Below are 71,742 nucleotides of genomic sequence, written 5' to 3' on the forward strand. Positions count from 1 at the left end.
GCTTTGGTTTTATGTTTAAATTCGTATATATATCCAAAGCAGACCGCAGTAAGTGCAATTACTGCGGTCTGCTTTGGTTTTGAGTTGGATTTTGTAGTTACTGCAATTTTTATATCATTATTTCTCTGAAAATAAGCAAAATTGAAATCTAAAACTTTGTCACAAGATAAAACAGACATCAAGGAGTTAATTTTTAGTTATAACTCAATTTCGACCAAAAATGTAGTTACTGCAGTTAGGCTTTGTAGGGCAGTATACTTAACTTGAGGGGGTCATTTTTCGACATCCCACAATATGGTGGGGTTTTGTTTTTTTGTTTTTTTTTTACTATTTATGGACAAACTATACTACCACATGTATCACCAGAATATAATTGGGCCATTTCTAGCAATGTTAGGCATTTTAAAAATTGACTATTTTGTCCAATTTTTGGACATCCCATAATATGGTGTTTTTCTGTCATTTATGTACAAAATATACAACTAGTATCAATCAACAGACTATAATAAAGTCATTTTTAGCATTTTAAAAATTGTCAATTTTTGACAAAAATCCACATGCTATAGCATGACTTTTTTGTCACATTTTTGGACAGCCCATAATAGGGTTTTTTTCAGTAATTTGTGGACAAAATATGTTCTAATATGTACCAAAAGATGATAATAAAGTAATTTGCAGCATTTTTAGGCATGTTAAAACTTTACCATTTTTGACAAAAATCAACATGCTATAGTATGACTTCTTCTTGAGGGGGTCATTTTTGGACATCCTATAATATGGTGTTTTTCTGTCATTTCTGGCCATATTATGCTCTAACATCTATCAACAGACTATAATTGACCCATTTTAAGCATTTTAAAATTTGACACTTTTTGACAAAAATCTACATGCTATAGTATGACTTTTTCTTCAGGGTGTCATTTTTGGACATGCCAAAATATGGTGGTTTTCAGTCATCTATGGACAAAATATACAACTAATATTAATCAACAGACTTTAATTAAGTAATTTTAGGCTTAAATTTACCATTTTTGACAAAAATCAACATGCTTGTTGTATGCTTTTTTGTTTTTCCAATTTTTGGACATCTCAATAATAATAATAATATGGTGTTTTTCTGAAATTTATGGACAAACTACGCTTTAATATGCATCAACAGACTATAATAAAGTAATTTTAGCATTTTTTTGACCATTTTTGACTATAAACCACATGCACAAAAAACATTTTGGAGATACTATTATCTGGTGTCTCATTTTGGACATATTGTGCTATAAAATGTATCAAAAGATTATAATAGTAATTTTTAGCATTTTGGGACCTTTGAAAAACATTTTTTACATTTTTAGACATACTATAGTATGGCATGTTTTTTGACATCCTATGATAAAGTGATTTTCTGACAATTCTGGACAATTATACTATGACACGTATTAAAAGAATATAATAGGACCACTTAATTTTGGATCGTTTTAAAACTGTATAATCTTTCTTTAAAAAATGTTACGTTTTTGGACTAAGAGTACTATATTATTAAGATGCTCATTGAACTATTCTCAAGTGTCTTTAGGCACTTTGACAAAAAATAATATGACATTTTTTCGACAGTACTATACTATAGCGTCTTTCTCAATTTCATAATTTTTCTGTTTAATCAGAAATGTAACGAAACAAATCATAGTGAAGTCCTTCATCCTCTACTGCATTTTTGTACCATTTCTTGTTACTTACCGTCACACAGAGCTAATCCTGAGACTTGCAATGAGCTATAAGCAGTGAATACTTCTCTCCTCTCAACCCTTCTCAAAGCAGAAACTGCCCACTCAGAAAGAGCACTCATGTATTGTATCAAGATTTTTATTAAGCTTACTGTACATTCATGTACCAAACAGCATGTTCATCACATGAAAGTATACTCTTGCACTCTAGAGTATTGACAGGAAGGCTAAAGTTCACTAAATAATGAGAATTCAGGCTGCATATTAACAAAGCAAACACGAGGATATGAGAGCAAAAAAAACTTACAGACATACACACGTATCTAAACAGAAGTAAAGTGACCTGATTTAGTCAAAATTAAATCTGAAGCCTTTTAATCATGAACATTCTCTCAGCAAAAGTGGGACCAGAATAAACAAAGAAATAAATAGGCACTGGGAGAAGTCGTCACATTAGCATGAGTGCAATTAGTCAGGGGGGCTGCTAACTGCTTTAAAAGGCGTACAGACAGTTTTGGGGCTGGTGAAGCTGCATTGAGTGGTAGTCTAATGAAGATCCAAGAAATAATAAAGATGAAAACGGTGCGAGTCTTGCAGGTCTCCCATCAGTTGAACTTGATTATGAGTCTGACGGGAAGGCTCTGTGTGCGTTGGGGAACTGCTGAGAGTTGAAATCGGGGTCTTCCCTCACTCGTTTCTTGATGTCTGATTTAACCTGAGAGGAAAAAGGTATTAGGGCGTATTAATTAACGCAGCAATTTTAAAAATAACCTACTAACTTGACATACAACAATAAGTTTATATAAATTGGTTACAGACTTATTACTGTCAGCTTTGTGACAAATTGTGTTGTTAAGATGTGTGTAGCAGTGTAACCATGTTGCTGCAATAAATATGGTGAGATGATATCGTGCTAACCAATACAAATCATGGTCGAAACTGTGGCCTGTTTGTTCTAATGATTATGTAAGATTTAGTTACCTGTTCTGCATACGCTTCTTTCAGGTCCTGGGTCTCCAGATCGTCTTGTAACCGCTCAGCAGAAGTGATGGGCTTCACTCCTGCTGTCCTGGCTGCTTGACTCACCGCATCAGAGAGGGAGAGGAGGCTTCCACCACTCAGTCCGGTCTGAAAACACACACATACACAGACCTTAAAGAAAGTGAGGACAACGGACAGTCTACATAATAAGTACACTTAGAACCGATCTGATTACCTTTCTGCGTTTGGCCGGCATGCCGTGCAGGTAAGCATCAGACAGCGGGGGCTGAGCCTTCATCTTCCTCTGGGTCATCATATCACACCTGATGATGGGCACCCATTCCTACAACACAAAGTAAAAAACAGGGAAGAGAGGGATAATGAGGGACCAGGGAGATCTTAAGAAGTCTGTCTTAAATAATACTCAAACCCTCTTTGTCTCACTCTGACAGCTCAGCAAAGAAACATGGATTTTTTTTTTACTTAAGTTTAAAATGCATTTTTGCACATTTCATGCAAGCAAAGGGGCAAAGAAAACATGGCGGGAATTCGCCATGGTGAACTTTGACTGGTGATTTTGCAGCCTCAACCAATAAAACCTTAAACTACTGGTACTACTTTCAACAAATAAAAAAAAAAAAGTTGTATTATTAAGAGTAATGAGGACAGTGTAGATGTGAAGTAGGATTTTGCTACACAAAAGTCAAATATTAAAACAGGTAAACTGCGTGGTCTCTTACAGGTGGAACGGCAGCTGCCCAGGCCTCGGACTCTCGTGCAGACTCCTCGCTCCCTCCCTCAGCTCCGGCCGCTGCCATGTCGCCACCTAATGGTGCGGCTCCTCCTGAGGCTCCCAGGTCTCCAGGCAACGCCCTCGTTTCCCGTGATGACGCCCTTGTTTCGTGTGACACAGACATGGCCTCCTCTGCTGTTGTCGCTGCAGCTGGTGAGAGGGTGTCCCCAATCTTTGGAAGCAGATAACAGCGATGTGAGGGAACTCAAAGGCAGAGCAGTGCCTAAAACGTCACACTGAGTTCATCTGAAAAGGACATTAAAGATACACCATGCTTACCGTTGCACTTTGTGCTCGTTCAGGCTCTTGTGCGCCAGTTGCAGAAGACTGATCTCTCTGTGAAAGAATGCCATTTAATATTTATTAGCCATTTCAGACGTGCTGTCTGAAGTAACAGGATATGTGACAGCCATCAGATAAGAGGGACGGCTTCTATCTCTGCATGCAACATGTTACAAATGCATTCTGTTGTGCAGAAAACAAAACAAAATCTGGGGAGAACAAACAGATCTTTAATTGTCTAGTAAAACTGAGAGGCGACAGCATGTAAACAAGGCCTGCAGGTTGGATATCCCTCTACTGCCAACTTGTGTCCATCCGTATTCTGGGAAGAAGCCAGAGCTTACCTGTGTGTGAACGATGTAGTTCTGGATCTGCTCCTGTGTGATGGGGATGTGCTCCAGAATCACCTGCAGCCTCATCGTCATCATGCTGGTCATCCAGTTGACCAGGCTGGGGCTGATGTCACTGGACATCCTCCGCTGGAACAACAGGAGGAAATTAAGCTTTTATTTAAAAATTCATACTGCTGTAGTTTGTTATTACTATTGTCAACTTACACTGACATCTTAGTATGAAGGCTCATAAACTGGTGTGCTGTGTGTGTATAAATAGTGGGTTTTATTATATATGCTGTTATTTAAGTTGCATATTGGTTCCAGAAAACTCTCATAGTCTGTCTTAGACAAAAATTTAAGGTAAAATTAATTTCATTTTTGTTAAGATTTTTTTTTTTTTTCCAGACACATTTTTTCATCTGTATTTTGTGTATTATGTCTAATGTGATTATAAGTGCATCACAGAAACACATAAAGGACACAAAAATTAACTGCTGCAATATTTTTGCTTGTCATGTTGCCATTTTGTACTTGAATTTTAACCGAGAATAATAAAGCCTCCTAATCATGCATCAGTCTATCACTAACTTTTAACAACTTATTCACTCGTTCTGACAGAAGTGATTATTTTTAATTTCTACCACATGATTTAAAATATGAATATAAATTAAAATCTGGAACGTGGATGAAATGGAAGGATTCAGAGTTGGCTTTTAACTGGTCCCTAAACTCATAACTGTGACTTTGTTTGGAATCTGTTTTGTTTGCATTTCCTGTTACAAGCACTCAAGTAGGCATCAAGGCCTACTGCAAGTTAGCATGACTCTGCATTTGCACAAAGCATCAAACTTGATATCCTTTGCAGATGAAAACTGAACTTGGTATGTTAGACTCTAAGCAGGAAGTGATGAACTAAGAGATTGTATACTGACTATTCGGTGGTTGATGACTGCGGTGAGGGCTCTCTGGTCTCCTCTCAGGCAGTGCAGGTTGAGAGCAAGACACTCAAACAATGCCTGGTTGCACATCTGTAGCAGCCGGGGTCCAAATGAATCATCTGGGAAATGAGAAATATGAGAAAAATTTCAAGTTCAAACTCGGGTCTTATAATAAGTTGATAATAAACTGAAACAATCAGGCCCTTAAGGACCAACATGCTCCACTTGATCCCAGCATCATGGCATAAAATCATGCATTGTAGAGCCCTCCAAACAAAATACTAGTTTTTACTTTGACAGATTGAGGCCTTTCTCACATTGCTGCTGTATTAAGGGCCACTGGAGTGTTTGATACAATGCATCAAAATTAATGTGTGAAAAAATTGTTTGTTGTCTTCATTTAAAAAAAAACAAAAAAAAACAGTGGCATTGGCCCTCATTTATCAAACAAATGTAGAAACGAGCCCAGATCTGGGCGTATATTTCGTCTTATGACAGGGTTCATGAGTGATTTATCAAACGTTCGTATCACACCAATCGCAGTATAAGAATGATCAGCTTTTGATAAATGTGGCGGCTGAAAACAAAAAGGAAGGAAATCAGTTGTGCTGTCAGCAGAGCAGCAGTGGAGAACTCAACTCTTGGTGAGGTTGGAATGTTTCATTTATACATTGTGAAATATAAAGCCTTTTTTATATCCAAATATTATACTTATTATGATGGAGAGATATTATTCACTTCTTTACATTTAGTAAGAGTTCTGTCCCAGTCAGAGGAGTGTGTGGCAGCACTGACTGGAAATGTTTCTATTTGGGCAGAACTGGTGGTGAAGGAGACGCTGACGCTCTGGTGTCCAGCAGGATAACGGTAAATAGCAGAAGACAACAACATTTAATATCCTCAGCTAGTATTCTGTTTAAAAGAATTTAACAGTCGCAAGGTGCATTAACGCTGACTCATATTTGCGTACACAAGCTGAGACCAGACGTGAGATCTGTTCGTTCCCTCCGCTCACGTCCAAATTGATAAATGTCGAGCCTTGCGTAGAAATGATCGTACGCCCACTTTACGCTCACTTTCTGGCGTACGCTTGTTTGATAAATGAGGGCCACTGTGTACACAAGCTGCCATTTAAAGGGTTAAAATTCTGAAAATAAAAACTTTGGCAGTTATGCCCAGGACAGATTAAACAAAACCAGCTCAGTGAAAGTGGAAAAAAATATTAACATATTATTTTATAGAAGTTTTAGGAATGGGAAATTTTGTCCTTTAAGATATCCAGTGGGAGTATTTTTGTTATGTTTTAAATCTTAAAAATGTCCCCTACTATTAAGTATAAAGATTTTTTTCCCCATTAAAAAATAGTTTCATTATGTTTGAAATTTCAGAAAATCAATGAATATTTGGTTGTTATGACCAGGACTGAAATTGGTTAACTCCGTAAAAGTGGAAAATAAAATGAATTTATTATTTTGTTGTCATTTTATCCTGTAAGTACACTGGACTAACCTTTTTAAAGCGGTCACAAGGGTTAAACACAAATAGAGGCAAAACTGGAACCAAAACACCATAAACCATCACCAAGGCCAGTTAATGTATACTGCTCTCCTGAAAGTTTACCTGTGCAACGCAGAATATGTGTGGCAATGTGCATCAGCTGCTGTCTGAAGAAAGACATGTTGGTCTGAGTGACGTCAACACCCTCCAACACTGTGACTGAAGACTCTCTCTGTGGGAATCAAATAAAGAGGCGGTGTCACTACATTTATAAACTACACAGGTAACAACACTCCAGTAAACCATATTTAAACTAAACTGGCTCTCAAATTTCATGTGTAGAAGTGAAACATTATGTCTCAACAATGAATAATTTCATTAGCTACATCAATTCAGTAGCTACATCAATTAATTTGGGCTGTCGACAACTCAACAAAATCTAAAACATACTGCAAGTCTAGCGGCTTTTAGACATTTTATTGCAGATATGTTACATTTTATACCCTTAGTATCGTTATCTTTGATGTGAATTTCAACGCAGTCTAAAAGTAACCTGGGTCAACTGACTCGGAGTAGCCTGACATTTTGTTTTATACGTTTTGAGTGGACATCAGGGAACTTACAAAACTCTCACTGATATACTCCTCCAGCTCATTAACAAGGCTGTCAGCCGAAGCCTGGTGGATGGAAACAGAGGACATGAGGAGAAAACAGACACATGGAGGGAGAAGGGGAAAAAAATCCTTCAGTTATTGGGCAGTTAAACAAAAGAATAAAAATGACAAACCATCAAACATTGGAGCAAAATGAAATGAATTATTGAAAAAATTATTAAAAGAACTCAAACAACCATCAAGAATTAAAAAAAAAAGCATTCTCCAACTAGTGAGTGGTACTGACAGCAATGTTCTCGTCTGTGGGCTCTCTGCCGTTGAGGTAGTTCTGGGTGAAGAACTGGGACAGCTGAGGCTGGATGCGGCCGAGGGGCTGGTGCTGGCCATGAAGCAGCATCACCAGGTCTGACATGGTGAATGTCTGGCACACCAACATCAGCAGCTCTCCAAAAAACCCTGGGAATCACGTTTAAAGAGAAAACAATTCAATTTGAAAGTATATTAATGAGGAGTGAAATTGATATGCATCTTGAATAAATGACACCATTATCTTTTACCAGTGTTGGTTGAAGTATTCAGATTCCATACTTAAGTAAAAGTACTAATACCACACACTGTGAAATTACTCCACAGCAAGTAAAAGTCCTGCATTCAAAACTTACTGAAGTTCAAAAGTATCAGCAACAACCTTAAGTATGAAAAGTGAAAGTCCTCTTTAAGCAGAATGGACCCACTCAGATTGTTTTATATATTCTTAATATAGTATTGCATTATTATTGTTGATACATGCAGCATTTTACTGTTGTCATTATACTGTTATGTAGTGGAGTAAAAAGTACAGAATTTGCCTCTGAAATGTCATAGAGTAGAAGTATAAAGTTACATAATAAATAAGTAAAGTACATCAAAATTGTACTTAAGTACAGTAGTTGAGTAAATTAGAAAAAAATAGTTAAATTCCACCACTGTCTCTTGACCTTAGCTGCTTTGCTGACATCGTAATATACTTGAATGTTTGTTTTTTTACCAGTAGGATCTTCAGGACTGATGAAAATGTTGGTAGCCTGTGACAGCCTCTGCATGAACTGGGCAATGCTCTCTGTGTCGTTCTGGGCCTGGCCCAGGGAGCCCATCATGGTGCTCAGGACACCACGGACGATGCCTGTGAACAGCTCCGGGTTGAGGGCCTCGGCTCCGGCTCCAGCAGGGGGATTGGGAGTGGGGTTGGGCCCTGCAGCAGGAGTGGTGCCAGATGGAGGTGGGGGTGGAGAGAAGATGGGTTGGGCCTGGAAATAAAACCGAAACAAAAGGAGTTTAGATTTCTTAACGTAACTTACTAAGAATTTTTTTTAAATGGAAAGCACTACATGGACACAAGTAAGGCTCACTGGAAGTCTAGTGGGTCAATAGGAGATGGTGATGACTAGAGCCAGGTGTCAAAATGTTTCTTTACTAGTGCAAACATGATGCATGTTATAATATAAAATATGTTTTTCTACAAAACTTATTTTTTCCATTTAACAAGAGTGACATTTTTGAATATCAAAGGGATTTGCCAGATTCCAACATTGCTAGAGAAAGGTCCGTCTGCACCCGTTATCATTCTGGGATAAGGGGGCCTTGTTTATCTTTCTTTAAACTAATCAGAATCGTGTTAGGAGGTGATAAGCTGAGGATGCAGTGATGGTGCCCGTGAGAAACAGAAATTGCGGAAGGGGAAGAGAATTCCTTGTGAAATAGGCAGTCAATGCCTGGCTTATCCAACAGTCTACATCCGGTGAGTCAGCCTTGTGTACTATCTACAGTAACAGGCATGAGTACTGATACGAAAGCTAAGCAATGCATCGCTGAGGACGGGGGCAGCAGCTAAATCTGTTTGTGTTGTCCCTCTAAAAGTTGTCCAAATACAAGCAGTCACATTCAAACTTGATAAAATACAGCCTCAAAATGGTAAAAGATTTATTTAAATAAGAATTAATACTATGTGTGCATATCTGAGAGAACATTCTGGGCCAGCTTTTGGCACTTGACACATTTTCAAAAAGGTGCTGAAGACTTAAGATAAAAAAGAACCAAAATTAAAACAGAGAAAGAAAAATATGGTCAACAACTTGTTTTCCTCTGATTCTAGGTGATATACTGACTAGTTGTGAGAATTTTTTTTTATTGTAAAGTATTTACTTTATTGTATTTCTTAAATTAAATTCTGAATTAAAATATTGATATCATTTTTTTTAAATGATCTGGCTCTATCTATCTGAACCCACTTGGTCTTGAAAAATCTATTCAAACGATTTCCAAGAACACATTTATTACCAAGTACACCTTTTGACAAGATCTGTGTGCAGGCAATACAGGACTACAGAATGATATGCAAATTAAGGTGAACTTTACATGCAAAGTCAAAGGGCACTAGAGTTGAACATTCAAACACTGACCTGCTGCATGAATTCACTCACTCCCTGGATGAAAGCTGGGACACCAGATGTAGTGACAGTAATTGAAGGGGCCCCTAGAGGGCCAGCAGCGGCACCGCCCAAGAGAGAACCCAGGAGCTGGCTGAGGTCTGGGGGCATCTCCTGGGACTGGGGGTCACTGGTGTTGGTCTCAGATTGGTTCGGTGTACCAGTAGAGCTTGTGGTAGGCGGAGGAGTTGGACCCGAGGTGGAGAAAGAAAATGAGGAGGAGGCTGAGGAGGTTTGAGAGGAGGAGGAAAAGGAGGAAGAGGAAGATGTGGACGTGGAGGAGGAAGAAGTCACTGTTTGACCAGCTGTAAAATGAAATACATGAAAACAAAAAAAAAAACACAGTAAAGTACCACTGATCGACAGCAAGCCTTGACCAATCTTTATATGTTCTTAACTATCATATCATATATCATATCATTAAAAAAAGAAGAAGTCATGATTCATCAACTGGAAAGGCGTACCCATTTGTCCTGGCAGCAAAAGCTGTCCAACCAGTCCACTTATCATCTGGTTGAGAGCAGCAGGGTTGAAAGCCTGTAGAGTAAGATTTTACACTTAGTATAGATCATGTTGGCAAACAGCTTGAAAAACAGAAACTAAATCAGAAAAGATTTTTCCCACCTGCCCTGGCTGCTGGCCCGGCATGGCTGCCCTCACATTTATGGTGGTTCCCCGGGTGCCGAAGGCCGGAGGGGGCATGTTAGTTGCAAAGGGGGGCCGGGTGAACACAACCCTGGCCTGGGGCTGGGGGCCAGCATGTGGAGGTGGTGGGGGAGCAGTAGGGGTGGTGGTGGGTGTGTTGGGACCTGTGGTGGTAGTTGAGGAGTTGGCTGTGGAGCTGTATCCAGGAGGGGTGGGCTGGGGTGGTGCTGGTTGGCCAGTGGCGGCGGCGGTGGCAGCGCTTGTAGCTACGGCGGCAGCATATTGGCTGATCTGTTGCATGAGATTCCTCATGAAGTCAGGGGGGAGGGCACCTGCAGGGGGAGACAGAGACCAATGAGTTAAAATAACATGACAGTAATTAGCAGAAATCTATTTTTAGGAGGCACATAAAAAGGATCATTCTGGTGAAACAAATATACAGTATTCCATTGAATTTGGGGAAAGTCACAATTTCAACAGAACCTGGACCTCTGTTGTCAAATACCAAAATTATGACTTTGATAAGATGCCCTGCCTAAATATCTGGAAAGAGACACTGAGACAATACCATGGCAAAAACCTAAAACAACAGGAAAACTTATGGAATAATAGATGACAGAATAACAAAGAACTTATTAGAACTTATTATTATATTATATTACTTAGTAATTATAATTATTAAAAATGTTAATGTATTAATTAAATGTGTATGGTATGCAGAAATCCGATGTACCCTATACTTGCTTTTATGAGATTTTCTTTGACAGTTAACTTTATATTTACAACCAGATCTATTAGGCATATACTGTTTAATAAGACTTTGTGTGGGGTTATGGGGGTAACAGCGCCCCCTTAGCAACGTTTGAGCGACTGTTCAGTTAGAGAGTGGAACTGCAGCATGGGAGACAAAACAAAAACCCACAAAATGATAATAAAAAAGAATAGTGATATGTGAAAAGTTTAGGAGGGAAGAGCTGCTGAAATGAGGAGGAATGTCACTTGACTATCTGGATATGCTTTTCCTCTCTGTCCATTTTACAGTAATGAAAAACAGACAAACAATACTCAACACGTAGTATTTGGGTTGATTATGTGTTACGTGAATTACAGGAGATACAACAAAGATGGTGAGTCTAGTGTTATCTGTATATTTTGTCTGTAGTAAGGATTGTGATACAGACGCCAGCTTAGAGTGGGACTGTGCAGTAGCAGTGGAGTGGTTCATGACACGCTTTAATTTTCTTTTTAACATCATTTTTTGCTTCAATCATTCTGGCAGTTTATATTAAAACCACAGTAAAGTTACAGAGTTCCTCTTAAGTGGAGCGCTGGACACGCACACCAATGGCACTCATAGGAAACAGCCTCCACTCTTATCTTTAAAATATTTTAAGATAAGAGGAAGTCCGTGTTCTATACAATGTACTATGCCACATGCACTACCAAATGGCCTTACCTGGTTGTCCAGGCATTTGCTGTCCAGCTGCAGCAGGGTTAGCACCTGGACCTGCATATACACACAAAAATGACAACACACAAATAGTTTTAACTCCAGATACAACACTAAAGTAACTACCAGCAGTACTCTCTGTTAAAGAAGAGCTTTTGCAGTAACAGAGACATCATCACCATCAAAAACAAAAGAAAGAAGGTTAGGAAATTTGAGCCTGTAAATCAAGTACAGTTAAATTCTTCAGATCCCTCTGATTGATAGCAGCAGTGCACAGAGGTAGTGTAGTGTAGTAAACTTTAACTCCAAAGCAATAAACCCCAGCAATCACACAAACAGCATTGATGTAGAGGAGCATTCAATCAGTGGCGGGTAGGGGACAACACACCATCCGTGTTCATCTGCATCATGACCACCGGAACTGCCTGGTGGCTGATCCTGATGACACGGGGGCCGGCCTGTCCCGGTCCAGCCTGCTGATTGGACGGGGAAGTCTGTGAGGGGGGGGTCTGTCCCTGACCTGCCTGCTCACTCTGGCCGGATGGCTGGCTGGACGGGGCCTGTCCCTCAGTGCTGTTAGCCGCAGCACCCAGGTTCATCTGTCGGTGAAGATAGCAGCACAGTCAGTTTACCTTAAAGGTTGACATTAATAACTCACATATGCTTGCTTTCACTTACTTGCACCGGGATGTGGTGGTGAACAGCTCCAGGCAGAGTGACGGGGGTGGCATAGTGTGAAAACGGCCGCACCACATGCAGGTGGCGGGGCACAGGGCTCATGAGGTTCAGTCGCAGGTCACTGAGGGCCACAAGGGCGTTACCAAGGAGACGGAGACACTCCCACGTCAGGATGAGAGTGCGCTGGTCTTCTTCTCTCTCCTGAGGCAGAAAAGAAACACAAATGGGCAACTTCTTAAAAGACAATTTAAAATCTACGTTTAATATACAGGATTTTGAGCATTCGAGGAAAAGTTCAACATTTGTGTAAAATGCATATTCGCTCTCCTCCAAACTCTTTTCTAACTTTTTTAAAATTTAATTTACCTGATTATTTAATTAAACCTTGGGTTAGTCTACCCATATATAATATCTACAACTATTTAGGCAAGTCTTCATCTCTTAATACATTTTATTTATACAAGCAGATCTTGACCGCTGTAGACACCGACATGTTGATGCTTTATTCCAGCCATACTCACATGTGGACGGTAAATATGAAGCTACCACCGGCAGCCGGCTAACTTAGCTGAGCACAGAGACGAGGAACAGAGAAAAATGGTTACCCTGGCTCTTTCCAATCATGAGGAGAAGACTCACTACAAGCACCTCTAATGCTCACATGTTGACAAAAACCTTTGGAACATTAATCACATTAAACCAGTGAAGGCTCAAAGAAGTTAATGTCCCACAAAAGAAAGTAGAACTTTTCCTTTTATAATCTTAATTAACACGCTGTTGGTCCAAACAACTTGTATCAAGTACAAAATCATTTGATTGTTTTGAAGCATTGTGTGAAATATATCAGAAAGCAGGTGGTAAAATGCTGCCTTTTGAATAATTCTATTAATACAATATAATTACCTTAATATTAATCATAATTAATATGTTATTGCTGCCCTTGAAGCCTTATGAATTTAACAACTGAGGATTTGACCTTGGATTTTTTTTTTAAATCAATACCCTGGCATCCTAATAAAAAGCATACTGAATAATTAAATAAAGTAAAGATCACAGTTAGTTATTATTTGCCTGTTTGAATCCTACCGTATTATTGTTGTACTCTGCGGTGGTGGCTGTCTCCAGGATGGTGTGAGCTCTCTGAATAAAGGGCTGCAGTCTCTCCTCCACCCGCCGCAGCTCAGACAACATCTCCGCCAACTCAGCAGGGCTGGGGTGACTGGGGGGGGGGGGGACGCAGAGCTGATTACAATCAAACACAACAGCTGTTCACAAAACTCAGTGAGATTCAGTGGTCATGACAGTGACACAGAGATGCAGCATCACTCTGTATAAAGGACAGAAAGGTATCACATACAGATAGATGAGATAGATAAGATATACAACCGACAGTAGAATACAATAAACAATTTACAGGTTAGTTTCATTAAAACATTCTAGCACTAAAAGACTCCTGGTGTGGCCCAATGATATGCATCTGATTTGATTCTATGCTTAATAATTTCATGTTCTTTTTAAATCTGTCTGATTTAAAAAGAACTGGAGAAAAAAAAAGGCACAAGTGACAATTGAAGTCACTTCATGAGAGAGAGGATGTCCTACTTGGGTCCGGGTTGGGGTGTTGGTCCCTCAGATTGTGCTGAAGAGGTGGTGGTTGGTGGTGGGGGAGTTGTCGGAGGTGGGGAGGTGTCCATGGGTTGAGCAGAGGGAGAGGGAGTGGAGGTGGTAGATGAAGATGAGGGAGGAGGGGGAGCAGCAGCAGCAGCAGCAGCAGCAGCAGTAGTAGTTGTCTCGTTTTGGGCAGATGAGTCGCTCGTCCGACCCTAAAAATAAGGCACAACACAAGGCAAATTTTTACACCGATAAAGTGTTTATATCTCTAGAGCTTTGCTACTGGATAAATGTGAACACTGAGTTCTCACCTCCATCCTGTGGATGACATCATTGATGTCCCTCAGCAGGTTCTCAGCCAGCACCAGTCTCAGCCTTGGCTCGCTCTGCACTGGTTGGTCCATATCAATGTGCACATTTACAGACCCATTGCTCTGAAATATAAAAAAAAGGTGAAAATCAATAAAACACAGGATGACACATGATGACATTTCCCAACAAATTCAAAAGTAAATTACATCAGCAACCTGTGCTGACAGTGACACAGGGATATATTCAGCTGATTCGCATTAGTAATAAGCGATGTACAGTCATGGAAAAAATGATTTGACCACACTTGTTTTCTCTAATATATTGTTCATTTTAATGCCTGGAACAACTAAAGGTACATTTGTTTGGACAGATATAATTATAATAATAAAAATAGCTCATAAGAGTTTAATTTAAGAATTGATATCTAGACATTTTCCATGTTTTTTTATATTGATTTTGGTTATCATCAAGAAAACCATGGAAAATGTCTTAGAAAAATTATTAGACCATTGTTTTCTTCAGAGTCACAAGTGTCTGACAGGGCGTGTGCAATTTAGTGCCGAACCGAGGCTGGCAACATTCAGGAGATAACATTTATTTTCATCAGAGTAGAGAGGGGAGAATGAGCATGTTGTTTGTTTACAAGGAAGTTTTTTGTGTTTTTTGGATGAGAATAAGGCTCAATGGAAACTAAAACTACAAAGTCACTACAATCTCATTCATGAGCTCCCTCAGTCTCATAAAGTTCCACTCTGGAGCAGCTGCAGAGTCATCCTAGTAAAATGTGTTATACTAGTACATTGTTTGGTTTAATATCAAGCCTGTTTCTACATTTCTAAACCAGTCCAACCTTATATCTTACCCCAGTGCTGGTTGTAACTCTGGCATTCCTGGCATTCTCTCCCATACCAGACACCATCTGCTGAACCGACATCTAAACAAGAAAAGCACAAAATTAATGCACCGTTGGAAACAACACAAAACATGCAAAACAAACCTGAAACATGATTAAGACTGGGCAACGTACTGCAGGTTAAATATATATACATTAACATACTTTAATGTGTGAAATCTGTAGAATTAAACACTGAACATCTCAAACTGTGTCACAAAGCAGACTCACCTGTATCTGCTGGGGGTCCATGATGTTGACGGGGAGGTTGAAGGTGCCGAGCATTACGTAGCTGTTAGCGTTGCGATCATGAGGAGGCACTTGTGATGTACCCTGGGAGGACGAGGAGGGTCCGCTGTCTGCTGAAGTGCCGCCTGACCCTGATCCAGGCTGGGAGGGCGGAGGGGGTGCCCGTTCCACGAGATGTATCACCTTGCCATCCACATCTGGGACAACAGAGAACTACGGTTACTTCTGTACACATAGGACGGTATGTTGACTTTACATTTACATAAAGAGGAAACATGTTGCTGTATTTTACCTTAAAAATAAACCCCAATGAGTCTTTCTGGTAGTACTATATACATATAAATAGTGAGCTTATTATTTGAAATGGAAACTTTGAGCTCAAGTGAGGACTTGAGTAATAGTCATTACCTTCTCCCATAATAGTGCTCCACCAAAACAGCAAAATAAGGCCAAAGCAACAAAAATTCTTAAAAAATAACAACCCTGAAAGTCAATTACTACTTAGTGTAGGTGTATGTACACATAATAATAGCTTATTATGCTATTAAGCTTTTTAAGAGTTAAATTCAAGCATTTTAAGCATGTTCAGGGTACCATGTGGTGTGATACTATGAAAATGAAAAGATTTCTGGTTTACATTAGTGGGGCGGATTAGCTCAACATTTTACAACAATCGTTCACTTTGTGATAAAAGCATGAAATTTGGTAGATGTGTTGGTGAATATGTTTCGAACAAATCTGGATATTGGGCCACCTCAAAAGCGCCCCCTAGTGGCCGTGGCAGGCATTTGTTATACGAATAAATCAATGATGAATAAAAACTGCCCTTTTAATAATACCAACTGGTGATGAATTGTATATTGTTGGAAAGCCTGATTAGTCACCTTTACAACGAGGTACAGCTTGTAAGGATCGTGCATTCATGGAATGAGCAACGGGGCTAAACGTGTGGGTAGCACCCCCCAAAAATGTGCATCCCCTGTGTAGTGGGGCGGATTAGCTGAACAATCGTTAATTTTGTGATAAAAGCATCAAATTTGGTACACTCATTGCTGAATACATGAATCTGGATATTGGGCCATTGCAAAAAAAATTCTGATGGCTGTGGCGGCCATTTTTAAAAATGGCCGCCGGTGGTTACTGCGAGGAATGCTTTGCCTACCCTACAGCTGCTGTTTCATGTTTTCAGCACCACAAATATAATTTACACGCCGGACAAGAGCACCACATTTTTTCCACATACTCTCTATCATTATAGGTTTCAATTTTTAGTAGGAGCCACTTCATCAAGATTGCGGTGATGGCAGCCATATAAAATCTATGAGAAATGCTATATCTTCCAAGCCACTTAGAAGGTCAATCTTGGTGTCAAAATATACATTTTCTGGGTCCAGGAATCATTTAAAGCTATTGAGAATATCACTAGATGATTATTTGATCAAATAGATATGTTCATTTTCACTCAGACTGGGCAACTCGCTTCAAGTGCTGCAGCAGGGAATCCTGAGTTGAAACTGTTTGGAATCAATGTTCACGGGAGAGTTCAGATTAGCTGCCATGTACACTGCTCAAACAAATCAAGGGTACGCTTTCATCTCATGTCAGATCTTGATCAACAAATGATTTACAGTGAGTCATCCAGTGATATTCTCAATAGCTTTAAATGATTCTTTGACCCAGAAAATGTATATTTTGACACCAAGATTGACCTTCTAAGTGGCTTGGAAGATATATTGGTTCTCATAGACGTATGGCTTATATGGCTGCCGTCTCCTATCTGCAATCTTGATGAAGTGGCTCCTACCAAAAGTTGAAACCTTTGGTGATAGAGAGCATGTGGGAAAATTTTGGTGCTTTTGTCCGGCGTGTCCCCTTTCTTCTCAAATCTGGTCCTAAGCCGCCTGACTAACTGTGATGGAGTTATAAAATAAATTTAAAAAAAGAAAAAAAGAACCACATGGGCAAAGGAGACATATGACATATAGTGTGTGTGTGCCTGTGTGTGTGTGTGTGTGTGTGTGTGTGTGTGTGTGTGTGTGTGCAGAGAGAGATGTCCACATTCCACAGGACATAATTTAACAGTGTCTTATTAAGCTTTCACACCCAACAGCCACTGATACATGTTCCAAGCTAACTAGCTAGCTTAAGTACCTATTTTTGCTATCTTGCTAATTTACTTTTCCGCCAAGGCCCATGATGATTGTTTTTCTCTTTAGCCTTTATGATGTTCATAGCATAATTTATTCATAATTATAACAGGTGAAATAAAATATTTAGCAAACCTTGATGGACAGTCCACTGCACTGATTGTCCCAGGAAGCAAATGCTAGCTAGCTCATTTGCTAGCTAGCTCGATGGCTAGCCCGATTGTGGTGGGGCAGGAAAAATAACTGAAAGAGTGTCTAACTGGATTTTTGTTAATTTAATATGTGAATTTACATTTTTTAATTTACGTTTGTATATTTAGTTTACATTTTTTAAATATTTTAAGAAATAATTTAAATATTTTTTGTAATTTTAACGAAGAAAATGACTGCTATGGCCACTAGGGGGCGAATTTGCGATGGCCTAATATACAGATTTGCTTGAAACATATCCACCAACACATCCACCAAATTGTGTGCTTCTATCACAAAATAAACAATTCTTGTGATTTATTGAGCTAATCCGCCCCACAGGGGATGCACATTTTTGGGGGGTGCTACCCACACGTTTAGCCCCGTTGCTCATTCCATGAATGCACGATCCTTACAAGCTGTACCTCGTTGTAAAGGTGACTAATCAGGCTTTCCAACAATATACAATTCATCACCAGTTGGTATTATTAAAAGGGCAGTTTTTATTCATCATTGATTTATTCGTATAACAAATGCCTGCCACGGCCACTAGGGGGCGCTTTTGAGGTGGCCCAATATCCAGATTTGTTTGAAACATATTCACCAACACATCTACCAAATTTCATGCTTTTATCACAAAGTGAACGATTGTTCAGCTAATCCGCCCCACTACATTGAAGATTGTGTAGGTGAAACACCTGATTATGTTGAAAGATTTTTAAGTAGTATATTAAAAATTGTGCACATTCCCACCCATGACATAATTGCTGAAAGTAAGCGTGAATGAAGAGGAATCTATTTTTTATAAAACTGCACAATCACAGAACTTAAAACATAAAATCAAGCTTTGAATTGCTTTAATTGACCTCTTGATTACTTACTATAGTCTGCTAGAGTCCTTTCATCCTGTAAGACTCTGCCCTGATAGATCAGCCTCTGTTTGTCCACAGGGATACCCACTGAAGGGGCAATGTGCTCCTTGAATTCTTTCACTGTCAACTACAGTTGGAAAAAAACACAAGTCAGGTTTTCATTAAGGAAACTCATGAGAATTCACTCCAAAGTCTGCAGTAGGAACTGAAGGATTTACCTGAGCGCCAACAGTGTAGGTTCTGCTCTGGGAGTCTAGTGTTTTGACTGTCACCTCTATGTCTGCAGTTTGTTCCTCCATGGTGTTCCTGAATCATAAAATAATGCGTTTCTGTAATTATAGCCCAACTAATACTGAATACTTGAGGCCAATGCCAAAATCAATATTAAAGTGTTAACAATTGTTGATTAAATCATCCGATATTAATTTCTTAACATAAACACCTAACATAAAAAAAACATTTTTGATAAAAGTCTTCGAATTATTTTTGAAATGAAACTTGTGAAAAAGACTAAGCAGGACATTTTACAATTTTAAATAAACTCCTCAGTGCTTTATGATTATATTTTCTAAATTACCTTAAATTTATTATTGTAATTTCTTGGCACTGCTCAGCTGGTATGTACACCAATATGATCAGTGGAAATAAGATGGCCAAGATAAAGGCCAAATTGATTAATTGGTACTGCCAGTCTGTAATCTGATACAAGGCTAGAACTAACAGAAATTTTAATTCTTAATTAATCTGTCATTTTTGTATTAGCTGATTACTGTTTGGAATGTGTAAGACATAAGAAAATACCAAAAACTGCCCATGATATTTTCAGGAAGATGATGGTGGTGTATTCAGGTTGCTTGTTTTGTCCAACAAAATGTTATATATTTAATCTGCAACTCTGTATTCAAACTAAAAATAAGTTTATAAGCTAAATTGATAAAGTAACATGCCATGTGTTTATAGTCAGGAAAAGTAGACTAATTAGTATAAAGATATTTCACTGACCAGTCAGAGTAGACTGGGATTTTTCAGGAAAGCAATAAAGCACAGTGTCTCAGAAAGAGGGTGAATACAGGTATATTAAGACAGACAGCAGGAGAAAAATAATGTTTTTGAACATTAAAGCATGTCAATGTTTTCTAGTAAAAGCACAAAATACAAAGTATGAAACTGAAAAATAGCATAATATGTCCCCTTTAGGTGTGAGGATTTGCTTTTATTTATTTCATATAATTGCAAATGAAACATCTTTGAGTTTTTAAGATCACACTCAGATAAATCAAGCAGTTTGCTGACAACATCTTGGGCTCTGGGAATATTTTACAGCCATAACAACTAAATTATAGGGACAACAGAAAAAAGAATCAGTAATGACAATAATTGTCACATTCATATGCATCCAATCAGAGACACATGCTCAATCTCGACTGGCAAACAGTTGCTTCTGTATCACCATTAATAATAAATAAAACGGCTGCGCAGAGATCAAGACGTCATGTGTTTAGTTAACCCAAACCAGAGGTAAATCAGGAGAAAGAACCACTACATTAAAAAGGGAAAAGTATGCATCCATAAACACAATACAGCCTACATTTCTGAACAACTCATTAAGTTACACCTTCAGTATCACAGATAACACAATCATTGACACATAAAATGTCTTAATCTCAACTTTTATATCTCCATTAATAAAACAAATACGGCAGTTATGCAGAAATTATAGAATATCTATGTATAATTTTAGTTAACCCAAAACAGAGGAGAATCAGAAGAAAGAACCACTAAATTAATACAAACCAAATTATAATCATAATAACACAATCAAAGGCACTTAAATGGCTTGATCTCAACTGGCAACTTCTCTATCTCCAGTAATAAAAACAAATACAGCAGTTGCGCAGAGATTAAGGAAAAATGCATCCGTGTGTTTAGTTAACCCAAACCAGAGGAGAAGCAGAAGAAAGGCGAGCTAGCTGCTAGTTAGCATCATAATGTTGCCGTAGTTAACTATCCGCTCCTGCGATTAACGTTAAGTTAGCTAAGTAGGTTAGCTGTATCCTGCTAGGCCAGTCGGATATTTTACACTTTTACAGTACGTTAATTAAAATATTTTAACAGTGGCATGTAACGATAACTGCAATTACGGACAACGTAAGCCAGCTACCGTTAGATAGCATCGGCTTGCTAACAGGATTAAGCTTTAATTATATTTGCGACAAAGCTAACTTTGAGCAGCTAACTAGTCAGGAGGCTAAGCTAATGCTACGTAAACCAACCGTTACAATGGACGCATGTCAGCCACGGTACGATCTGTCGGTTTCATAAAGACACTAATGTGTTGTTCAACGGTTACCTCTGGGCTCACACTATCCTTTCAGCTTATCCAGCGTATGCAGCTGTTTCTTATCATCCAATAACATGCAGATGACTTCCTAGTAGAAGCTCTGGTACTTGCTAGAAGCTACCAGGCTGCACGGATGTGACGCAGCGCCCACACCGGATGTGACGCAGCGCCCACACCGGACGCGCCACACAGAGGAGAGGGGAAAAATGGCGAATCTCGTGGAGGCGACAACAAATCAGCAGTTTGAAGATATCTTAGCCAAAGCTGGAAAATGCCTAAGCGTGGTGCATTTCCAGGCGGCATGGGCTCCCCAGTGCGTCCAGATGAACGAAGTGATGGCCGAGCTGGCGAAGGAGCACACGCACACCACTTTTGTCAAACTGGAGGCGGAAGCAGTGCCAGAGGTGTCGGAGAAGTATGAAATCGCTGCTGTTCCCACTTTCCTTTTCTTCAAGGGAGGGGAGAAAGTGGACCACTTGGACGGGGCCGATGCCCCGGAGCTGACCAAGAAGGTGCAGCGCTTGGCTGTCACCGGGAGTCCGGGTGCAGCTGCAGAAAGCGGCGCCGCAGACCTGAACCAGCGGCTCAAGAAGTTGATCAACGCGGCGCCCTGCATGCTGTTCATGAAGGGGTCCGCGCAGGAGCCCCGCTGCGGCTTCAGCCGACAGATAGTGAGCCTCCTGAAGGAGCACAGCATCCAGTTCAGCAGCTTCGACATCCTGTCCGACGAGGAGGTCCGACAGGGGCTGAAGACCTACTCTAACTGGCCCACCTACCCTCAACTTTATGCGAATGGAGAGCTGGTGGGAGGACTGGACATAGTGAAGGAGCTGGCTGAGACAGGGGAGCTGGAGAACACCTGCCCGAAGGCTGTCACCTTGGAGCACCGTCTGAAGACCATCATCAACCAGAGCCCAGTCATGCTGTTCATGAAGGGCAACAAGGAGGCTGCAAGATGTGGCTTCAGCAGGCAGACACTGGAGATATTGAACGCCACCAGCGTGGATTATGACACCTTTGATATTCTGCAGGATGAAGAAGTGCGTCAGGGGCTCAAGACCTATTCTAACTGGCCAACTTACCCCCAGCTCTACGTGAAAGGAGACCTGATCGGAGGGTTGGACATAATCAAGGAGCTGAAGGAGAGTGGAGACCTGGTATCAGTGCTGAAGGGGGACTCTTAGGTGGATCTGCCATGCCATCAGAGAGAGGGAACAAGAGGCCACTGCACATGTGTCACTGATGCAACATTGCACAGAGGGCCAGGCAGAGACAGGAAACATTTAGAGAAATATTAGATTTAATAATCAAATAGTTTCACATATAACCAAACAGCTGTAACATCTGGATAAGTTCAAGTTCAACCCAAAGTCAAAAATGAAATGGCAGTTAATGATAATTTACTTTTTGTTTTCATTTTTGAAGTTTAGCTCTGGATGTTTTAAGTTAAGCAACCCCTGTGCTTGGCCAAATGTTATAAATCCATTGTCTTGACTCTACTGAGAACATGAATTTAGCTCTGTAGTTCATATTCTCTGGTGTTTTGGGGTTCACATCTACCCTTCCAGTATTCACAGCCTCACACTTCAGAACAGGTTTATATTTGGTGAAGCCTCTGGCTTTTCATGCCGTCCTGTCAACACTTCCTTCGCCTGAAAGACAGAGAAACTGTTCAATTATATCCAATAATCACTCTGGTTAAATGCTGAGAACTAAGTCTAGGTGGCACTTATTGGTATTTTGTTCATTAATAACATAATTAAACAATAAAGAGAAATGAAGATTTCATGTTGTTTTGGTGCTACTTCCTTTAACTAGCTAATGTGTGAAATATCATTGCAGAATCCATGGGCAACCAAAAAATCACATTCAAAACAAGCCCTTAAGGGGGATGTATGAGGTACCATCATGTTGTGGACAGGGGCAACAGGGAAACTTGTGTTAGCCACTTTTCAAAGGTTTACGTCATATTTAGAATATTTTCAAGGCTTTCCCTCGCCATCAGACAGCCCTTTTGGACAGCTAATTGAAGCCATTATACTCTGTTGAATGCCACCAGACTCCATTGAAGTATTTTTATCATTATCATTATTTTCTCTTAGTTTATTTGTGGTCTTGTGATTTTGTTATTTTAAAGGCTTATTTGCACAATAACACAAACAAACAAACTTGTCGAGGCAGCGGTAGACCAGCAAGTCCAGTGTACTGCATTAGAAGTAAAAAGACAATTTTTATCAAAGGAATCCAGTGGCTTGGAGACCATATATGGGTATAAGAGTTTAAGCTCCCTGTTGAAAAAGGGCTGCTAGGTAAAGTGGTAAAATATTTAAAATACAGCATACATTTCAAGTGATACTCAGATATATATATATATATATATATATATATATATATTCAGTGTGTGTGTGTGTGTGTGTATTTATATAGTGGCTTGCAAAATTCATCCCCCTTGGATGTTTCACCCTTCTGCTGCTTTTACACATGAAATCATGGTCAATATAATTTGGCCTTTTTAAAAGTAATTTGGAAAAAAAACCCTCTTTAATATCAAAGTGAAAACAGATTTTTACAAATAGTATCAATTAATTAGAAATATATGAGGTAAAATAAATGATTGCATAAGTATTCATACCGTTTAAAGTTACTGACCTAATTTAACAAATTTAACGTGTCACAGTTATTGAAATGGACATCACCTGAGTACAGTTGATGTGTGTCAAGTGATTATAGTATAAAAACATCTGTGTCTGGGAGGTCCAGTCTCTGGTTCATCACTATTCCTGCTACAATTGCAACATGAAGACAAAAGAACACTCCTAGCAACTCAGAGAAAAGATAATTGTAAAGTATAAGTCAGGAGATGGCTACAGAGAAATTCATTTTGTGTGTCTGATACCATAAATGCAGTTTTGCAAACTGTAAATCAACAGCAGGGAGTGAATAAACTTATCACCAAACATATAAAATTGCTTTCTAAGAGAGAAGCTCTGTAAACTACTACCTCAAACATATAAGCTTTATAAAGGCAGATATTCTCTGCACATCAAAATGTAGCAGTGTACATGTTGGGAGGAAAAAGGTATTCCTGCTCACCTCATTTTAGAAAACTATTCAATAATTAGTCTGCAAGACCTAGAAGTAAACGTAGAAAAAATAAAAGTAATTATGATTTTAATGCATCATGCGCACAATCTGTCTACAATGTAGATTTCCATCAAGATAACAACAAAGACATTTGGATACAATCTGTGTTGGAACCCGTTTTTCTGGAGAAGTCTCTTCAGGTATAATGTAGGCAGACAAGCTTGTTCTTTGACTCCACCTTGTGGAAGTACATGTAGAGCACAACCTAATGTTAAAAAGTTCTCCTCAAGAGAATTATACTAGTATGTAATAGCTTAACTAAAGACATAATCAGGTAGTTCTAAAATATTTGTTTTTCTACTTTTCTATATTTAACTAAATATCTTTGGACTGTTGGTCAAACGAAAGGAAAGCTATTTTAGTAAATGAACTTTGGTTGCTGGAAATCGTGCAAGGCATTTTTTACTTTCTAACATTTTATGGACCAAAACATTGAACAAGAGAATAATAACATTAGCTATGTTTCCCAAAACCTGACAAACACTAGTGTAGGATAATAAAACAGCACAATTGGTTAATGATTCCTAATCGATGTATGTTGACAGAGTGCGTGGGACTTCTTCAGTCAGGACAGACTGTACTCAAACAAATTTCCAATGCTCTGTTATTTTTAACATATTTAGACAAAAGTACTTGTTTGTAGCATGCAAATGAGTTTACTTTCCAATAGTGAGAAGCTGTCTATAATTAACTGTGTTATGTCTCTCTGAAAGTGGAGGAAACCACCACCTCCTACATAATAATGATGACTCAGTCAGGCCTTGTGAACAGCGCTTTGAAGTGAGTTTCTCCTTTGAGCAGATGTTAGAAAATGTGTGTGAAAGAATGAAAGAAGAAGAAAAAAAGAATGATTCAGTTTACTATAAATGTGTTTATCCTAAAAGACAGAGACAACCTTATTTAACCCAAAATTTGGATCAGCTTTATTTTTTTATTTATTTATTTATTTTTTCTATTGTAGGCAAATGTAGATAAAAAGAGGTAAAAGGTGATGAATATATATAAAAAGCATATAAGCTGCATATGCTATATATGAACAGTACAACAATGAACAAAAGCATACAAATCAGAATCAATTCAATGGTGTATTAGTCAATAGTGCAAATATGTTGGGAAAGTTGTTTTATATATGACAGTGGGATACTGTATGTACAGTATATGCATGTTTGCATGCTAGTAAACAGTGGCATAGGTTTATATTTTGTGTGTTTTGGCATACAGTGCTCTGTAGTGCCCACTAGAGTGGAGGTGGAACAGGTTGTGTTTGGTCAAGGGTGTGAGTGGTCTGCAGCGATTTTTTCATTCCCCTCTCCCGACTCTGGAAGTCCAAGATGGAGGGCACAATTGATTCTTTCACACACGGGTTTACTGAGTTATTGGTGTAGAGGTCAGGAGGTATTGCAGCTTTACATGTTAATAATTTACCTACACCCACCCTCTTTTAAAGTGACAAGTTGGAACAAACAAATTCCTGTGCCCTGAGGACCAACAGACATTCTCATCATTTTGCAGTTATGTGGGTTAAAGCGTTGTTTTATTTTCTCTATTTATATCAGGCCTTGGTTCCTTGTTCAGTTCCTGAGCAGCTGCCTGTCAACACTATTGATCGCCAGCAGGTGAGAAACAAAAGCTTTTTTGTTTTGTCACATGTACTTTCTAGGGAAACTTATATTATAGCACAATTTGTTTGTCTTAATACATACAGTACCCTCTGGTTAAATGTGTCTTGTAAACAAGTGATGCACTGACATTTCACAGTTACTGCAGATACAGAGAGATTAGCCGAGATAAATTGACCACAAAATCGCTCTTTCCACCCCCTCTGTTCTTTCCGTTAGTGGTCTTTCTCTCATGCTGTAGGCTTATTTCTTAAAATAGGTTTAGTTTCTGCAACGTTGCTGCAACACACTTGCACACACTGTCATGCCACCTCTGTGTGTCTCTTTTAGTATCTGGGGAAATGGTACTTTAAAGCAGCAGTCAGTCACAGAGAGGCTGACATCCAGAAGTTCAAAGCATTGGACAACCTGTGGTTCACCATGGAGGAGCCGGTCAATGCCACACTGCTGCTGACTGGACATATGCGCATGTGAGCCACTCTCACAAATACACACATATATATTACCTAATATGGACTAACAAGCAACATGAAAGTTAAAACAAGAAGAAGATGATTGTATGATAATGAGGTCAAAGGAACATTTGCTATGAATGGGGGGAAAACTAGAAGACTCATATGGAGCAATGGTGTTCGACAATGTTTTATATATAGATTTTTTATAATAAGAAAAAAGATTCTTCACACTCATCTTAAACCCAAAAAGACAGAAGATCTAGATATATATTTAATCACCACAGTTTAAAGTTCACACCTAAGGTAGTGGCAGCAATTCAGTATCAGACCAGATGACCTTCTGTTCCTGAGTTATGGCATTAAATAATGGCCAGAAAAGTGCTTTTACTGAACAGTATGATACCATAGTGAAGCTGACCTTTGACCTTCAAAATCTAATCAGTTCATCCTTGACTCTAAGTGGACATTTGTGACAATTTGAGGAAATTCATGAAATATTGTGTTCTCTAGAATAACACAGACGGACAGCAGAAAAAAAACATAAAGCTTCGAGCCACGAGTATTTCCTGGCACAGAGGCATAAAACCTCAACGTAGAAAGTGAAAGAACTCATTTTGGAGAAGATTACATAAAGTTTTGCTCAAAAGGAAACTTTTAAATATACCGGTTAAATGTAGTTGAGTAAAAAGTAAGATATTCCCCTTGGAAACACTCAAGCACAAAAAAAGCCAGTAACAGCTCAGTCCAAATCAGTCACATCAGTTTTAATTATATATAACCTTTACACATTTACATGTATGAAAGTGTTTTACAGCATGTTTAAATCAAGAAAGAAACAGAAAAACCCAGATCATAAATAGGCACCAGAATCAGGGAAGTGACACTGTGTAAAAGGTGTGAATGAAAGTTTCAGAAAAGAAAGTCCAGATGTCATGCTTCTCTTATAATGATATGTAATAAAATATAAAGCTACTACATGCTAAATGTTTATTTACCTTCTATATATTGTTTCAGAGGAGATGACTGCATAAATGAGACCTGGACCTATCGTATACATCCTGAGAGGGATGATATGGAACTGGAAGGTAATTATGGCATCATCTACATTCACAGCTGTATTACAGGAGGGAATTTTGTGCCACTGTTTAAATAAATACACTATACAACTTTACCCCAAAATGTTACAGGGATTCTGTAATTTTCCCAAACTTTTGTTCTTAGCAGGCTGGTAAAGCCCCTGAGCCTTTCTATCAGAACATCTGTAACGCTTAAGCTCACCACCGAAGTTACTTTTATTGTATTTTCAGCTCCGAAAACTTAAGCGTGTGAGTGCATTCAAATGGCAAAAGCATAAATCTTTTTGTTTTTCCACACTGACTGGACACAAAGCTACAACTTACCAAAGATTATTTGCAAAATGTACAGTTTATATCGTTGAGGTGAAATACAATAGAGCCTACAGTACATAAAAAGGAATTTCAAGAGGTGTATACCAACAGAGCAAAGAGAGAAAGTACCTCATTTTAAAGCAAAAGTTACAATAAGCTGTTCCGTTTCCAAAAGAACTACACAAACATGCCTCTAGTTGTAGCGTTACATAACAGTGCCACCAATCTTTGAAACTAACTCTCTTTGGCAAATTTGTGTATTTATTCATTTAAACTGTTGAACTATTCTTTTCAGATCCTCAAGATAATAATACAGGATTCACCGAGAGGCGTTAATGTCAGTTGAAGCTGTTTTTTTGTGGTGCATACATCAGAATAAAACAAACCAAGAGCTGTCTGCTTGTCCCAGTTTGCAGCCTTGACCAAGGCCATCACAGTCTATTGGTCAACTGATCACCTAAGAGAAATCATCTGTTGAACTAACATTTTAAGAGAATACTGCAGTATATATTGACCTCGACCTCCGATCACTGCTGTTGCTACCCTGCTGCTGTCTTTTTGTTTTGATCCAGGCAGGCCAACGCGGAGGAACCTTCTCTGGAGCGGCAAGTGGGTCAACTGTCCCGAGTGCATCATTTTACAGGAAATAGAACCTCCCCTAAAGGAGACAGACTCAGAGGATTCCCTCAGCAGATTCATGCTGTACGGTAAGCTATTAAGAGGGAACTCTTCACGAGAAACATCACTAAAATCAGCCCTCTCCCACTATCACCATCAACAGATGGTTTGCAAACCTGTGAAACATCTGCAAACAGCTTTTGCAACTGCAACAGATAAGCCTTATTGATCCCCTGAGGGGAAATTCAAGTTTTGCGGTAACAAAAGGACAGAAATTAGTTCAGATTAACATTAAAAAAAATACTAGATATAAATACTAGAAGTATATAATAGACACAAATGTGTAAAGGCAAGCAGTACACATACAGTACTTAGAAAGTGGTTTGTGTTCTTTTGTTTTTGTTTTGAACTTATTTCATTATATCATCGATACAGAAGCTGGCTTAAAACTTAAACTCATATTTGTACAATGACAATGAAGATATTCTGTTCTCATTTCTATTTTAACCTGTGATGGGAAATTACCTCACATAAAAAAAAAACATCTGATAAGTTTGAAGTCCCATGTGTATGTTAACCTACAGTAGGGTTGCCCAAGGGGACAGAAGTAGAGTTTCTTTATGTTTTACTCTGAAATAGGTGTTGGGGCAGTTTATTAGTCTATGGCTTTATATGATGATTACATTAACTTATCACCAAATCCCATCTGACCTGGGGGCCAGGATTAGATGAATGTGTCACCAGTGATGTTTTATGACCTTCAGCGTCTTTACGCTTCAGTCTGCAACACTCTGTGGTCCTGGTCGTTGCGTCCTCATGGAAAGGGTCATTTAAACATGTGATTTTTGTAAACTACTGCGCCTACACATGTCTTCTTGTTTTGTCGATTGCCTTTCACCGTAGCTCGCCAGAGTGACGTCGACTCCAAGGTGGTGACGGCATTTCTGAAAAACTACGCTTGTCAAAATGTGCTGCAAAGTGTCCAACTATCTCAAGAGAAAGGTTTGTTGTTTAGATAACTGAAGAAAATAAAACATGAGGTTTTGAATCTCAAAATGTTTCTTGAATCTAACAACTATATTTGCATTTACAGAGTTTTGCAACTAAATTTTAACATCGAGGTAGGCACAAAAATTACACATTACTTCTATTGTCATTTTAATGATTTTTTCATAGTCACATGCTGATTAAAATAACCGACTCCTGGTTCTATACAATTTCTTACAGGAAGTTGCAGGAGCCATGAACATCTTGGATGACAATAAAATGACTTCATGTTTTCAATGCGTCACAGTGAAACAAATAAAGCAAAAATGCAAACAATCCTTCAGGGAATGCATTCATTTATTCACTTTTTACAATCAACTTAAGAGTAAGTACCAACATTTTTTTCACCCATCAACAACAGTGTATTGGTGCTGCCAAAAACATATCGCCAGCCACCATGTTTTTATTGTTTGCTCATGCACTCATTACTCTTGTCACTTTAGATCCAAAGAATCAGATATGATATAGTTTTGGGTTGAATGGAGAAAAACACCTGGGGGAGGATCCACCCACAACCGCCATGCAAAAACCCGGGGGAATTCCCATGATGCCACTGAACTGAAATACCTGTTCACATAACCTGTCTATGGATCCATTTGATATGATAAAGATTTCATTCACACAGAGTTCATAAATCTTTTGTCACGTCTCAGCTCATTTTTTCCTGGAAAGATCACTCTCCTCTGAGTGAATCATTCCTAAAATAGCATTGGCAAATTACTCAGAATAACAACAATGATGCTGGCAGAAATATGTTTGTTTCCACCTTCCTTTCTTTGAACCTCACCTTTCCTCTAGGCCAAAAAACCCTGCATGATTGTGCAATCAATGTTCTGCTTCTGTAACATCAGACACATCCCAACTGTAGGACATTTCGTCACTCGTGTTTGTTGTAAACAAAGCACTGTCACATAGCGACAAACATAGCCTTGGTGGTGTTAAAATGCTTAGGGATATGAAAACATAATGAAGCACAGAAAACGAAATAGAAGTTGAATTCCCCTCGTGCTTTCTCGCACTGGCTTCCCTTTATTGGTCTCCACTTGGTTACCTGTGCCATCTGATCCTTAGTAACAACCCGTTGTTTTGATCAGCAGTGCCACTGGATGGTGTAGTTATACGAGTGACCAGATGCTTAAGTAAAAGTACGAGATTATCATCAAAATGTACTTAAAGTATCAAAAGTTCTGTGAGAGATATACTATTTTAGATAACATCATTTGATTGCCAAAATACGAAATCCAAGCACGTTTTCAGTAGGTGTCGGGATCCGCCAAGGTCCTTGTCCCTTTTCACCGATTCTGTTTGTGATTTTCATTGACAGGATCTCAAAGCACAGCCCAGGGAAGAAGAGGTTCTGGTTTGAGGATGTCCGAGTGGCATCCCTGCTCTTTACAGATGTTGTTCTGTTGGCTTCACCAAACCCTGACCCTCAGCACTCACTGGAACTGCCGAGTCTGAAGCAGTCGGGCTGAGAGTCAGCATCTCCAAGACAGAGGTCATGGTTCTGTGCAGGAAAAGGGTTGATTGCTTCGTGCAGCTTGGGAGTGAAATGCTGCAATGAGCAAAAGAGTTCAAATAGGGGCTTGTTCATCAGTGAAGGGACAATGGAGTGTGAGATGGACAGGCGGTTTGGTGCGCCGTCAGCAATGATGCAGGTGTTGTATCACTATACTGTGGTGAAGAGGGAGCTGAAAGGCCATGCTCTCGATTTACCAGCCTATCTACCTTCCAACCCTTGTGACCTTTGGGTAGCAATTAAAAGAATGAGATCGCATATACAAGCGTCCAAAATAGACATCTGGAAGGGTAGAGCTGCTGCTCCTTTGGGTTTGAAGAGGCCAGTTGGGGTGGTTCAGGCATTTGATCAGGTCAGCTCTTGTTAGAGGTTTTCTGAGAATGTCCAACTGTTAAGAGGCCCCGTGATAGACCTGGAACACAGTGGAGAGATCATATATCTTGTCTGGCCTGAGGGCACGTCAGTGTTCCTCAGAAAGAACTGAAAAATGTTGCTGATGTCCCGGCCCGTATAAGCGGATGAAAATGGATCAATGGATCAATGTCTAAGTAGCATTTTACTGTTAAATACAGTCAAGGTGGATCTGATTTTAAATTATTTCATTACATCTAGTTTAGTCACATGGCTCATCTAGTTCTGCTTCACTAATGACATTTATTTTATTTATTTTTTACCTTTTTCCTCTTTGCTTTTTTGTTTTATATTGTTAAATGAAATATTGGTGAAGTTAAAGTGCTTTTTGCTGTCATTACTTCCCTTAACAGGCATGTAAAGAAATGAACAAACAGTGTTTCCAGAGGTGTAGTGCAATAAACATACAGCATTCATGTTTTAAAAAAATTGCAATCATAAAAAGCAGTTTCGTAGCATGACTAGCTTGACTAGTCTGCACAGTTCAGCAACTGGTTAGCCAACAAACCTTTCACTTGAGGTAGTTGGACACTTTGCAGGACATTATGACAAGCGTAGTTTTTCAGAAATGCCGTCACCACCTTGGAGTCGACGTCACTCGGCAAAACAAGAAGACATGTGTAGGCGCAGTAGTTTACAACAATCACATGTTTAAATGACCCTTTCCATGAGGACGCAACAACCAGGACCACAGTGTTGCAGCCTGAGGAGAAGCTGTTTTTGTTGGCTCGGATGCCGCGCAGCCTTCTGTCATAAAGTTGTGAAGTTATTTAACTGAAAGTGAAAGTTAAGTACTGCTGCTCCCAACTAAACACTGCTCTATTGTAAAGGGCTACAAGCCAAAAAGCAAGAGGTGGTTTTAATCTTTAATATCCTGTTGTACTTTATACTGCTGAACATATGTTTTAATGTCAATCTTAGTCCTAAACTCGTAACTCTAACTGTTTAAAGTTTAGTTAACTCGTCACATGTACTCTTTCTGAAACGATAATTCAGAATCTATGAATATTCAAATCTTTTTAATTTTAAAACTTTACCTGCTAGACACAAGATGCCCCCTACATCACTAAAAAGCACATTCTCAGTGTTTGTGCACTGGAGGTTTTACATCCCACAAAAATGTGTAAGATGCATGGTGGACCTTGTTTGGCCTTTAGACATGTTGAGTCACAGAATCATCTTGTACTTGTAATCATTGTAAAGGATATCACACTTCTTCTTCACTTCTTCAGCAGATGAATGTGAAAGCAGGCTAGTGTTAAAATCTGCATACTGAAGGTCAAATATCCGAACGAGGTAAACGGCACATGTTTTAGCAGAGGGGGACTCCCAATTTCCAAATATGAATCTGTTGCAGAAAATACAGGGACTCCTTCTTCACTTATAGGTTTTTGGTGGCAACTTGAGTAAAAAGATGTGAATAATGAAATACATTAATTTTAATTAACTTTAACTTTAAACTTAGAGCCTTTAGTCTTTATAAAACAGTATTACACCTTAAAAAATATTTAAAACAATTTAGATGTAAAATGAATTTAGTTGCTTTTGCAATGATGACCTTAAGTAAAGCAACACTTCTAATCCTCATTTGCAATCTTAACGTCTTTGCTGCAGGCTCATTACGCACAGTTCTGATTCGTTTTTGAAACTCTTTATGAATCTTTCAATCAAAAGATGTTTTATGTTATTGCATAAACTTTTATAGTTGCCTTTTAATGCTTGTATTTAATGCTTTTGAGAAATACTTACTAGTACTAATACTGGGGGGGGAAATGTTCATTTCATGGTTCTTATTATTAAGTACACACTTAACAGACCATAAAATTATGGGACCAAACACAAGTGACATTCTTGTTGAGCAGAACTTAACTTTGACATGATGACTAATGACCTTAAACAAAAGAACTTTCTGTATGCTGAGTCTTGGGGCAACCCGTTCTTCATTTCTAACCACACTGACTGTATGTATGAATCTTAGTTTGATCTAAATTGATATTTACTGACCCATCACCCATGACCAGATGGGAAATTATGTGGAGACACATGAAAAGATGAACTCAGACCTGTATTTTCATGAAACACTTGACTATTACAGGTCAGATGTACTTGGGACAACAGTGAACTGTTTGTTCCCTTTGTAGTTCTGAGTGGGGACAGCACCCTACATGCAAGATCCAGCTAACATGTTTGTCTGGTTGCATGTGTGGGTGTGTGTGTGTGTGTGTTTGTGTGTGTGACAGATAGACGGTAGGAGAAAGTTGGTGACATTTACATAATCCCAGAGAATATAGACTGGTTAGTTGGGGATGTCCCATGGAGCATGAAACCAAAAACAGTAAAGTGAAATGGAAATTGACCCTCTCACTCTCTGTCTTGCAATGTTTTCAAAACCCAAAGGGAACTTTCACTACTGTTTTTATACTAAGATTCACTTTTGAATTCTGCAACTTTGGTCTTTTTTACCCTAAAGCCATTTTACACTTGAGTCTTATCTTATTGTTATACTAGTTATAGAGAGAAAACAAAATTACGTCATTTTGTAGGCCAACTTGTAAGTAGCATCGCAATTAGGTCTATTGAGAATTCCTGTTATGTTAGTGCGAACTGCACCACGGTTGCATGACTTAAACATCACTATCGTCATGCTTTGGACGGTCTCAGACATGCGGACCAGCGGTTTTGACAAGCTAGCTAGTCCATCGCCTTATAAACTGTTTATTAACATAATTTACAATCTACAAGAGTTTGCAAGAGCTTTGAATATCATGACAACAGGCTGTAAGGCGGACTAGTGAGAGAGTTCCTGTTCATGTCCGGTTTGATGATGTTTAATGTCCCCAACAACCACTGAAGTCTGGTCTCATTTAGCCACTTGTTAGCAACCACCTTTTAAGGGATACGTAAAAACTCCAAAATTCACAAGTGGAGGTACATGCTAACGTTTTTACGTCTTACAATAAGCTTGTGTTAACCACAAACCTTATTTTAAGCATCAAACAACAAACCCATTCAAAATCCTCATTGAGTTTGAGAGGATAGATCCTATGGTGTTAAAATGCTATGGATAAGAACACATTCCTGTGGCGTCATATGGGGATAGTTTTATGATTGTATGAGGTACCTATCATAACGTGTTAACTACAGTAAATGGCGAAGCAGGCAGTAGCACCAACATGGAAGCTGAGCAATCACACCAATGCTGTGAACCTGAAAGCCTCAAACTAAGAAAAGGACCACTGAAACAAAAATCAGTATAACTGCAGATTATAATTAGAATGTTTTAACAGCTTTACCTCACCACCTGACAGCCCCATCTGACAGGCAGTTGGAGCCATTCTACTCTTCAAAGCCACCAGATACCTTTGACATTTTACCTCATAAAACACCAATTTCTAGTCGACTGCTGCTTTGATTGATTATTTTGTTTGTGTTATTGAGTGATTTTGGTGTTTCAAAGGGTTAGTTCTGATTCGCCACAGTCACATAAGAACACAAACTAACCAACCAATCAGGGCAGCAGTAGAACAGCAGCTCCCATGTACAGCAAGGTAAAATTAAGTTTTTTGTCAAAGGAGTCTGGTGGCTTTGAGGGGAGCATAACAGCTTCAGTTTCCCATCGGAAAGGCCCAAACTAATTATCTACTACCTAACTTTAACTGTTAATTTGTTTCTACATCACAACTGAATTCAGGATCGGGGTAAAAAATTAAAGCAGGTGTTATTTTTAAGGATAGGTTCACAATTTTTCAACCCCATATTTACACTGAAAAAGTTTAGCTTGATATAATCATTCTTCCTGATAATTTTGCAAAAATGGCAGAAAATGCAGTTGTAAATATCAAGTAATGAGATTTGTTGAAAAAAAAAGTAATTTGATGTGTTCTGTAACAACTAAACTCTGAACTTCTGTACCTTGAATTGGCCACATCAGCAGTGTTTGCATCACTGTGAAAAACATGTTCACATGCCTGGATCAATACAGATGTGTACATATGCATTGGCTAACCGGACATGGATGACCACTGTATAGGTATGAACTGTATAAGAGCTGGGCTCAAAGCAAGGAACTGAGCCTCTTTGCTGATAAAACTCTTTCCCTATCCAGCTGTATAGTATGATGTGACTCTTTGTACAGGATTGCTTGTGCTGGCGACTTGTATACTCACTATAATCTTTATAATTTTTCAATATATTATCTTTAACTCTCTAACTTTTAGTTTTAAATACTTTCATTTTTCCCTAAGGAATCTTTCCTTAAAATTCACTACAATATTTCCTGCTTTTCTGTCTTCATATCATATCAAAGTGAAAGTCTTTGGCGGTTTGATTGACAAAACAAGAATTCTAAAGAAATCAACTTGGACTTAGTTGTGAAAATAGTGAAAAATGCCTCAAAGTTTCTCAAACTTAATAGACCATTATAGACGATTAATCGAGAAAAAAATCAACAGATAAATAAATAATGAAACAAAATGTTATTTGTTTCCCTAATATTGTGTTCATAGTTTAAAAACACACAATATTCTTGATGTGCATTTTTCGTCATACCAACTAATAATTCAACTTCTAAAAAGCATGCAAGATTAACTTTTTGCAATTTGTTCCAGAACTGATGATTTGAACAAAGAATAAATCTGGGTTGTGTTCCTGCACTTCATGAAGCTGAAATGAACTCTTTTTGAGCTTTCTTAACACTCTGAACCGTAGATGTACTACATATGTTAAGATTTGTTTCGGGGTAAATAGACTTTGAAGAAAAACTGAATGGGGCAGCGGCATGTAAAAAGGGATGCTACAGTGTGTTGCATTAGAGTGCATTTCCTCATCACACATCAGCTCTGTTCAGATCAAATGCATGGTGTGAAGAAAAAGTCCCTGTCATAGCTGTAAGGGTGTTAAAAGTCTGACAGTGACCTATAAACATGGGAAATCACAAACCACCCACAACAAACAAAATGTCTCAGTGAGGGGCCGCACCACAGAACTATGTTTTTATGTGTCAATAAATTCTGCTTCATGTGTTCAACATATTTAAACTTTTAAAAAGTTAGATTTAAATATTTAACCCTCTCATATTAGGGGAATTGATGGTAACCATTTATTTCAAAGTTATACTATTATATATGTACATGATACTATGAAACTGCAATCTAGCTTTATCAATTAAATCTAAGTTTCACACCAGCTATGTGGTGCTTCGCAGTTTCACCCTGCATGCAATACACTTGGCCAAAAACAAGTGGAGCCACCTACACCACAGCCTCCTTCCTCCTCTCTGTCCAACCACAACTCTCTCTCTCTCTCTACAGAGGGGAAAAAACTCCATTTCATCTTCTGTACATGGCCCATCTAAAAGGGAAAACCCTGTGAAACAGACATGTCTCACAGAGAGAAGCAGCAGATGATTTTGGACACTGAGAGTGCAGCACACACTGGGTGAGTCAACATTTATTAAGTAAATTTAGTTCCTGTTCTCAAAATGTTTTGCATTCCTTTGATATCTCTGAGATTACTAGGCTTGCTTTTTTTTATTCAGTGTTTTGTGGATGAGATGGTTACTGCTGTGTAAGATGCTGAAATTCCCAAACTATGTTAGTATGTGTGGACAGGGAGATCCACAAGTTCAAGGATAGGATTTTTAAAAATATATTAATCCAGCCATTGTTTTGGTATTTTCTTCAGAGTCATAATAACAAAGCAAATAATGATATGTTTTGAAAAAACTCGAAATTTTGAGTTCTCAAAAACGTACATTTCTGAGCATTTATGTCCACAGTGAGTGGTTGAAAGTCAAATGCTCCAATCATCAGTGCAGGACAACAAGTTTAAGAAGACTTCTTGGGATATTGTTTGGATTTATCTACTGAGTAATTAACCTAATAGTGGTTAACCTTCATGGGACACTCATTACAAAAGAGGATGTTATGTAGAATCACATACCTAATGAATCCTGTAAACACAATTACACAAATGGTGAGAAATATCTCTTATAATTCATAAGTCATTTGAGTGCATTTATCAGCTCATACAATTATACACTGAGTAACTGACTTGTAACTACAGCTTTCACAGTCTCTCTCTGTCAGGCTGTATCTGAAATCAATGAAATGTGTTACGCCTACTGCTTATTACACATCATATACAGTGGAATGTAAAGCAGAGCAACATGCTTGGACCAGTATGGAAAGTATGCTGCTGGAAATTTCCCGCAGACCACCGCTACATGCTTGTGTAAAGGTTTTAAGTTTGACTGACAACCACTTGACACAAAGTTCTGGGTCAGTGGTATTTCAGTTGTATCTGAGAAGTTTCAGTTTCTGTTATTACAAACAAACAATCAAACCACAAACTACACATTGGCATGCGCCACTCTGTGCAGGACCAAAAAAACATTCCCACTGAGGTTAAAACTATGAGCTGAGTACATGACGTGCTTATAATGCAATGTGATACATGATAACCTGTTGTGTCTAGTTCCACGTGTTAAGTCAACGTGGAAGTGGCTGAAGGACAGTAACGATCTTTTAACAATCTGACTCTTGACATATTATTTACCAAAGAGATATAAACTGCTCCAGTGATGAGACAAACACAAGCAGTGAGACAGTCCTTTCTGTCCACTTTCTAACTGTCTCACCAATTTGTGCTTGCACTATGATGGCAGTGATGTAAGGAATATTCAGATCATTTAGAACTTTAGCAAGTATTACAATGGAAAAACAAGTCCTGCATTCTATTCTATCAAATCTATTCAAACGTGTCAAAATAGAAGCACTTTTTCCAGAGTAAAATGGCCTTTTAAGCATTTTATTATTGTATATTATATTATTAGATTGATAATATTAATGCATCAATGTGTAGCTGGTTAAAGTGTAAGTAGTTTTAACTACTTTAAAGTATGCAGATAGCTCATTTAGTCCAGTGGGTCTTAACCTAGGGGTCAGGCCCCTTCAAAGGTTCACAAGATTAATCTAAAGGGCCATCGAACCATTGAAAACAAGAAGAAAGTTCAACTCCACAATTGTGTTTTATTTAATTTTAATCTTTTTTCATGTAGCATTTAATGACGTCATATCTTTCGGGCTTCAAATAGCTACTTTAAATAGCTTATTTAAACCATCTGAGAAGTTAAGAGGGGAAATGTCTCTTTAATAGAACTGCTAACAACTAAAAGTTATCTTAAATGTGATAAGGTGTCCTTTAGTCAATTCCTTATTGTAAGAGGCACACTGGGAAACACTGGTTTCAATGCATTGTATTTATAGGATCATCATGTGTTTTTCATGTAAATTCTCAATCTGAAAAGTTACTGGTAGTTAGATTTTTTAAATAAATTCTTCTACTCCTACTTGTTGAAACATTTTGAGAAAATAAGCATAAAATGGAAATTCTTAACTTGAACAGTAGTATCTCATATTGTACTTAGGTACAGTATTTGACTAACAGCACTCAGTAATTTTTTGTCACTGACTAAATGTCAGCTGCACCAGATGTCAGCTGGTGAGTTTAATGTCATCACTGATAAGAATGATGCTCAAAACTGCAACAATAAGGGCCAGGATGTTAAAAAAAAATAAAAGGTCGGACGTTGGCATTATGATAAGCCTTCAGGGAAGTAATTAAAATCAGTACAATTGACTCAAACATATGACAAAACTAATGTGTGTGTTTGTGTGTGTGTTTGACAGAATGGAGGTTCATTCGAGGTCCTCTCATAAGTACCTGCTGCTGCAGGTGTGGTGCGGTATCCTCACTGTGGCTATGGTGGTTATGGCTGCTCTTCTCATTTCTATCAAACCGAAGCCAACAGAGGTGATTACATCTGTCACAGGAGAAGAAAAAAAAACCATTTAGATTCATTTTCACTGCACAGGTGTCCACTTGACATGTAGTCTGTTGCCTGACAGTGAATGACTGAATGCTGATGCAGCTGGAACAGTTTGGGGCAACGTGTGTTTTTATAATTGAATGTCAGCACCTGTAAAGTCATGTCACGTGTGTATTTGTAAAATTCTACTTGGCCATTTCTCATGATGTCACCATAAAACCAGAAGTTAATATGTTTAAATTATATTAAAACTATATTACCTGCAAAAATGCAGCTGTTCAATGTGTTTTACTGTCTAATCGTTGTCTCTAATTCAAAAAGATTTAGTTTTACAAGTTAAGCTGGTTTCTGAAAATGAAATCCAGGCCCCAGCAGGTGCCTCTAGGTGGCAGCGACATCAACATCAACACGAACTAGCAGCTGAATGAGAGCTAGATTTGTGCCACAGTCTACCACATGCTCACTGAATGGAGTGGATACAATAACAGATCACCTCTACAATATAATGTGATTCAATACAAACATCACCACAGCCTGAAAAAGTAAAGAGTTTAAATCAAAACCTTGGTGTATTGGATTAAATTAGATTGTATAGGTGTTCCTGTTATTGTATCCATCTGATACATAAGTACTCTCCTGTTTTAACCTGACCATGGACTCTGGCTTTGGTCATATTTATATTTCTTCAGATGAATCAAAAGATTACATGTTTCTGAAGGTGATCAAGAATTTTCAGTTGTTAGCCCTAAGCAATAATTTGCCACTAACAAGCAGATCTCCCCCCTCCATTAATACGTTTAAAACCTCCTTTCTTAATCATTTTAATTTATCACTTTTAAGAAACGCCCAATCACAGTCCAGTTCTAATTTTTCATATTGTATAATTTTACAAAGATATTCCACGCTTTTACTTAAATTATATCTTTCTTTTGTTTTTGTCTACGTTCGCACTTGATCATTTCTGTGTTTTATTTGAACTCTTCTTGAAGCACTTTAGTCAACATCTGTTGTTTTTAAAAGTGCTCTGTAGATAAACTTAACTTGACGATAACTTAACCTACTGGATCGTCTAAAAAATACTACTTTCTCAACAAATTTATGGAAAGTTGATATTTTAGAGAAATGTTGTTTTCACTAGACACATAATGTAACCTGTAAAAATAAAAAAAAGGAACAAGGATGATGAAGATGATTTTGATAATGATTGTTTGTCTTCTATCGTTTCTAGAATGAAGTCCTTACACTGAAGCCTGACAAAGTCAGTCCAACAGGTCCAACAGGTACATTTATTAGATTTCACTGTGTTTAATTCAAACACTGGCATTTATAGTAACATCATATTATTGCGCCAATTAATTATTATTATTATTATTATTTTAAAACATGAAAATATTGACATGAATAAAGCTGGATTAACTATTTATTTTCTTCCACAGTTAACACTTTTGTGGCTCCCTTACAGTCAATAGGTAAGTTAGATCTTTTTTTTTACAACCAATATCTCAACCCATCAAGAAGAACTGAAAGCAAGCTGCAAGATATTAATGGGAGAACTCAAAAAGTAAAATGCACTGGGAACACTTCCAGTTATTGCACCATCGAATAACATCTACATTATGTTGCTTTTCTAGGATCCTCTTTCTCATACATCCAGCTCATCAAGTGTAAGTTCACTTCCTCTTCTGGTTATTTACAGTTTGTTTGTTTGTTTAAATCACTTTTTCTTGTGAGGAAAACGGTGTTACTTTGATGTTTTTGAGTCAATAAAGAAATATTTTGTCATGTATATTTTAAATAACTTGTGTTAAAGGTACTACTCTACTCTTGTCTGTGGTTATATTTTTATGACCTTGAGGGCAAATCTAAAATTTCTTTGGTGACACGTGTAAATAGTTTGCATTTCTTGGTTTTGCTGCTTGTTCCGATTTAAAAACTGGTCAAGCATAAAAAGGCTGATGTCAAGCTGAGAAATTTCCATTGACAGTGGGAGCAACTTTCTCAAGTATCAACAGCCAATGTCAGGTTTTTGGAACGTTGCCTAAAACTTTCAAGAGCAAGTAGTACTTCTTTTAAGAGATGTAATTTTGCACTGACTTTAAATGGTCACACACAAGAAAAAGTATGTTCAAAAGAAACAGAGATGCTACCTTCTTGCCCGAAGAAATCTCAGCTGAAATGCTTTGAGTACAAGGCCTGACTCTCTCTTTTTACTAATCCCTCTTGCAGTCATTGTGCTCCTACTGCATAAAAAACGGCTGCCACTCTTGACACCTACATATGCCAGGTGCAACAAGTTCAGACATGCTCTCTGGGAGCGGCTGAAAGTCATTCTGAGAAACGTGGGAAGTCTTTAAGTGAAGCGTATGATGACGCAGCAAATCAAAGGGTAGTGGTTGCACCCACCAGAGAGTAAATAACAACAAAGTAACTCCTGATTTGAATTCTCGAAACTGATATTTGAAAGGGGGACATGTCTTTTGCAGATCTCATTCGGTCTATTTTGGTCGCTGAAAACACAGTTTCTGAATCAGCTTCTTGCTGTGAACAGATTTTTCTGCCAGAGTTATAACTGTATATTATTTTACATGAGAGATTTATTTTGGTTTATTTCCTCATGTTTTTCACCTGTTTACAGTTGGAAAAAGTTGACCAATTGTTTGTACTAGGGGCTGACTTTAAGGGATTTTAAAAAATTATTTTTTAATTTATTTATTCATGGATATCACTACTCTATGTGGACTGTGCAACGATTTTACACCTATATGAGTCTACAAAGGTACTCAGAAGGCTGCTTAACAATAAAAAAAAATATTAAACATTATTGTACATTAGACTGAGGACATGCAATGTATTACATTGTCAACAGTTCTAGAAATGAAAACTGAAAAAGATGCGTGCATAACAGCTAATAAATAAAAAGAAAAGAAACAGCTAAATAGACACCAGTACTGTATCAATTACCAATGATTTTAGTAAAGAATAAATAAAAATAAATGGCTAACATGCACCATGGTCTGTAAGAAAATGTTCTCATCGTCAGTATATCTAGTTTGTACATAAAAAGTTAGACTTGAATAGTAATGTTAACTTTACATCTGTCACTCTCCAGTTGAACATGTACTATCTATCCATCTATCTATAATATCTAAGAGATAAAAGTGTTCTACATCCACACATTATTTATCTGCATGCACACAGTCTGAGCGAGACATCCCACCTTGTCATGTTTCCAGTGTTATGCGTTGTGTTCCTCCCACCACACTGCCTTTTTCCTCTGTGAAGTGGGTTCCTAAAACCTTCAAAAAACCCGACGCAGAGCTGTAATGTGGTCCACACCGACATAAGGTATAATTACAGCCCACAGCAACAGACAGTTTGTCAGGGGATGTTTAGTCTGCCAAAATGGAAGGAAATTAGTCATTAATTGGAATATCAGCTTTGTCTACCTGATGGCTTTATTCAAATTGAGGTGAAAATTTCAGTGTGAATGTTTCAAAGTGTAGATTGATAGATAAACGAACATTATATAAGTTTCATATGACACCCCCTAAAGATTCATGAAATGTTTGTTTAGCTGAGCGACTGAAAAAAAGTTTGCCAAATCTCTTACAGCTCTGAATGACTCCTGGGAAAAATCACCCGCCAGTTGTCAGTCCTGTTCCCTCTTCCTGCGTGACGACTCCATCCACTGCAAGGAGAGCAGCATCTACTTCATCTACGCTCAGGTCACTTTCAGCAAGGAGCCTAAGGAAAATCAGGACAAAAGAGTGATTTTGAGAAGAAATCCAACATGGGGTAAAAAAATTAAGGACCTGGTGGAGGGGACCTTCCCGAACACAACAGAGGGCTCCGTGTGGGTGGCCGGGATCGTCAGTCTCACAGTGGGAGACAGTGTCAGCTTAGAAATCACAGGGGATATTCGAAAAAACACCATTTTGACGTTTTGGGGTGCCTATCAGCTTCATTAGCACTGCAGGTCTTCAGATTTGTATAAGTATTTGAGAAAGAATCATCTGAGGTTGGACTGGTATGTTATTATTTGGCCTACGCTAATACGTTTCAACAAAAGCTGCCGGAAGCAGCCGGATATTTAACAGTTTTACACCAAAAAAGACTCAAAATCACAGATATTCAGTGACGTTTACCAAATCTAAACATCTAACACTAAATTGCTCAAACCTCTACCAGGCAGAATGAAGAAGCAATGGCGGTTCAGACAGGGAGAAAAGAGGAGTCATTGACCCTGTAATATTAAGCTTGGACCCCCATATAGCTCCCTGCTTCAAAGATTTTAGCGGACTCAGTTTTTAATTTAAATAGGCGGAGCTGGGAGGGTTGTGGTACCCCTGAGATCACACATGGCCTCAGCCTGCTCCCCCAGAAAAAGGTCACATCTTCACATCCGAATGAGTTTCGACACAAATATCTTGGCAAAATATCACACTGTATCAATCCAACTTCAGAAAAGTCTCTAGTTTTAAGCCAGCTGGTTTTGACTCTTGAATGTTTGTGGCGTTTTAACTGAATTTTAAATTTTTAATATTTGACTGTGTGGTGCTTGAATGTTTATTTTCACTGCTATGTTCCTGTGTAATTTATAAAATAACATGCTGTATTGCTGTTGTTTGACATCAAGGAGGGAAAAGAAGTGAAGGAGTAATAAAAACTGTTATGTGAAAGCTGCTGAGTCCATTTACTGACTTTACTCACCACACGGTGGTGCCACCTTCCCCTACATAATGGCAGCATGAAAGACTGCATACATGTACTGTGTATTGAATCTGTAACCCGCTTACTGTTATTTCCATAGAGCACATTACACAGCCTGATAACAAATTCTAGTCATCGTTAAATAAATAAAAAATTAACACAAAGTAAAAAGACATTCCATTGATGCCTGAGAAACCACCAGAGTACTGTTAAAAAAAACCCTGGCAACACAAAGAGTGGAGTTACTCATCTTATTGCCCTGAAGCTAGCACTGTACACACATACAGTACGTGACACTGTACAACTTTAATAAGTAAGCTGCATTGAGCAGGCAGGAGCAACAGGTGCACAACAGGAAGCTACACATTTGCTGCAACATCAGTCGTACTGCTTTCTCTTCACATCACAGCCACAGATTTATTTGAACTCCAAACGCCCTCAGATCAGACTCCTTGGAGACAGCTTGGTCCCTCTCATGCAATAAGAGCTAATACTTGTCTTAGACTTAATGTTGAGTGCATATAACCAGTCGTAGATAATGTTAATGTGTACTTTTCTGTCTGACAATGGCACTGCAGTCTTTCAACTAGACTCTAATTAAGTTGCTGATATGTCTCTGCACCAAATAAACCACAGCAATGCCCTGTTTATTAATGGATTTTAATCAATCTGATGTGATTCATTTGGTGATCTGAACAAATTACCTATCCAGCCAACATTAAGACTTTGAAAACAGCTTATAAGCCCAGTAAGGTAAAACAATTTATTGTAATCACAAACTAGTGTCATATCAATTTCACAGGAGGCGCAATGTCCTGGCCTACAAATGGTATTCTGCACACTTAAATAATTTTTGATTGGTACAGATCTTCACAGGAACCACAACATGATCATTTGAATATATTTTTCAATTAAAATGAGAATAGCAATGCAAAAAAGACCATTCCATCCAATGTCGGGTTTCATATCAGTCATATTAGTCAAAATTAGATATTCTTTTCCATATTGTTCAGCCCTAAAGCCCACAACCCATTTAAGTGCTATTCTTATTCATGTACATTTGTAGATGGTTTTGTATTTGTGGGAGAACCTTGATTTGTCTAGACAAAGAGTATACTATATTTTTTTTGTGAATTGTTGCACCATGTTTTTCATCTTAGCGTCCTAGCATGATAACATTTTCTGATTAGCTCTAGATTAGAAGAACATCTGAGGCTGATGGTAATGTTGGACATATTAAAATGTTGCTCACAGAGATGGACCGATATGAAAAGTTATTAAGGTTCATCCTGAGGGGAGCTATAATATATGGACAAAAAATAATGGCAACCCATCAAATAAATGTCCAGACATTTCACTGAAAACCACAGAGGAACCTCATGGTGCTACTGGAGGAGTCGGGGAAACACCAAAGTCAGTAGGATTTATGGTCTGGGAATGATGAGTTTATAAAATTTCATAAAATGTAATCAACTGAGGGTGACAGCAGGGAAGCTGGAAATAGGGGTGCTGAGGGTGCTACACCCTGTTGGTGGCGGGATGTAACTGCAAGCCAAATAAAAGTTCACTAAACAAATCAATGTGTGTGTGTGTGTGTGTGTGTGTGTGTATACATATATATATATATATATATATATATATATACACACATATATGTATATATATGTATGTATATATATGTGTATGTATATATGTGTATATATGTATATATGTATATATACACAAATATAAACATATATACACATATAAACATTTATACACATAAAGGGTGGCTTAAATTCACCCTTTTGTTATTTTTTCATGACATTTGATTTCAGTTCAGAACACTCATTGTATTTTCTGTGTATCTGATGTAAAAATGGCGAAGAAGAAAAAAAGCTGTTGTTGCACAGCACAAGCCACTTGGAATCAACAACTTTCAGGGCGCAGCTGGTTAGTTATCGCGACTGAAAACCCCTCACTTTGGTCTTGGTTACAATTTATATTGGGCCATTTATGGATTTGTTGTAAGCTTCAGATGCTTTCAGATGTGTGTTCATTGTTTAAAGATTTTGTGGTGCTGCTGCTGGGCCATCCGTTGTGTACTTCTCTTTCCGTCTCTCAATTTTATGTGTCACCAGTTACAGGGCGTGTTAATTGATTACATAATTTAGTAAGTTACAATACTTCTTGTTTCTGTCACAGATCTGGTAGTGCGACATGCTTTAAATGAGAGCAAGAGGACATCTCTGTAATGCGGAGTTGTGTGCCCTTATTGTTTTTGGTTGCTCTGTCTGTGTGTAAGCACACTGTCCTGCTTCTCATTGGCATTCTGTCAGTGTGTCTGTCTTATAAAAGTTCATGCGCCCTGTTCTATTGCTACCTATATATAGTGTGGCTGTGGCTCGGTCAACAATAAAACATGTGATTAGGAATAAAAAATATGTTTTTTGAATGGTAATATGTGCTTGGATGGACAGCATAGCATGTTGGTGTTTAATTTTGCTTTCTGCTGTAGTCTAAAACTGGTGTAAAATATTGTTACCAAAATTAATGCATCCATGAATATTGCGCAACATTTCAAATGATGTAATTCTATAGACTTTCTCTCAGCACCCCAAACTGTGACGGACTTCCCGCCTCCCTGGATGAGAGGCTGTTTTTAAAAAAGTATGTTTGACACAGAGAAGGTAAGTACAATGTGAGGACATGAGACTCTCAGAACAAAGTAAAATCACAAGGAGTAACATAACCACCAGCTGGTCTTGCGGGTTCAAGGCTTATTTTAGGATGAGTCATGGGCAGTTGTGCCTCTCAATTCATCCTATTGGACAGAAGGAAACAAAGTGTTATGAAATCGGGCCATTTTCAGCTCTAAGTGGAAGTTTTACAACTTGAAAAATTCAGGGTGCTCCTGCAAAATTGCAAGGCATCCAGAAACTCAAAATCAGCCAGCAAAACGCTTCACTCTCAGTAAAAACAATTACAAAAAGCTGCCCCAGGCTACTAAAGTGTGCTCTATCTGATCAGGGCCTATAAAGTCAACTGACAAAGCTTTGATTCTAACATTAACCCAAACCTAAACACTCCAAGATTGTCTAATCCTCTTGGTTGATTGATCATCACAAAGATGGAAACTAATGATTGCACAAACACACCCATGATCACACACTAGCATTCATCACTGACGCTGTGTTAATACTTTGCGGTTGTTAAACTTTAATTACTGTGTGATTCACTGCCTTTGTTGCCAAAACTTTATAAATAGGACTGACTTGACTTTGTTTGAGGAGGCAAACATCCCCTTTGTGGAAGGCCCACACTTGCCCTTCACCTTATCAGTGTTGACACGACCTATGGGCCACTTTAAGATCAGGATTTAGAGAAAGCGGGTACTATGACATCATCTCCAACAGGTAGCTCCGGCTGCAGACTTCCTCACACATTTTCCACAACACTTGTTCCTTTGTTCTTATGTGCCTTTGTAGTTCTGTAGGAATTGTTTGTCAGGCCTGTCATTTGTGTCGGCTTTTTAGCCAGGGCTCTGATGACACTTTGTGTTTCATAGAGAAACAATGTTCTTGTCTATGTATGCCTGGTTCAGTAAAAAAAAGACATAATAAAACATGAAAAGACATGGGGAAAAGATAAGCCACAAGGAAACAAGGTAAAGAACTTGCGCTGGTAATTAGGAAGAGATTAGCATTAATATTTAATAACATAATGGCATGGTGTGGTGTACTATATTTTGAAACATTTCTTTATTCTTGTTCTGAGCACTCAGCAACACTTTCTGATGGTTTTATTTATTTTAAAGGGTTGTAAACCATTATGCTTAATGTCTAAGGCATCTTTAGTGTGTATAAAATAATCACATTACTTTACCAGTTCTTCTTCTGTGTTATTGTGTTTCATTATGGTGCTTTTTACAATTACAGTTAACTTTTATTCATAAAATTTCCTTCACAAGTTCAAACCCTTTTATGCAAAGGGTTTTTTTCTTACAGCAAATATAAACTTTTTATCACGTGGAAATGTTGCATATTTGCAAGCTTGGGAGACATACTGAGATCTGGTTATAGGAGGAAATATTTCACCACAAAGTTTTACTTACGAAGAATAGAAGTGATATTAACAGAACAACCAAGTACAGAAAGTAAAAGTACTGATTTAGCAGCAGAATGGCACCTGTCAATTTTTTTAATGATTATAAACACAATATCATGTGAGTAGTATTTAATTGTTCCAGCTAATGTGTAACTGCTTTACATGTGGTGGGTAGTTTAAGAACGTATTATGTGTTAAGTTCATTATGTTTTGAATTTGACTCACAAGTACCTCAAATCTGTACAATCTGTACTTGAATAAATGTACTTGTTACATCCCATCACTGCATATATATTTTTTGTTGTAATCTACAGTATGTTTACTTAAAAACTGTTTTTTAGAGAGAGGATTTTATCAGAAGAGTATTATGTCACCCCTAAAGAAATGTAACTTTTAATGGTATGCAAGTATGTGTTGTTATTGCATGCAATACTGCAAAGGGAAAACATGCGTTATCACTTCCTCTGTATTGTCCCAAATGTCAATCACCTGACTTTAAGTCATGATGACAGGATGGACTTCCTGTATAATTTTTGGTGTGTTTTGTAGCTTTTGTCATGTGCATGCTCATATAGAAACAAATGTTCATCATGTGATAGTGGTAACTGTCTGTGAGCAAACACTAATAGATGGACTACTGGGGAAAGTCTTTTTAAAAAAGTGTTTTTTAATTTTAGAATCAAACTCTAATGTTTGAGTTTCCAGTCTGATGAAGAGAGAAGACATTAGGATAAAGTTAAAGTCATTCTGCATCATTTACAAAAGCAAAAGCAAATTCTGCTGAGACTTTGCTGGAAACATACAAACTTCCTGGCTACAAAGATCAACAAGGCAACAAGCGTAGGAGGAATCAACTGACAGACATGAAATTTATGAAATGCAGGAATCTATGCCCTAAAGATAAGAGAAGTGGACCTCGGACTGCAATGTGACATTTGAATCCCCAGGAACTGGGGAAATCTGAAAACAAAGCTTTCCGCCTCCCTCAGAAAATACTGTTGGGATGCCCTTTAGAAGAGACTTTACCAGCAACTTCTGCTAAAAGGCCAAAAGTAGATGTGAAAATGAGAAGGAGTTTGTCTGCTCTGCAAGTCCTCAAAGGTTGAAGAGAGAAAAGTGAACTGTTAAAGTACTACATGTCTAAGTTACACTGCAACTGTCTCTTAGTCACAGTGATGACATCTGTCTCACACAGCCAGGACAGATTTTTATTATACTGTATATTTATTATCATCTGTGCTTTGTCATCTTCCTTCTGGTTTTTGAAATTCATTTTCATTTTTAACCAGTACACTTATTATGTCTCTTGCTCAGTGGTGAAAGAAATATGCCTAGCCTCTACTTAAGTAAAAGTACTAATAACACATTGTTAAAATACTACAAATAAAAGTCCTGCTTACTTAAGTAAAATATCAGCCTTGCATTTTACTGCTGTAAATGTTTAAGTAAGTGCTAATATTGACTTTGTATGAACTGTTGAGTAGCAATGCATCATATTCTATAACATAATCGTATGTTTGTACCTCTGAGAACAATGTATCATTGAAAAATAATCTCAACATAGGATCAGATAAACAGCCCTGTTTTTATCTTGTACATTTTTCAGCTTCTCCAAGGGTTTTTTTAATATATTGTTTATTTAGCTTTCAAAATAAGGGAATTTTCTCAACGAACAAAGAACCACTTCATCCTTCAGGTTTTGTAAGAAAAAAATATTTTTGTTTGTACTGTACAGGAAATTATGAAAAATTGTAATTTGCAACTTAAAGCTCACAGAAAAAATGTAGCTGGTGGAGTAGCAGTATAATGTTGCATAACAGGGAAATACTCAAGTAAAGTAAAGGAATTTTAACGTAAGTACTGTACTTAAATAAATATACTTAGTTGAGAAGTACCATGTTTCCCTTCCCCTGATGAAGTGGAGTAGAAGTATAGTTTCGGTGAAATACTCAAGTAAAGTAGGAGTACCTCGAACTTGAACTTGAACGTGAACACAGTACTTGAGTTAATGTACTTAGTTACATTTTCCACCAGTGACTCTTTATTATTTTCATCATTTTATTGTTAACTCTGCCAGTACGCAGCGGTAAATACGGTGATCTGCGACGGTTGAAAGTGGGCTAGCTTTGTAAAACCTAGCTAAGCTAAGCTAAGCTAGCTGGCAAACGCACTAAATTCAACACGAATGTTACTGTGGGTTAGCGGCTAGTTGGTGAACACAGCAGAGTATTTAGCAGCGAAACAGTTTAACGTTTCCTTCAGGAGAATGAATGTCAGATTTACCTGCGTCACATGAACTGAAATGTTGCTCCGTATCTGCATGAGGTGTTAGCTGCTGTCTAATAAGTTTGCGGTGTCAACTGCATTAATGATGATTATGCTACACGGTAGTGGTTTGCACTTTCGCCTCTCAGCAAGAGGGTTACAGGTTAGAATCCAACTTTCGGCTGTTCTGTTAGAATATTAAAATGTCTCCGGTTCCTCTAGTCCGAACACATGCAGTGTAAGGTTTAAATGCTGACACTAAAAAGTGTGAATGGTTGTCTGTGAATCTGCCCTGTGGTTTTCTGGCAACCTGTCTAGGGTGTACCTGCCTCTCGCCCTAGCTGACCCGAGTTCGGTTAAGAATAATGAATCGCTTGTTGCATTGCCTTCAACTGGCCAAAAGAAAACTATCAGTGTAGGCTTAGTCAGCGCTCAGCATTAACTTTTAAAAGCAAACTGGCAACACCAATAAACTTGTAAATATAAAAATTGTCTATATTTCTTCTATTGTTCCCCCTGATAAATACAACTTGTTAATTTGTCAATTGTTATAAATGAAGTTATAATTAGAATTATTATCATTATTGTAGGCTACGTAGTATACAAAAGACTAGGTTAGTGCAGGTTAGCTGTTTGCTGTCCATGTTTTATGTTAAAAAGGGGTTGCCAGTTTCTCAAGATGGTTGCAACCTGGCAAATGTGAGACATTATATTTAGTTGCTTGTTTTAATCTCTTCTGCTCTTAACTAAATTAATCTCTTTTTTAATCACATTATCCCCGCCAGTGCTGACATCTGGGCCAGAAGCAGTATCAGCACACAGGCGAGGGGTTAAACAAGCCAACAGAGTCACATTATTTTAACCATGAGGTTAAAGTGAGAGTGAGAGCACCCACGATGTTGGTATAGATTTATTCATTGCATGGAAGAACTGTGTGTTTCACTGTAGAGTTTCACTTTTCCCCTTCATCTTATCTTCCAAATTAGTTTCACTATCCAGTTTTTACTTTAACCTGTATGACTGTCTTATTACTGGAAATTGTAGACCTACCTGACATGTTTCCTTGTTCTCTGACCCGAGAAATGATCTTGTTGAATAAGGTATAAGGTAGATTTTTATGATTGATACTATCATTATTACAACAACACCACATATTATTTTTTATTATTATATACTTATTATTATTTTACATTATTATTATTATTATTATTATTATAAACTGTAAAAATAGGACCCACATTATAATAAACCAGAATTATCATTTTCTTCTTCTTTTTTTTAATAGCATTGATCTTTGTCTGGTTTTTGATGTATCTGAAATGCTGTGGCAAACATTAATTCCATCAGGAGAAATTCCTACTGTATCTATTTCTTGTATTTTAATTAGGGTACATTTTGATCCTAAATTAGTGCATATTCTGACACTGAAGCTTCACAACACCATTGATGTGGAATTTCAGCTTTATAACAACTAATTAGCCTCCAAGGACTGAAATTTAACCCGTGGGCCCCATCAGGCTACTTTCTCCACACACAGATAACATTTATTTTTATATACTTTCTCCCACTAAACCCAACAAATGTTTTTCTTGTCACTTAGTTTTTTTTACCCTGAATTTGGAAGCACACACTCTAACTTTTTTTTAAATAAGAGACAGATACAGAAGGAAAACATTTAGGTAAAACACCTAACAGGTGGTGGAGCGTAACTTCTTGGAGACACCGCTGAGGTTTGTTGGCCACAAGACTGTAGTGGCAGCGGAAGCCACCTTGCATTTATGCAAACACCTTCATTCGTTCTCAGTTGATTCCCCTACACATCTACAGCTCCCCCTGAGCCCACACACGGCAACACTTGAAAGGGAATGATCACAAAGAAACCAAAACCTCCTTGATGTGGATTTTTTAGTTTCTTCAAAAACTGGCACCTTTAATTGTGCCACCACACAAATCCGAAACATGAATCTCCTGGCAGGAACGCAGCGTCATGCTCGCCTACGACAGCTTCCTTCCTTCCTTCCTTTCCTTCCTCCCTCCTTTGCCCCCTACCCTCCCTCCTTCCGCCCTCCTTTCCTCCATCTTTTCCTTCCTGCCCTGATGTAATCTCTGTCTGCATGGTGACCGCACAATCCTGGGATTTCATGATGCAACCCACAAGCAAAATCAGCAAAGAACAAAAGAGGGATTTTTTTTTTCAAAGTGTTTTGAGCCGTCGCAGGGGGAGCTACATGTGGGGAATATGTCACCATACGATTAGGAGAGGCCTGATAATGATTCAGGCAGGGGAAGGAAAAGGGCACCCAGATATGGAGGCTCAAACTGGGGAGGTTAGGTTACAAGTTTTATATTCCCCAGCTCCATGAAAAGAGGTGTTTGTCTTTTTCAGGAATCCAGTGGGAGTTACATATTACAGATGACCTCTGACTGGGAACGGGTGTGTTTTTGTCAGCTTGGAGAAGTTTACAGTATAGAAATGACAGTGAATGAGGTATTGGGACATTCAGACGTGAATCATTTTGTCTTCTATTATTTAAAACATCAAGGAACAGGAAACAAGTGGGGCGTATACAGTGGTGGAAGAAGTATTCATATCTCTTTCTGAAGCAGAAGTACTAATACCACACTGTGAAAACACTCCACTACATGTAAAATTTCTGCATTCAAAACTTACTGAAGTAAAGGTACGAAAGCATCAACATCAAAATGTACTTAAAGTATCAAAAATAAAAGTACTTGTTGAATGGACCTACTCAGACTGTTTTATATATTCCAAATATATTATTGGATTATTATTATAGATGAATTTAGTTTAAACTATTTAATATACTGGTATAAGGTTTAATTGAAAAAATTGTCTAATCACTTTACATTTATTATGTTTTTATGTTAAATCTCAACCTGAAAAGTAACTAAAGCTGACAGCTGAATGTAGTAAAAAGTAATAGTAATAATTGCTTCATAATTTAGTGAAGTAGAAGTATAACGTTATATACAATGGAAACACTCAAGTAAAGTACTAATACCACACTGTGAAATTACTCCACGAGTAAAAACGTCTTTAACTAAAAGTACAAAATGATCAGCTGGAAAATGCAGTTAAAGTATCAAAAGTAAAAGTATGGCTCCACTCAGATTGTTGCATGTAGTATATTTCAAATATATTATTGGATTAATATTATTGGTAAGGCTAATTTTAACCACTTAATATACTATTTTGTGGGTTAATTTGTAAATATGCATACACATTTTAAATCAATCATGTTTTTAATGTTAAATGTTGACCTAAAAAGTAACTAAAGTAAAGTAAAAAGTTCAATATTTGCCTCTAAAATGAAGAGGAGTAGAAGTATGAAGTTACATATATAGAAATACTCAAGTACAAGAACCTAAAAATTTTACTTAAGTACAGTACTTGAGTAAATGTACTAAGTTTCATTCCACCACTGGGTGTATGTATATAAATTTATATTTCTTGGTTGTTCTTTGTGTCTTTTGATTCATATCAGGATACGACAGCATCCTCATTGTTTGCAGTGAAGTGGATCCATTTCTGCCGTGTCCTGGGTAGGGACTGCCCCTGGTTCTTCAGGGAAAATGTCAGTCTTTCCATTGCACATATACTGTATCCTTTAACATGTTCATCCTGTGTAAAAGACTGGGCACTTTGTTGTTGCAGGTACAAGTAGAATGTTATATAAAGAAATACAGATGGCGTCTTAACTCAACTTCTGCTATCAATCCCAGATATTTGAATTTCAGAACCTGAAATGTAAGTAAGTAAGTTGATTTACATAGCACCATAGAGATGTCACAATGTGCTTTACAGGTTAAAATAAGCATAAAAAAACAAAAACAGGAGATTACACAAAGGCTAGTCGAAACAAATGGGTCTTAAGATGCTTTTTGAAAGTGTCCACAAATCTTAAGACCAAAGGGAGATAGTTCCAAAGTCTAGGAGCCAGAACCACAAAAGCACAGTCTCTGTTAGTCCTAAGTCTGGATCGGGGGACAACTAGAAAATCCTGATGAAAGTACTCTAGAGGCCTGCTGGTGACAGGGCTGCAGCAGATCTGTAATGTGCCTGACCACTGGATTCTGAATTTAATGGGGCTATTTAAAGAGTTATTAAAGATACACTCTCCTAAAATATGGCATTATCTTTCCACATGATCTAAAAAAAGCTGGATTGAGTGATGAGCATTTATGTTCCCACACAGTCTGCAACAAAGTTCTTTATTTTAGTGATGCATTAATGCTGTGTCGAAATTATTGTGAGTCATCAAAACTCCCTACAACTAAATTATTCAAACTAAAGAGTACATTGATGACCTATGTTGTGTGGTGTTCAGTGTACTTTGACATTTAGAGAATCTGTAGATCTTATCAAGGTCATTATAAAGAATAAAGTTGGGCATTATGTTACTCATATATGGGCTTACTGTACACTCTGAGGTCGCCGGATCATAACCATGAACTTCTTTTCGTGAATCTTCTTATGAATAATCGAGACAAGGTGGGTGAGTGAGCAGGAGGAACTGAAAAAAGTAATGTACCTATTTGTTTGTTTGTGTGTGTGTGTGAGTGTCATGTGGGTGCATATGAGGATGACGGCGATGATGATATCATCCTGCAACATCTTGCGGTCGGTTCGTGTTTTGCATGTTGGAATGAAACAGTCAGACACGGAGGTGCGATTTCACCGCTGATTTCACACACAAGGAAACACACACACACACATTGAAGACTACTGTGTTAATATTCAGCGTGGCAGCACTCGAGTCCTGACAGGTTTCCAAGATACACAAACACACAATTCATTAAAGCTGCTCTGCAGGTTGAGCAAACAAACACAGCAGCCATTAAAATACAAAGGAAACTGAATCAGAAAGAGTGCCCTGACGAACGAAAACAGAACTGAATGGACATTTGAATGCATGAAAAACAAAAAAATCCCACAAAAAATGTTCACCAAAAGTTCGGTGAGAAAGTGAAATGGGGAAACCAAGGCAGAGACAGTGGTCGAGAGGAGAAGTGCAAAAACCAGTTTGTTGAGTTGCATCACTGCTGAGTTCTGAAACAGAAAGACGAGTGCTGCCAAGTTCTCCTTCAGAATGGCTTTCTGTTTTGAATCCGAGACAGATTTAAAAAATAAACTGTGTTGCTTTGTGACGAAGTCATAAGGAAAAGGAAAAACCTCTCCAAAATCCTCAGTGTGGTTCTCCTGGGGAATGTTAGGAATTAGTTAGTTGTTTATGGATATTTTACATCTTTTAATCCATTATTTTTGCATTTTTAACATTTATTTAAACACACGTCTTTGTTTTAGCTGCTTTCTCTATTTGTATGCAGCGTATCTATTTGTATGCAGTTTATCTATTTGTATGCAGTTTATCTATTTCTATGCAGTTGGATCTCTTGCGTAAATAAGATTTTAATCTCACTGGGACTTTAATATGACTTAAAATGAAAGCTTTATCAAGGTGAAGCAGATGGCCATCTCTGAGTTTACAGTTTCAATATTTGGTCATGCCTGTCTAGCCAATAAAACTGTAAAGATAAAGATTGTAAAAGTTTTAACACTCCTAGTTAGCATGCACCACATTCAAATTTAGTTATTATTAGATGTAGTATATATTTATTAACTCTTAAAACCCATCTGTCCTGGTAGGGGGAGACCCAAAAACAATGTTTGAGCCAAAGCTTTTAACAGCAAAAACACATTTATACTGCTTTATTTAACAGGTTTAATCTTCTAGTTTCTAGAGAAAATTAAAAATAAACTATATCAGCTCAAACAAACAAAACATTTGGTGGTGGGTAGGTGGGTTTTAAGAGCTTAATGCATTTATTAAAAACTAGTCCATAAGTGGAGGCTGATGTATAAACAGATGTTGTTAAAAAACATCCTTATATCGGCTTCCAACATAGAAGTGTGTTATAAACCATCTGGTAAATGTTGACACAGTGTTAATCAGTGATGAATAAGGGTGGTTAAAGTGATGTGTTGTTGAACAGGTGAATTGTTTACACAATCCATACATTTTTGTGGTATTTCAACACATCTGGTCCAACCTCTAACTACCGGTGAGCTGTGTTAACCTCAGCAGTTACAAACAGCTTACAGGCTGTGGGTGGCTCAAGCCACTAATGAGCTCAATATGTGTTTATGACTCTGTGTCCGTCTCAATGTGTGTACAGTATTTGTGTTTGTGCATGAAAGTCTGTCTCTATGTGTGTGTGTGTGTGTGTGTGTTACAACACTGTAATTTTTCTAAACCCAAAAGTAGAAACCAACCACTTTCCCATCCTGAAACCACGACTCCCGTTGCGCTCTGGTAAAACTTTGTGACTTTTCTTTCCCCCCCTCCTCCTGTAGCCGCAGCTCTTTTCTCTCCGTGTTCTGGGTCTCTCTGCTGCTGCCGCTGCCGCTGCCTCCTGCACTGTCTCCGCTTACAGTGTGACATCACTGGAGTTTCCCCTCTGTAGAAGCAGCTGCCACAGCATAAATACTACAAGCTCTCTGGCAGAAGTTCACTCTTAACACAATAGCAACACAAAGAGAGAAGTATCACCACAGAGCACAGCATCCAGCCAGAAGTGGTAGATTTTTTTCTAAACTGCAGGCAGTAACGACTCCAAAGATCAGGCTTGTTCACAGTATGGCCTACACAACTGCACCGGGTGATGTGGAGATGGGACGTGAGGAGAGGACGGTTGTTTTGGTGGAGAAGAAGTCCTCCACAGGGCGGACATGGAAGGTGTCCATGGCTCTTCTGGTCATCATCCTCTGTTTAGGAGGCGTCCTGTTGTCGGCTTGGTACTGGAGTAGAAAGCCAGAAATGGTAAGGAATTACATCTTTTAAAACCTTTTATTGTCAGTCATTTCTGTGTTTATATGTCTAATAAATTTGTTTTGTTTCTCCTCTCTGTATAGACGCAATCAGGCCAAACAGAAGCATTAATCAAACCGGACGCTGCTGAGAAAACAGGTGATTATATGCATGGGTGCTCATGTAAAAAATGCTCTGGGGATTTTGTGAGATATACTTGAGTCTTTGTGGGTTATTTTAGACAAGCTCACATTTGTCTTCCTCTCCTCAGATCCGCACTACACGTTGAGTCGAATCAGCAGCAAAGCCAAGGCAGCCATCCATTTAGAAGGTGAGTCATAGTTTACTGTGATTTGGTCCTAATGGGCTCACAATCTCTTTCTCCTACTTGTGGAATGTTTGCAGTTGGTCGAGCACGATAAGGAAGTTGTTGCAAAAGTTATTCATCAGCTTCATTCAATCTGTGATTCCACTTTCTGAATTACAAACCTGTTGGTTATTAAACCCCCTGTGGAGAGAAAAACCAGTGTTTCAACGTGCTTCTTCCTGCTGATTCCAGGTTTCTATGACGATGGAGAGACTTCCAAAGTTGGGCTGGAGTGGAGAAGCGGTCAAGGCCAGGCGTTCGCTCAGGGCGGCTTCAAGCTGCGGAACAACCAGATCGTCATCCCACAAACCGGCCTCTACTTCGTCTACAGCCAGGCGTCGTTCAGGGTCTCCTGCAGCGAGGGCGGCGAGGAGGAGGGGGCGGGAAAACGCCTCACACCTCTCAGCCACAGGATCTGGCGCTACTCAGACTCCATCGGCACCAAAGCCTCGCTGATGAGCGCCGTGAGGTCGGCATGCCAAAACACGGCTCAGGAGGACAGCTACAGCGACGGACAGGGCTGGTACAACGCCATCTATCTGGGCGCAGTGTTTCAGCTGAACAGAGGAGACCGACTGTGGACGGAAACCAACCAGTTAGCAGAGCTGGAGACCGACGAGGGCCGGACTTTCTTTGGTGTCTTTGCACTCTGAAATTACTTTTCTGCTGTGAAACAAAGAGAGACGATATAAAGCTGCACTTTTATGTTTTTTTTTACATTCTGGGTTTTTTTTAATCATTATTCATCTTCATGGTGATGTGAAGTGTTTAAATCTCAATGGAGATTAAGCTTGTAGCCAAACAGGCAGTGCAGATTTTTGTTAATCCTATGAACTGTAACAGTTTGCAACATTATTTCTATTTTAGGCACTTTTTTTGTAACATTATTTATGCTGACCTGAGATTGTAGTCAGCTAGACTTATCCGAGACAGACACAGCTCTTCACCGGAGAGTTTAGCCATGTACTATCACGTACTATTACAACCTGTATGTATTTATTTGTATTTATTTATATTTAAATCGTTGGGATTAGGTGTTAAAGATTTTATTTATACATACTTTATGTGCACATAAATTTTATTAAAACAAAAAAACAAAACAAGTTTGTGTCACAGTGATGGATGAACTAATTTCATAGCTCAGATATTCAATAGAAAGTGGAGTTGGCAAACAGCTCCAGCCAGCTAGGGCAGTGGCTCACACACACACATACAGACACCACAGACATACAGACAAACAGTCACACACACACACACACACTCATACTGCAGTGGGCTCGGCTCATTATTTGGCCAAAGTTGCTATGAAATTCCTCCACAGCCAGCAAATACTTCCTTTGTTAGATCAGACAAGATGAGGGGAATTTCCTACTTCTTGTGCTCTCGCTGAGTGCTGTGTCAGGTGGAGGCCCACAGAAGCCTCAGCCCAGAGCGGGTTTTCCCCAGTGACACCCCCACCACCACCACCACCCTCTCTCCCACACACAGCCTCCCTCCAACTCCACACACCACCACCAACCCCTTCCCTCTATTACCACATACTTCATCTTCAGTCAGCTGGAAAGAGACGTGACATGGTGTGTGTGTGTGTGTGTGTGTGTGTGTGTGACTGCATTCAGTGTGTATATGTGTGCGACTGCAGCACAGCTGGTTTTGTCACATTGTCATCATGTTAAAAAAACCAACACATTATACAAACATCGGACGTACTTGGAAGCTATTTGTCTGCTTTAGTTTCTTTTTATCTGCAGACATCCACTTATTGTCTCTGTAACGAGGTTCCCGCTTGCCTTCGCAGCTGGTCATTGTGCTGAGAACCGATTCCCACTTTTGTTTAATGATCTCTTCTGCCGGTTTATTTGCTCTCTGACTCCCGCGGGCCAACCTGGAGAAGAAAATATAAAGTTTCACTGACAAATAAACTCAACCTGACAGAGTTAATTGCTCCAAAGGTCACAGCGAGTCAGAAAAGCAATAAATAACTGCTGACATCTAGTGGATGATGGAATTATTCTTGACTGAGTAATTCACAGGATGTTGTGACTCTTAAAGGAAATGTTTGTATGATAAATGCTGATAAATTAAGAATTGCTTCATAAAACAATTAGGATCCAGTGAAAGAAACAGCAAAACATGTCAGGATTCAGAATTGCAGTTAGTTTTGTTAAACAGTGTAGAGTTTTGCTAATAAACCCTTTAATTCCATATTGTTTCTGCGCTGATTTGAAAGGTCACTGAAACACAAAAATACCTGATGAAAAAACGATTATTTTATTTATGGTACCCATATATTTGCATACACATACTCTGAAATATATTAACATTTAAGATCTTAGATATAGTGAATACAAATATCCCCAAATCCATGTATATTGTCATATATGTGCAAGATAATAGAACATTTCCTAAATTATTTCTGCATTCATATGTTACACTATCTGACCCAGGTACTGCACAGTTAATAAATATGGCCTATTTCATTCATTTATGTCCTCCTCTGTACCCTGAGCTAAACTGTGTTAGAATAACAGCAACATAAAGTGGAATAATATTGTGTTCAGTTTAAAGTGCCCACTGATATATATATCTATATCTATATATCTTTAAAAATATTTAAGTATTGTTTCACCTGCTGATAAAGCTGTTCAGGTATAATTGCTTTATAAAATCTGGAAATAGCTCATGAATGAAATAGTACATCCAGATTAACTGCTGAATAAATACAGTATGTCACATAACTTTACGTATATCCTTCTTTGATAAATTTACAGTTTACCCAAAGGCAAAATGGAAAAAAAAACTAAAAGCATCCATCCAGATTGTCTGTTATGGGAAACATAAGAAAAAAACATCCTCTTGAAAATAAAAAAAAAGGCTCACAAGAATGACGAAGAACGGATTCACATGTATAAAAACTGTGCTTTCTCTGAATATTTACAGAAATAGCCATCGCAGAAGCCCCGCATCTCACCGCACTGCTGCTGTAGAAATATAAATTGGCTTTCAATTTCTGGGGGCAGAATGTACAAACTTTTCTTCTGGCAAGTTGGAAGTTGGAGCTTTCCCTACAAAACATGACAAGCCGCTGCAGCGACTGTGGCCGGTGATATCTGCACAATACATAAGATGCAGGATGAGGGGTTTATTTGATGGCTACTGCTGTATGATACTAAATTGATACAACACAAATCTCAAAAAATACATTGTAAAACATTATTTCAAATGGCAAAAACTATCAAAATTCTCCCTATACACGAGCAACCTTGAAACATTTTCTCCTTTAAAATTGGTCTAATATTGAGCAAAGGCCTGGATTTTTAAGATGCAGTGTTGTACTTGAATACACAGTCCTGACAATAGACATCCACACATGCCAAGCTCCTAGGCCCCTTTTAATTATGGCTATTTAAGAATGCACATCATCACTTTTCAGTGAGACCAGAATTCCACACAGTCGAGCTCGGCCGCTCTCCGGATGGATCGTCGGGAAAGAAAAACTGTACATTGCTTTGTCCCTTTGTAAATTTTCACAACCCTCCTGAAAAGTAAACAAATATTTCAACAACAACTCCATGACAAAACAGATCAGATATTACAGAACAATATAATCACTACTGTATGTGCTTGTCTAGTCAACGAACTCGAGAGACAAAAGGTGGAGACGATATAGCAAAGACACAAACACAAACGTTTCCTTTTTAAGATCCTCGACGCGGCGTCTCCACAACAGAACCAGATAACGATGAGGGAGCGGGACGATTAAGAGATCTATCTGTTCACTTGACTTGAAAAAGACTCCGAGTGCTGCGAGTCTGACCAGTCACAAGTGCCTCGTTGCCGGGTTGAACACAGTGAGATGAAAACTGTGAGGACGGGTGTTACCTGCGTGACTCTCCCGAAGCTGCCAAGTGTAAAGCACTCCCGTGTACGTACTTGTGCTTCCACGCCGTATTTTAAAACAGTGTCACTACACCGCTGTGCTCATCGCCGAAACAAGTGAAAGTCACAGTGTCTCATTGTGTTTTGTGTCCCCTGTGTCTGCGTGTGTGTGTGCATTTTGCGACTGTCTCCCCCCCCCACCCCCACCCCCTCCCTCATCCTCTCCCAGTACCTCGCCTATTTATACAGCAGCGGGATCTGGCTGTTGTGACAGTGGTTGCGGCTCATCTTGCTTTCAGCCGGGTACAAGTTGGAGGAGTTGGAGAAGGACGGCGGGAGGGAGTGATTGTCCGTGGTGGGGTTCGGGTAGCCGGGCGGAGGAAGCAGGGACTTGGGGTCCGTCTGGGAGGAGGGAGGCGGGGTGTTGTGGTTCTGATTCTGGCCTGAGGAGGGTCGGCGGCGGTTGCGTAGAGCCTGTCGCTCAGCCAGCTGGTTGCGGAGCGCTGAGACCCTCTCTTCTTTCTACAGACACAACGAGAAGACAGCTGTAACACTTTACTTTAAAGCTACACTTAGGTTTTTGTACTGAAGCTGTCACTGCACCCTGACAGCAATATAGTGGCAAGAAAAAGTATGTGAACCCTTTGAAATTGCCTAGTTTTCTGCATTAATTTGTCATAAAATTTGATCTGATCTGCAAACACAATGTGTCTAACCTAAAACAACAAACAATATTTAATGTCTTTATTAAACACTCTATTATCCATTAAACATTCATAGTGCTGGTGGGAAAAGTGAGCGAACCCTTCTGCTAATGACCCCATAAGATCAGATCACATTTTATGATAAATTAATGCAGAAAACTTGGTGAATGTAAATGAGAGAGAAAATCTGTGAAAAACAAACAAGCTCCTCATCCTACTCAATGTATTTTATTATGTTTTTGCAAAAAAAAGAAGAAATTACACACACTATTTTGAGTGCCGGCCCGACAAAACAAGTTATTTGGAAATGTCTCTGGGAAACTATGAGGAGCTTTTTCATAATTTTTAAGAATAAACAATTTTGAGATTAATCGTGAAAATACATTTTGATAACTTGGGATCCACAGAAAAAATGTAATCCTTTTTATTTTTTTTCAGTAATTCTATGCAGCTCCACTTTTCTTACATACAGTATGTCAGCATGAAAGCAACCACAGAAACCCACTGTTACATTATCAAAGAAAACCTACAGAGAATAATATACAATAAATAAAAAAAATCAAATTATAACATGAGGACATAAATCCTGCCTCTCTTGCAACTCTGTGTGTTAAATATTATTAAATATTATTATTTGGATGTGCATGTTTTTTTTTTTTTATTAAAAAAATTAAATGTCAGATAAAACAGAATATTATACAAATAAATAATAAAAATAAAACAAAAAACTATTAAAAATAAAATAAAACAGAATAAAGATTAAAAAAATAAAATAACAAAACAAAACAAAAAAATAAATAATAATACCTCCTGGATGATCTTTTGCAGCTCTCTGTTCTCTCTCTCCAGCTGCCGGGACTTCTCCTCGTCGTTGTTGTTGGTGGACGAGCCGGTCTTCAGAGTGTCCTGCTGCTCCGACTGCCACTCGCCGCGGGTGATGAGACGCCGCATCTGGAGCGCCACAGGAACAGGAAGTCAATAAAGCACAAAGATCAGGCCTGAGAGTACAGCAAGTCAAATGTAATAATAGGAATAAAAAACATCATTTTTAATATTTATGGCCCCTTTAGCTAAATCTCCCACACACCAAAGTAAAATGAAAAAGAAAAATGTTTTCATCACTGAAGTCACTTTCATTTTTTATCATATTTTGGCGACATCTTTGCTGCTTGGTGCTGACTGCTGTACGGTGTCTGCACTGCGCTCCCACAAGCAGCCAGACAATCAAACAGTGGTGACGAATGTTTTTTTTTCTCCCTTTGCATTTCCTGTTGATGCAGTATGAATTTCTGTAGGTGGCACTCTTTCCTCTGTGTGCACAGTCTGCAGCAGTGCTCATGTGCACTACACAGCTCTTCTGCTATTTATTCCAAACAAATCATTGCACTGTAGCTGCTGCCAGACATTTAAAATGTCTCACAGGGGGATGTTTTTTTTCCTAACACCAATTGTTTACAGCAGCTACACATCTAAAACGTGTTATATCAACTATCTAATGCCACAGATTATTAACGATAAAGATCAGAGATTTAATCGTTTATGGAGTTTTTTTTAATCTTTTGATGATTTGCTATAATACTGAGCAAAGTTTCAGAAGTTTGACATTTTTATGCACCAGTAGAGGCATTTCAGGCTGGACTTTCTCCTTAAAGACACTGAGACCAGCATATTTTAACCTTTGGTTTACTGCAATACGTGTCGTTTTCAGTGTTTGTGCACCTTGGGTACGAAAAGCACCACCAGAGTGATGTAGGCAGAGAAGACGACTGCCAGAGCGGCAAAGGCAAAGGAGGCGTCCTGCTGCGAAGACAGGATCATGGTCACTGGAGCCGTGATCAGGCACAACACCTGCAGGAAGAGAGAGATGAGGACGAAAACACAAAATGAAAGAGTGAAGGAAGAGGAGAAAGCAAGAGAGATTGTAAAGTAGAGAGACAGAAGGAGGCAGGGGAGGTGGAGAATAAAGTAGAGTTAGAGAGCGAGAGAATGAGAGGGGAGGAAAATCACATCCATAAAAGCATTAGGCATCTGTTTATCATTCCGGGGAGGGCTCCCATGTGAAAACAGCATTAAAAAGTCATGACTGAAGTGGCAACAGCGCACTGACAATCACCACATTGTCATCTCATCAGGCCCTGAAGCTCACAGCTTAGCAAGGAGGAAGGAGGTCCCTTTACAGACACCATTAACTATTGGCATCATCATAAAATTGAAATGTGTATATCAGAACATAAAACAATACCATTAGACTTGTCTCACATTAGAGAACCATGTGATGAAATGAGCATGCAAGCTGCATTTAATTCTCTCATAAATAACCATGAATGATAGATCAATGATAAATCCTCTCCATGACGGAGAGATCAATCCATTTATTAATATCTTTCAGCTGATAAATGTTCGGATGCTCATTAAGACGCTTCTTATTTTATTTATTAACAGGAATCGAGGCAAGTGCAGGAAATTCTGGCAAAACGGCTGAAAAAAAAACAAAAAAAACAAATATGTTTGCCTGCTTTTTGATCAAAGCAGAAAACTCCTCTGGCAGTTAAAGTGACAGAGACCGCTTTCTCCAGACATTTTACATCAATTACAAAGTTACCCTGTGTCAAAAGTGTCAGGAAATGGCAGCGAGTATTTGTCTAAAGTGGCTGAAGTGAATATAATGGCAGCTATTTCGGTGTAAAGTGCATCCGAGGTGCCTCCATTTAAGATGATTCACTTGCTATTAACACGAGTTGAAAAATGTTTAAGACTGACAGCTGCGTTTACCACTGTACTTTAGTCGCTAAATGGATACAATTTTAAGGCTATTCCTGCCATAGGGCAAGGTAACAGCCCCATTCACAACAATGTGTGGATGCATCTCCGTCAAAACACAAAAATAACACAAAACACAAACTGCAAATTTGCTCTGATACACATGCTCAGCAAAGGACGCTTCAGTTGCACGAGACTGCAGCAAAATAAAAGTTTGTGATGCACCGTTTTTGTATTTTATTGGTTTTATTGAACATTTGTTTCGCCAAGAAGTCCCATTGAGAACAAGTTTTCATTTTCATAAAGGACCTGAGATACGACTGTTGGTATCGCAGCACCACAGGCACCATAAGCGTCAGATTTTATTATTCATACAAGACAGCAGCTTGTGCTGGCAGTATTATCATTTGGACAGAACTGCGTCCAGGGATCTGCATTTTAGAGAATCAAATCTCTCGACGTACTTGAGGAAAAGCTTGAATATTTTATATATATAAGCCCGCTTCCGTGTCTTGTATTGCTTCAACCAATTGCTATTCCAACATTTTCCTTTCTGTATTTTACACATCGTTAATCTGTAATGTCCAGCACATCTCTCATGTTGTTCTGAGAGGATAAGTTGCCATTTATATTGTGTTGTGCCGACATTAGACTTTTTGTTGTATTATTTTTAAAGGTCGATGCAAAATGGTGAATCCAGAAACCTTAATTTAAAAAAAATATATGATTGTTTTACACTCCATTGCAGCTGCACAGTAAGTAATGTGATGTTCTGTCACGTTTCACCAGTTATCTACTCAAATAAGAAAATACGCCAGAGGCATTAGGGGGGCATGAAGTTATCTATGAACTCCATTAACTTTTATAAACAACCAGCAGAAAGTGCAAAGTGTAGCCGCCTGGAGAACGAAGATTTTAAGTTCTTGCAGCTGAAATCGACACACTGGTCAGTTGCTTCTTCTGCTCTGAAATAAGCAGGAAACTGGCTTTCTAGAAGCCAAAAATCTGAGCACCTGGCAGAGTAATCATGGAAGCACTGGCATTGATTAACCCCCCACAGATATATTACGGCCATTTTGTGCTATGGGGCAATAAAAATTGTATTTATTGCCACTTTAAAGTTATCCAGCGTGCTACAGACTGCTCTCAGCAGACAGCAGCACTCAGAAACAGGAGTTTAGGCGTGACGGTGTCGTTTCTTTTTTGGACTCACAGCCACGTTGTAAATAGCCATCCCCACGGCCCGGTGGTCATTGATCTTCTCTGTGGAGACAGACTTGGTCTCATAAGCCAGAAATATTCCCAGCAGCAGCAGCAGACCCTTGTAGCCATAAACCACACCTACAGGAAGAGAGACAGAGACAGTGAGAGAATGATTGACTGAGTGGTGGGTTATTATATAATAAGTGTGTAATGTAACTGAGACAATAATTCAACTCATACAAAGCCTGTGTATACAGTATTGTATGGAAACAAATGTTTTGTCATTCTGAGAGACAAAAGTATAGAAAACTGAAAGCTGCAGAATGGATCTCTGACAAACACAGAAACAAAATACGAAATTTGACATTTCTGATTTCTTGACTTTTCAGTTATTGATAATCCTGATTTCTAAATTGTTTTCTATCATCATTATTATCATTTATATCCTCACTCCTCTTAACCGGCTGGTAGGGGTCGCAAGTCATCAACAACTGCTTCAGTTACAGAGCAAAGGCATTTCCGGGACCCCGTCAGTGTGATTTCAGGTCCACATTTGTGTTTATTCATGTAACTTGTGTAAGACGCAGCACTGAAAACAATGCAGCCATTAAGGTTTACATTTACATTAAGTCATTTAGCAGACGCTTTCATCCAAAGCGACTTTCAGAAAAGGGAAACAATCAAGGTATAGTGTGATAAGAGGTGTTAGTGCATCAATAAGTGCTAGTGAGGATTCTTTAAGGAGTAGAGTTGTCGTGTGGTGCCAGGAGAGAAGATGCTCTCTGAAGAGCTGGGTCTTCAGGAGGTTTTTAAAGGTAGAGAGGGACGCCCCTGCTCTGGTAGGAACTTGCAGTGCGTTCCACCAACAGGGAACAAAAAACGCAAAGAGTTTGGATTGCCTTGGACGAACAGGTGGCAGAGCCAGAGACAACTTTGTAGGCGAGCATGAGAGATTTAAATTTGCTGCAGGCTGCAACAGGTAGCCAGTGGAGCTGGATGAGCAGCGGTGTGACATGTGACCTTTTGGGCTGGTTGTAGACCAGACGCGCCACAGCGTTCTGGATCATCTGAAGGGGTTTTACTGTGCAGGCTGGGAGGCCCGTCAGGAGGGTGTTACAGTAGTGAAGTCCTGAGATGACGACAGCTTGTGTCAGGAGTTGAGTAGCATGTTGAGTTAAGTAAGGCCTGAATTTTCTGATGTTGTAAAGTGCAAAGCTGCATGACTGGGCAACTAACACCGCTTTGCATCATCAACCGTGGCCGAAATAACCGCTGTTGCTGCTTTGTGCCCCTTGAGGACGTCCCAGATACAACGGAAAACCAAATGTCTTTATGTCTGGATTAAAAATGTCAAAATAAACTGATTTTGTTGTGAATTAATAGCAATAGATGGATCAAAAGCATGCCGAACTAACTACGACATGATGCAGATGTGTAAAAAAGTCTTAATTAAGACCTTTGCCAGGTCTGTCTGCAAGACGGCAAGCAAGCAACTTTTAAAATACTTTTTTTCTGTGCAGAGTTCAGATTGATCAGAGCTACGCTATGCAGGAGATTTTCAACGCGTGGCGGCGTTCTGCACTCTACTGAGTGAACTTCAATTGTTTTTGTGCTTAACAATTTGTCCCCAATTGATAGATTAAATAAGTAATTGTTATTACCTTTTAAATTTGACCACATGGCCTTAGTTAAGGTGAGACACTACAGGCCAAAACACAGTTGTTTCATACACTGGTCAATTTTGGAGGTTTTGGACAATTTATCTCCTATAACATGTCTTCTTTCAGAATAGCGAAAAGAAAACATCCCCAACAAACATTTAGGTGTATATTTTACTATATTTTGTAGATTTCCTCATAAAGTCACTAAAAGTTAGCGTTCTATTTCAGTGTGTAGTATCATGATCATAGTCTAAACCTCGTCATCACAGGCTCCCTCTCTGCTGCACAATATAATGTGATTTATTCCTATAACTATATTTTGAAGGAGTTTACTGAGGGGTTTGTCTATACATCATCCATACTCTGATTTATAAAACATTTTGTTTCTAAAAGCATGACAATTTTATTTTTTTATTTTAATGGCTTTTGACGGTATTTTTGGATTTATGAAATGATAAAATTAGATATTTGCTTAATCCAATGTTCAGATTTAAGTCCTGGAAAAGCAAATGAAAATCAGTGCATATTTAATGAGTTCACACCTCATTTGCATATCTAAACATAACATTTTTAAAATAAACTTGTAATGCAAAAAAAATATTGTCTTAATGTAAGGGTTAGGGTTAGGAAAGTAGGAAAGTTTCATATCTATAAGTTTAAAAAGACCCCATTCACCTGTAGTGTCTCCTCTTAGTACATTCCTTGTCATATCAAACTTGATACCGTGTGGCTTCTCTTTTTAAAATTAACTTAACTGACTGACAGAAGTCAGGGCATGAAACCAATGACCTGTTAATCCTTACAAATCCAGGCTCGATAGAAACAACACAAAAGTTAAGATTGAAAACATCAAATCGTGGGTTTGGAGAACCGTGACTAACCTACTATTGACCGTTTTACACTTAATACTTAAGGCCAAGGTATTTATTATACAGCAGGAGTATTTGAAGCAACAAAGAATGTGTTGTGCACGCTGCAGGATGTGGCGATAGATGCCGTCTTGGTGACATTGAGACATCAAAGAACAGAAAACCTGAAAAAATTGCTAGAAACACCTTTTGCTTCCAGTGTAGGTAACATTGTGAATAGCTCTTTGTGGCCCTTCAGACAGTCTGTGAGTGAGTACAACAGAGCTGTGCAGTGGAAGAAAAACCAAAAATGTAGATACAATAGGAGTGTGAAAAAGTTGAATGTGCTGAAAGCCAGCTAGACTGACAGAGAGAAGAGAACGTGGCAGTGAAAGAGCAAGAAGCAGGGAAGAAAAGAGGATCTGTGACTGAGTAAGTTCGACACTTCTTCAGACTGTCCATTGTCTCTTTATACTGCCTGATATTAAAGCACCATCTTTTCTTCTCCGAGAAAGGAAATGCTATGGGGCAATGGCCCAGTTTGTGACCCACATTATTTGAATTTCAGCACCATTATACTTTCATAAGAGCCGCCACGCTAAGAAAGACAGCAGAGAGACAGACAGGGGGAGAGAGAGAAAGAGAGAGAGAGAGAGAGAGAGAGAGAGAGAGAGACTGCGTGGGCTGACAAAAAGAGAAGCAAAAAGGGAGAAAAGAGGAATCAAACGTAAGAGAGGTGGTGGGGGCTGAGGGAGGAGGCTGTGATATGAGGCCTGTTTAATTCAGAGTGAATGGTAGTGACGTGAGTGTGTGTGTGTGTGTGTGTGTGCATATGTGTCTGCATATGCCCATGTGTGTGTGACAAAGATTATTCAAAACCAGAGCAGGGCAAAGAGTGATAAAGAGACAGATTGAGATACGAGAGGGGTAAAAAAAAAAAGAAAGAAGAAGAAGAAGAAAAAGAGAGGACGGATACCGAGCCACGTGTTCATCTTCTCTGAGCTGCAGTGCTCCAGCAAGGGCTGAATCAGGACATCCAAATCTTCTTTAGGGGCCTCCTTAGTGAACTTCTACTCACATGGCAGACAGAGGAAGAGGAATGGAAGGATAAAGAGAGAGGGGGGGGGGAGAAGGGGAGATAATAAGAAACGATGAGACAGCAGCACTCTGGGGAAGGAGGCAAAAATGCACAGTAAGCACGAGCCCCGGTGACTGCACGGTTGATCCCCTCGAGTAAATAGGTCCTTCGGTATGTCAGATATAAATGACTGAATTAAAATGAGTATCAGATACCCGATAAATATGAAATATAGCTATTTAAATATAAGGTTTGACAGTGTTTGAAGTCAGCACTCTGCAGATCAGGGCTCTCGATGACGTACAGTCAACTCTTGAGCTTGAATGCACTTAATGAGTGCAGTCTACATGCACATTAGTGTCCCCGTTTTGTGTTTTATCTAGGTTTTGATCATAATAAGGATACGCCGTTTCAAGTTTAAAGGAACAGTTCAGCCCATAAATACTGTTCATACTGTTGCTCTTACCTGCAGTGCTATTTATCAGTGTGTATTGTCGTGTTGGAGATAAATATGAAAGAAAAAAAATACATTTTAGAAACTTTAGAACAATGTGTCTTTGCAGAAATCATGACCAGGTTAGTCAGGACAATCAGCAGACCTTGTTGTGAGCAGTTTCATGCAGGAACTATTTTCCTTCTGCTGCCAACTGTGTCACTGTGCAGAAGGAAAATAACTAATAGTTCAATACTGCGAGCTCACATGAGTTACAGCTCAGCTGCGGAGGTCACCATAAATATTTACGTCTCACTCCACGTGTAAAGGCACGCTCCCTTCTGCTCGGTGATATGGAAAGAAAATAGTTCCCTAATGAAACTGCACGCAATGAGGTCATACTTAAGCCTATAAATAGTGTGATCAATCACTAATTATTGGATGTTGTCGTCCTCAATTAACATAACTGATGTGAACTCTTAGTGAGGTGTTATTGTAATATTTATTTAACTTAAAAGGCCATATTTCTTTGTAAAATAATGTAAATAATTATTTAAAATATTAAAAAATACACAAATGTTACTGTAATTCAAATTCCATATTATTGTGCAACTGTGTAATTGAATAAAAATGCAATAAACTGATTATTCTGCAGAAACATTTCAGTAATAGCAATAAATGTGCTCTTTAATGTGTATAGATTCTGTTCTTACCCAAGAAATAATCCCAAATAATACAATATTAGGGAATGTCAGAATCTTCCTGAAAACTGTTTATATTCACGATATGTTTGAATCTAATAGTTTTGCCATTTTGTTGGCCCATGGTTGTGTATTGTGGCACAGATGCGTGGCGCTACATGAAAGTTGACGAGAGCAGCTCGGACTGAACCACGTGGTAAACGTGAATGTAAACCACAATAAAGAGCTAAAAGAGACTAAAACGCACCACTGTTGTATGTTTTCTGCACTTTGAGTGTGGAAAAAGTAAGAGTGAGTTGTTTGGTTCTGTGAAAATACTGATTAAAGCTACGGTTTAATGAAGTTAAACAATTTCATGAGACCTTTAAAAGATAAATGTTTAATAAGGCAGGGAATTAATTTAAAACGTTTGTTTGGCTGCTTGATGAATGCTGATTTTAGTTCGGAGTAAATGCCGCAGGGTGCCTTTAACAGTGCATATAAGCAATCGGACAAAAATAAATAAATGGAATTATTCAGGTAATAGATATAACTGTAATACTACTGCTGTGCTTGTTGAAATCTATCTTTGTTTTAGCTTGTGGTCTTTGAGTGTAAGATGAATCAAAATGAAAGAACATTTCTACAAACGAGGCGCGGCGTCTCATTACTGCGTTATTGACTCATGACAGCAGCTGCACGGTCTGAGCAAACGGCCGATGACACACAAATTATCTCATCCGTCTTTCGTACTCTACCTCCACCGTAATGTGCAGAGGATCCACAATCTGCCAGATCATGAGTGACAGGAAGTCGATAGCCAGCAGCACTCCAACTGTTGCGTAGAGTTTCCATGGCTCCAAGTGTTGCTGTGTGAGCAAAGACACACAAACACATACACAACAGTCATCACTATCCAAGGGCATCACAAGCCAGTCCACAAACAAAGACAAACAACCAGGACAAATATTACGACAGGCGTCCTTGTGATTTCTGGATGACTGGGCGCGAATTGTCTTTCTGAATGTGTGTGTACAAGAGTGTGTGTCCAAGTATATTTTAGGAGCAGCGGGAGTTTATGTGTGTGTGTGTGTGTGTGTGTGTGTGTGTGTGTGCAGACGACACACAGAGAGCTGCAGTAGCTATATTTGTGCTGCCACCTGAAATCATCATTTATACACACTGAGACGACAACGCTTT

General features: G+C 38.6%; 5 protein-coding genes across 9 annotated transcripts in view; 3 read left to right on the forward strand and 2 right to left on the reverse strand.

Moving 5' to 3' along the window:
• Positions 1 to 1,931: 1,931 nt before the first annotated feature.
• Positions 1,932 to 21,222, reverse strand: bag6 (BCL2 associated athanogene 6). Of its 3 annotated transcripts, none has more exons than XM_059339064.1 (25): positions 21,019 to 21,222; positions 18,887 to 18,974; positions 18,678 to 18,795; positions 15,443 to 15,657; positions 15,182 to 15,253; positions 14,319 to 14,441; positions 13,999 to 14,219; positions 13,483 to 13,615; positions 12,397 to 12,597; positions 12,107 to 12,317; positions 11,725 to 11,775; positions 10,248 to 10,600; positions 10,088 to 10,160; positions 9,597 to 9,928; positions 8,186 to 8,444; positions 7,445 to 7,614; positions 7,168 to 7,221; positions 6,668 to 6,776; positions 5,042 to 5,166; positions 4,119 to 4,253; positions 3,772 to 3,828; positions 3,440 to 3,664; positions 2,935 to 3,042; positions 2,700 to 2,846; positions 1,932 to 2,433 (listed from the first exon to the last, which is right to left on the reverse strand). In XM_059339064.1, exons 2-25 carry the CDS (start codon positions 18,965 to 18,967, stop codon positions 2,338 to 2,340), a joined length of 3,669 nt encoding a protein of 1,222 aa, XP_059195047.1. In that variant the 5' UTR covers positions 18,968 to 18,974; positions 21,019 to 21,222; the 3' UTR covers positions 1,932 to 2,337. The 3 variants fall into 3 exon arrangements, with proteins under 3 accessions (XP_059195047.1, XP_059195049.1, XP_059195048.1); XM_059339066.1 differs by having other exon boundaries at positions 9,597 to 9,847; positions 21,019 to 21,221; XM_059339065.1 differs by having other exon boundaries at positions 20,942 to 21,020.
• glrx3 (glutaredoxin 3) lies at positions 21,170 to 22,795 on the forward strand. Its single transcript, XM_059339067.1, has one exon. It carries the CDS (start codon positions 21,216 to 21,218, stop codon positions 22,191 to 22,193), a length of 978 nt encoding a protein of 325 aa, XP_059195050.1. The 5' UTR covers positions 21,170 to 21,215; the 3' UTR covers positions 22,194 to 22,795.
• Positions 22,796 to 25,609: 2,814 nt separating this feature from the next.
• Positions 25,610 to 29,580, forward strand: apom (apolipoprotein M). Its single transcript, XM_059339671.1, has 7 exons — positions 25,610 to 25,769; positions 26,103 to 26,242; positions 27,242 to 27,312; positions 28,188 to 28,322; positions 29,137 to 29,235; positions 29,327 to 29,354; positions 29,461 to 29,580. The coding sequence occupies exons 1-6, from the start codon at positions 25,668 to 25,670 to the stop codon at positions 29,338 to 29,340; spliced, it is 561 nt and encodes a 186-aa protein (XP_059195654.1). The 5' UTR covers positions 25,610 to 25,667; the 3' UTR covers positions 29,341 to 29,354; positions 29,461 to 29,580.
• Positions 29,581 to 56,683: 27,103 nt separating this feature from the next.
• Positions 56,684 to 58,463, forward strand: tnfb (tumor necrosis factor b (TNF superfamily, member 2)). Its single transcript, XM_059338898.1, has 4 exons — positions 56,684 to 56,941; positions 57,034 to 57,088; positions 57,201 to 57,260; positions 57,489 to 58,463. Exons 1-4 carry the CDS (start codon positions 56,759 to 56,761, stop codon positions 57,947 to 57,949), a joined length of 759 nt encoding a protein of 252 aa, XP_059194881.1. The 5' UTR covers positions 56,684 to 56,758; the 3' UTR covers positions 57,950 to 58,463.
• A 1,545-nt stretch (positions 58,464 to 60,008) lies between these two features.
• Positions 60,009 to 71,742, reverse strand: part of gabbr1a (gamma-aminobutyric acid (GABA) B receptor, 1a) — an 88,503-nt gene continuing 76,769 nt past the window's right edge. For all 3 annotated transcript variants that reach the window (XM_059338878.1, XM_059338879.1, XM_059338880.1), the window contains 6 exons: positions 71,301 to 71,411; positions 69,328 to 69,421; positions 65,853 to 65,980; positions 63,599 to 63,727; positions 62,687 to 62,830; positions 60,009 to 61,697 (listed from right to left, as the gene is read on the reverse strand). In XM_059338878.1, coding sequence (XP_059194861.1) covers positions 61,413 to 61,697; positions 62,687 to 62,830; positions 63,599 to 63,727; positions 65,853 to 65,980; positions 69,328 to 69,421; positions 71,301 to 71,411 — 891 coding nt within the window. In that variant the 3' untranslated portion in view covers positions 60,009 to 61,412. The remainder of the gene's footprint in view (positions 61,698 to 62,686; positions 62,831 to 63,598; positions 63,728 to 65,852; positions 65,981 to 69,327; positions 69,422 to 71,300; positions 71,412 to 71,742) is intronic.

This window comes from Centropristis striata, chromosome 8 (genome assembly GCF_030273125.1).
Source record: "Centropristis striata isolate RG_2023a ecotype Rhode Island chromosome 8, C.striata_1.0, whole genome shotgun sequence".
Classification (NCBI taxonomy): domain Eukaryota; kingdom Metazoa; phylum Chordata; class Actinopteri; order Perciformes; family Serranidae; genus Centropristis; species Centropristis striata.

Bases quoted from the DNA above. Each gene is read 5' to 3' on its own strand.
- bag6 (XM_059339064.1), bottom strand. From the start codon at position 18,967: ATGGAGGAACAAACTGCAGACATAGAGGTGACAGTCAAAACACTAGAC. The intron at 3,829-4,118 runs GTAAGCTCTGGC...ATTCTTTCACAG, and splicing joins ACTACATCGTTCACACACAG to AGAGATCAGTCTTCTGCAAC. The intron at 3,665-3,771 runs GTAAGCATGGTG...CTGCTTCCAAAG, and splicing joins AACGAGCACAAAGTGCAACG to ATTGGGGACACCCTCTCACC.
- apom (XM_059339671.1), top strand. From the start codon at position 25,668: ATGTGGGTTAAAGCGTTGTTTTATTTTCTCTATTTATATCAGGCCTTG. The intron at 25,770-26,102 runs GTGAGAAACAAA...TGTCTCTTTTAG, and splicing joins ACACTATTGATCGCCAGCAG to TATCTGGGGAAATGGTACTT. The intron at 26,243-27,241 runs GTGAGCCACTCT...ATATTGTTTCAG, and splicing joins CTGACTGGACATATGCGCAT to AGGAGATGACTGCATAAATG.
- glrx3 (XM_059339067.1), top strand. From the start codon at position 21,216: ATGGCGAATCTCGTGGAGGCGACAACAAATCAGCAGTTTGAAGATATC.
- tnfb (XM_059338898.1), top strand. From the start codon at position 56,759: ATGGCCTACACAACTGCACCGGGTGATGTGGAGATGGGACGTGAGGAG. The intron at 57,089-57,200 runs GTGATTATATGC...TCCTCTCCTCAG, and splicing joins GGACGCTGCTGAGAAAACAG to ATCCGCACTACACGTTGAGT. The intron at 57,261-57,488 runs GTGAGTCATAGT...TGCTGATTCCAG, and splicing joins GGCAGCCATCCATTTAGAAG to GTTTCTATGACGATGGAGAG.